The sequence below is a fragment of the Talpa occidentalis genome, unplaced genomic scaffold (genome assembly GCF_014898055.3).
Source record: "Talpa occidentalis isolate TD23 unplaced genomic scaffold, MPIMG_talOcc4v2.1 talOcc4.15, whole genome shotgun sequence".
Classification (NCBI taxonomy): Eukaryota; Metazoa; Chordata; class Mammalia; order Eulipotyphla; family Talpidae; genus Talpa; species Talpa occidentalis.
In genome coordinates, this window is record NW_023601543.1 from 42,593,865 (window position 1) to 42,665,953 (window position 72,089).

At 38.3% G+C, this 72,089-nt stretch overlaps 1 long non-coding RNA gene across 1 annotated transcript; it reads left to right on the plus strand.

The window, feature by feature from the left end:
* Positions 1 to 7,795: 7,795 nt before the first annotated feature.
* On the plus strand, positions 7,796 to 57,539 carry LOC129145871 (uncharacterized). Its single transcript, XR_008551991.1, has 3 exons — positions 7,796 to 7,836; positions 15,068 to 15,154; positions 57,500 to 57,539. It is a non-coding gene; the product is annotated as an uncharacterized LOC129145871 (long non-coding RNA).
* The last annotated feature ends 14,550 nt before the right edge of the window (positions 57,540 to 72,089 follow it).

Here is a 72,089-nt window from a genome sequence, read left to right on the forward strand (position 1 = left end):
AATACTATGCTCATATTATGCAACTTGATTTCCCCTTATTTAACAATATAAGAAGGAAAATATCCCATATCTGCACATCTAGACCAGTCCTTTAAAAAATTTTATTGTGGTAAAAAATGCATAACATTAAATTAGCCATTTCAAGTGTCCAATTCAGCAGAGTTAGTATATTCACATTGTTGTGGAACATATCTTAGGACTATTTAATCTTGCAAAACTGAAACTCTGTACCCATTAAACACTAATGTCCCTCTCCCATCCCCCCCAGAACTTGTTGCCTTTCTACTTTTTGTTTCTATGATTTTGACTATTTTGCACATTTCATATGAATGGGATCATATGTATTTGCTTTTTTGGTGACTCATTTCATTTAGCATAATATCCTCAAGGTTTATTCATGTTATAGCATCCATATTGAATGAATTCATTCATTTTTTTTATAGAGGCATGTTATTTATTTATTTATTTGTTTGTTTGTTTGTTTTGTTTATACATGCACTGGGTACAGTCAGAAGCGCGGGAGGGTGAGAGAATTCACCAGAGCCAGAGCGGGAAGCAGAGCAGGCAGAAGGACCGAAGTACACTGCTGAGGGGAGCAGCGGGCGGCAGGAGAGGTCTGTGCGCCATGTGGGACTCTCCTCCGGTGGCCGGGGAGCAGCCGGGGATCGAACTGGCACCGCAGAGGCCGCGGGCAACTTCGCAATCCAGCGCTCAACTGCTGCGCCACCAGGAAGGCCCGAATTCATTCATTCTTAAGGTTGTATAATATTGCATTGTAGTATATATATATATATATATATATATATATATACACACCACATTTTCTGTATTCATTCACGTTTTGATGAACACTTATGTTTCTACCAATTGGCTATTGTAATCAATGCTACAATGAAGATCATTGTGCAAACACATCTTCAAGACCCTGCTTTCCATTCTTTTTGGTACTGACACATGTTGGAGACCCCTAAGGTGTGAAGTGCTGAGACAAGGAAAATATCAGGGTCATGACGGAAGACTGGGCATAGCTAAAGGACTGATCAGCACTGTCCAGAAGACTGGCCCGTGTACAGATCAGGATGTTCTTCTGTCAGCAAAACTATGCCTGGGAAGCAAACTAGAATAGAAAATAGAACAGAATAACCTGATAACTCAGAAATTTGGTGGTGAATGTGTGCCAGAAAAATGCTGAATACTAAGGAATAAACGAATAAGCCATTGTGGGACCTCCCTGATGGTGCAAGGGGTTAAGCGTCAGCACTATGAAGCTGTCCTCAGCCACTGCAGCACAAGTTCCATCCCCAGCAAGAGAGGTGACCCACGTGGTGTAACAGAACTCCCCTGTCTCACCTGCTGCTCCCCTCAGCAGTGTATTTCAGTCAATGTGCCTGTTCTGTTCCCCACTCAGTCTCTGGTGAATCATCTCACCCCCTCATCTCTGGCCTGTATCACAGGCCAGAGGTATGCATAAATAAATATTAAAAAAATCTATTTTATTTTTAAATTGATATAATGTTGCATTATAAGATTATATGTTTCAGGTGTACATCATTACACCCCAATGTCTGCATTTTTTGAGGGAACTCCATAATGTTTTTCTTTTTTAAAGATTTATTCATGCATACAAAAACTGGGGTACAGGCTAGAGGTGTGGAGGGTGAGAAGATTCACGGAGACAGAGGGAACAGAACAGGCATATTGACACACTTCTGAGGGGGACAGCGGGCAAGTCAGGAGAGGTCTGCTGTGCCATGTGGGTAGATCCCTGGCCAGGGATCGAACTCATGCTGTAGTGGCTGCAGATAAATTCAAAGGTTGCATCTCGATCCCTTCTGCCACCAGGGAGGCGTTGTTTTACTTTTTTTTTTTTTAAGATTTATATATTTTTGCATACAAGAGCTGGGGTGTAGGCCATAGGTGTGGAGGGTGAGAGGATTCAGTAGAGACAGAGTGTGGAGCAGAACAGGCAGATTGACTGAAATCCACTGCTGAGGGGAGCAGTTGTCGAGACAGGAGAGTCTGCTGTGCCATGTGGGTCAGCTCCCTGGCTGGGGATCGAACTGCTGCAGTGGCTGCTGATAGCTTCATAGTGCTGAGACTTAGCCCCTTGGGCCACCAGGGATGTCCCTACGTAAAAATCTTTTGAAAATATTTGATATAGTCTCATTTGTTTATTTTGTTTTTGTTTCCTGTGCTTTTGGTGTCATATCTATTTTTTTAAGGTTTATTCATTTATGCATACGAGAACTGGGGTATAGGCCAAAGGTGTGTGTGGGGTGTGTGTGTGTGTGTGAGAGGATTCACCAGAGACAGAGTGGGGAACAGAACAGGCAGATTGACTGAAATACACTGCTAAGGGGAGCAAAGGGTGAGTCAGGTGAGGTCTGCTGCGCCATGTGGGTCAGCTCCTTGGCAGGGCGTGGAAAGGAGCTGGTGGTGCTGTGGTGGCTGTGGATAGCTTCATAGTGCTGCGTCTTAACCCCTTGCGCCAACAAGGAGCTCCCTGGTGTTATATCTAAATAACCATTTCTAAATCCAATATTGTCAAGATTTCCTCTTATGTTTTATTCTAATTATTTTATGTTTTCAGGTCTTATGCTTAGGTCATTTTATCCATTTTATGTTTTTTTTTTTTTCTTTTGTATTTGGTATACATTAAGGACCCAATGTCACTCTTTTGCTAGTGGATATCCAAATTTACCCAACACCATTTATTGATGAAGCTGTCCATTTCCATAATTTATTTAACACAAGGGGTTAAGTCACAGTACTATGAAGCTATCAGCAGCCACTGCAGCACGAATTCAATTCCTGGCCAGGGAGCTAACCCACATGGCACAGTAGATCTATCCTATCTCACTTGCTACTACCCTGAGCAGTGTATTTCAATAGATCCACCTGATCTGCTCCCCACTCTGTCTCTGGTGAATCCTCTCTCCCCCCACCCGCCCCTGCCTCTGTGGCCTGTACCCCAGCTCTTGTATGCATAAATAAATAAATCTTTAAAAAAGAGAATTTATTTGTTGAATACAGTTCTAGAAGTTAAATATCTGGATTAAAGTACATATGTATTAAAATTTTTCATAGATAGGGCCAACACATAATGATTTTGACATGAAAGTCAGAACTTGTGATTTGTTTATAAAAAATAAGAGTACCTATCTTCTTATCCAACTTACTCTCCTAAAGAGAATTTACTTTTTTCCAAGAAAATAAACAAATTCACAAATTACACAAATTACTTGGTCAAGAGTCCACGAACAGGTTCTTAGTTGATTTCTGAGACAACTTGATGAAAAATTTGAGGCATGACTTCTGAATTTTCCCCTAAAATATAGTCAAAGGAACTCATTGAAAATCATTTGCCAAAAGAGATAGTATATCAGCAAAACTTTGTTAGTCATCCTTTAATAGCAAAGGAATTATTTTTCTTATGATTCACAAATATGGTGAATTATTGTATATTTTAAAAATCTTGTGATTATAGTTTCGTAATTAAGATGTTTCTCTGTTTGCAGAATTTGTCATTTAAAGCTGCTTTGTGTTAAAAATTCTTGTGTCTACATCACCCAAAGCAGTGATAGTGAAGGCAAAGATAAACAGCTGGGACTACATCAAATTAAAGAGCTTCTGCACAGCCAAAGAGACAATAACAAAAACAAAGAGAAACCCCACCAACTGGGAGAACATTTTTGCACCCAACACTAATGATAAAGGACTGATCACAAAAATCTGCAAAGAGCTGATGAGACTCAACAACAACAAAGAAAATAATCCAGTCAAAAAATGGGCAGAAGAGCTAAAAAGAAACTTCTCTGAAGAGGAAATGCAAATGGCCAACAGGCATATGAAAAAATGTTCAACATCACTTGTCATCAGGGAAATGCAAATCAAAACTACCATGAGATACCATCTTACACCAGTGAGAATGGCACATATTAAAAAAACTAGCAACAACAAATGTTGGCGAGGGTGTGGAGAAAAAGGAACTCTTCTGCACTGTTGGTGGGAGTGCAAACTGGTCCAACCACTGTGGAGAGCTGTGTGGAGATTTCTGGACCTACTAAACATAGAGCTTCCATATGATCCAGCAATTCCACTCCTAGGTATTTACCCAAAGGACACAGAAACATCAATTCCAAAGAACACCTGCACCCCTATGATTATAGCAGCACTGTTTACAATAGCTAAGCTTTGGAAACAACCCAAATGCCCCAAAATAGATGACTGAATCAAGAAGATGTGGTACATATATACCATGGAATATTACTCAGCATTCAAAAAAGATAAACACATGCAATTTGCAGCAACATGGATGGCGCTGGAAGGGATCATGCTCAGCAAAATAAGCCAAAAAGAAAAAGAAAAATACCGGATGGTCTCACTCATAGCAGGAATCTAGAAAACTTAAATAAGGGACCAGGAAAATGAATAACTATAAGAAAGTGAAAATCAAAATCAACAAAAAACTATGAACCAGAGACACTTTTAGGGGGGCGGGGGCGGGAGGGGAGGGATTGGGGTCAGAATGGGGGGCTGCAATTGTATGGGGAATATAAAAATAAAATTTATTATTAAAAAAAAAATTCTTGTGTCTAAAATCTAGGTTTAAAAGCTGTGTGCTGTATTGTAATGGAATAGATCTCTTCAAATTAACTGCATTTACCAAGGATATAAGACTACTAAAAATTTTATGTTTCAATGATAGCATATGGAAGATAAGAAGAAAATCAGTATATAGGTACAGAAGGCTGTTTTTTTTTTTTTTTATGGTTGTAATGGTACTTGACTATTTGAACGACGACTTGAAGTGTGTACAAGATTGTCTTGATTAAAAAGTTACCCTACTTGAAAAAAAGTTACAGGAATCTATCAGAGTGTCAAAGTGTTCCATTCAAAAAATGCTCATAAAAAATCTTGTAAATTTCTTGATTTCTTCTTCTTCAGATTTATTGTTTGTGTATAGGGGGCTACTGATTTTTGTGTGTTGATTTTGTATCCTGCTACTTAACTGATTGATTAGTTTAATTAGTTTTTCTGTGGAGTTTTTGGGGTTTTCTATGTATATTACCATGTCATCTGCGAATAGTGATAGTTTAACTTCTTCCTTCCCTATTTGGATTCCTTCTATGTCTTTCTCTTGTCTTATTACTCTGGCTAGGACTTCTAGTATTATACTGAAAAGCAGTGGTGAAAGTGGACATCCTGTTCTTGTTCCAGATTTTAATGGAAATACTTTCAGCTTTTCACCATTGAGAATGATATTGGCTGTGGGCTTGTCATATATGGCCTTTATGATGTTGAGGTATGTTCCTTGTATCCCGAGAATTGGTACATATACACAATGGAATATTACTGAGCAGTCAAAAAAGATAAACTCATGCAATTTGCAGCAACATGGATAGAGCTGGAAGGGATCATGCTGAGCGAAATAAACCAGAAAGAAAAAGAAAAATACTGGATGGTCTCACTCATAGCAGGAATTTAGAAAACCTAAATAAGGGACCAGGAAAAAGACTAATTATAATAAAGCAAAAATCAAAATCAGCAAGCAACTATAAACCAGAGACACACTATGGGTGGATGGACAGGTGAGAGGAGGGGAGGAAGGATTAGGGTCAAAATAAGGGGGGGTGGGAATTGTATGGGGAATATAACCAAGAAGAAAATGCAAACATTGTGCAAAAATCAAAAATGATGTAAAAAATATATAAAATAAAATGAAAACAAAAAAATGAAAACAAAAGATGAAACTTAATTATCCAGGGAAAAAGTTGGGGAATACTTTTAAAGCCATTAGAGGAAAACACACATTTACATTATTATAAAAGGTAAAAAATTAGTCATTGTAGATGGGTGTCCCTCAGGTGTTTGTTATTCTTAACTGTCTTGAATTATCCTAAACTGGAAATAATTTGAAAATGAGACTGCTGAGGATGAACATAAACAAAAATTACCCCAACAGTTATTAATGCAAAAATTACAGAAGGAAAAAGAACCTGCATTCATATAGATGGTGCTAGCTTTCAAAATCAGTTTCTAAAGATTAAAGATATATGAGAATTTTAAAGAAATACGGAGGAAAATAAGAAAGAATAAAATAATGCCAATAAAGGGAAAAAAAAACAACAGACAATAGAAATGACAGCTGAAATTAGAAGCAATGATAGCCACTGTGAAAAATATTAAGATATAAAAAAACTGCCTATATTTGAAACAAGTAAGAAAACAAGTTTTTTTTTAAAGATTTATTTATTTATTTATTTATACAAGTATTGGGCACAGTCAGAAGCGCGGGAGGGTCAGAGAATTCACCAGAGCCAGAGTGGGGAACAGAACAGGCAGACTGACAAAATACACTGCTGAGGGGAGCAGCGGGCACGGCAGGAGAGGTCCGCGTGCCATGTGGGACCCTCGCCCAGCAGCCGGGGATCGAACCAGTGCTGCAGAGGCTTCGGGCAGCTTCGCAGCCCAACCCTCAACCGCTGCGCTACCAGGGGAGGGCCAAGTAAGAAAAATTGATCAAAAAAATATTCAATCTGGGGACCAGAAAAAAAGAGAATTGAACACACTTCAATATTTTTGAGCATGTTTCCTTGAAACAATTATATACTGTGTCAGTATTTGATCAATATATGGAGAGATTAAAAAATTCAAAGAAAAGAAAGTCTTGTAAATTTCAAGAAAGCAAATATAATGAACCGAAACATGCCTGGCAGAATACATTTGGAAATGAAATTTGAAACTTAGATTTGAGAACTGATTTGTGATTTGTAGAGATTACAATGGACAACCAAATTATACATGAAATATAATTCAACCAAACTTTCTCTGTAATGATGAAGAACTAGACCTAGACTACTTGGTTTGTGAGTTGAACATCACATCAGACTTGGGAAGTGGTTGGTAAGCCCGTGTCTTCCCAGGGGCAGTTTAGAGTTTACTTTGAAAAACTTATATGCATATCTCAAGTTGGTCTTCATATGCACACGTATGTATGCATGCTGGCATGATGAGTATTATGTATAAAAAACAAAGCATGATCTATAAGACATTCTATGAAAGCAACGAATTTGATGATGGCCTAGAGTACAGGAAAGAAAATATACTAGGATGGTCATACAGTTTAGTGGCTAAGAATGCTATGGCTGGCCTGATTCTTGGCTCTACTACTCTGGGACTTTGTTTTGGTTTCCTAACCCAGAAAATGTAGAAAACAAGCTTCTGTCTGCCTCAAAAGATGTAAAGATTACATGCAATAATCCGAATGAAGGATTAGTACAGTGCTGTGCATACAGTAATCTCTCAATAAATGCAAATTACTGTTATTGTTTTGTCAATATATCAAAGAAAAGAGGACGGATCAGAAAGCATTTTCAGAATCATGTCAAAATACGTTACTAGCACTTTCAGGTCAATGGGACTGAATAGGACCCCCTTTGGAAAAGGTGGAGGGGATCAAATGACGTAGACCGCCTTAGCAACAGGCCCCCAAAGAAGGTGAATTTTCGCAGCCAATAAAAAGCCTGCGCTGCGGAGGAGCTAGCCAATGAGTGACGGAAAGAGGAAGAGGGAGGACGCGCCAATTCTCCAGCCTGAGCCTCGGCCCAACAAAATGGCGGCTGCATCGGCGTCGCTTTGTTTCCGCGGCTCTTGCGGCTGTGGCAGTGGTATCGGCCTTTGAGCTGTGCGGAGGATCCAACACCAACTACAGTGACGGTTACGAGCCCAGTGCATTTCTGTCGTAACCAGGCGCCGGGGAGGGCAGAGCGGCGTCCTACGGTAGCTGAAGCCGACAAGGCGTTGAAGCGAAAACATGACTGCTGAGCCCATGAGGTAAAACACGGGTCTCAACGTCCTGGGCCTTCGCTACTTCAGAGTCGGGCGTTTGGGAAGGCTTGTCGTGTGGGGTAGGTCTGTGCGGTGCTTGGCGGAAAGAGGCATCGTTTTCTCTTTAGGTGAGAAGGGTTTCGGGGTTTCGGCTGTAGGCTTCAAGCCGGGGTGGGGGTGGGGGTGGGGGTGGGGTGGGGGTGGGGGGGCGCGGCCTGGCAGGTTGGGCGCTTTTCCCAACCTCCCGTGACCGGTGAAGCTTGGTTGGCCTCTTCTGTTTATTCTTTGGTGCCTGTGGATTGCGACCCCGAAGTCGGAGGCGGTCTTTGATATCCCGGCCGTTCTTCCTAATCTTTGGGCCTAGAAGCTGCGTGGGGAAGAAGGGGGGCCGAGGGGGAGGGGGAGGGGCGGGCGGATGTGAGATCCTGGGACGACTTGGTGGCGTTTAGACTGCTGGAGACAGGGAAGTACCCCGACCTTGCGGAATTTTCCTGCAGCCCCTGGAGATGAGCCTTTCTCTAAGGGGAGCGGGCGGGTCTTGCCAGGTATTTACATTCCTTCTCTACTCCAGATCTTGAAGGGTATCCTTGGATTTACCTCTAGGCAAGGGAATTTACTTCCAGAGGACTCCGGTACACTACTTTTTGTGAAGTCCAGCTTTAAAGGGTGGTAAGGCAGACCTCAAATATTTCTTCACTTTTGGGCAGATTTCGAGGGAAAGTAACTAGACCCTATTTTATTTTATCATTCCATGAGGGATGGGAGCAGGTTAACGTGGGTTTGTTGGGAAGTAAGATTTATTGTACGGGAAGCGGTACCTGGCAGGTCGCCTCTTATCAGAAGCCCATTTAAGTTGAGTCTATTTTTCTCTTGTGTTTTTTATTTGCCTCCTGATAGTGTCTAAAACTATGGGCTGTTAATATGAAATCTACGCCACTTTCACCCAGGGGACTGGCATTTCAGGCAGTTTGACATTTGATTTTGCATTCCTTATTGTGAATTAGGTAAATTTTCCTACCCTGAGGTGCATCTTTGGCACCTGGTGGTAAAATAAAGAAAATTATAGAGAGCATGGATCAGAATTGCATTCGAAGTTGGCAAAATGTGCCTTTGAGCAACTATTAGGAACATACACGTTTTTAGAGCACTTTAGCTGGCTTGTAGAATTTCGGAAAAAGCCTATAATACTTACAACTATTTTTCTGCATTAACAAGCGGCAGATAGATGTTTTCCTTCCCTTTAGGAAAAAAGACCACTTTGGTTCTTAGAAAATAGAACCCTAAGAATCTGAAAATTGTGGACTTGGTTTCTGAATTTGTGTTAATTGTCCCAGGTGCAACAAACTTTTATAGGGTATTCACCACCCAAGAGGTAACCAGTGCAGCGAGTTGGCGGGCTATTAGCAGGTGCTCATGTTCCTATACATGAAGAGTGTACCTTACAGTTAAATATCACCTCTAGATTTTGTTAAGTCTCATGAAATCTGCATTTAAAACCATGGGTTGGGGGAAAAAACCCCAACAAAACCAAGAGTTGAACTTGGGTTCTCTCCTTTCTTTAGGCTGAACAAATTAGTTATGTACAGAATTTTCAATGGAATTACTCATTTTATGCCAGAGCCAATTTTTCTTATGGGTTTTGTACTTTTGTAGATCTTGGTGGTAAGAGTAATGATCATAAAGTTGAGTGCTCCTTATTGTCCTTTAATTTGTACCTGATAATCTGTACGTGATAATCTGTATTAATTTTTAGAACAACCCTGTGTATGTGGTAGAAACTTGGTGCTCCCCATTTTATAGATGAGGAGGAAACTGAGGCACTGCGATATAAATTAACTTGATCAAAGTTATACAGCTTGCAATTGATGGAACAGGAATTGAACTGTCTTAACTAGAGTTTATATTCTTAACAATAAGTTTGAGCTGCTAGATCTAATGTGACTGACCATTTTAATTAAGCCCAACTATTACAAAGGAAAAAGTTCATGTTAACTACTATCATGGCCATTTGTTGTCTTTTTAAATTATTTATTTATTTTTTTTTATTTTTGTGTAGAAGAACTGGGGTGAAGGCCAGAGGTATGGGGGGCAAGAGGACCCACCAGAGACAGAGTGGGGAGCAGAACAGGTGGATTCACTGAAATACACTGCTAAAAGGGGCAGTGGCCAAGACAAGAGAGGTCTGCTGCGCCGTATGTGGGTTAGCTCCTTGACTGCAGATCAAACTCAGGCTGTAGGGGTGATAGCACTGAGACTCAACCCCTAGGCCACCAGGGAGGCCTTGTTGTCAGTCTTATAAGTTTGTAGCTCTTTATAATATTTTGCTGTTTTGGTCCAGAGGAGATAGATAACTGAAACATTTAATTTCAGGAGAGTCTTATGTGGAAAACCCCTTGTATGGAACCACGTATATATAAATGTAGGAAATTAATTAAAAATTAGCATGCTCTCTGATTATTTACTAATAAAGAGCTCCAAGTGGGTGTTCAGTGCTGTCTCAAGCTGAAGTGTCATTCATTTCAAGCCATGATTATAGTTAAAGGATAATCTGGCAGGTAATGCTTGAGTTGAACCCACAATACAGAATCATTCTTGACTCTCTTCTGATGTGAGGAAGGGATATTATGAGCAATTCTAAGTATTTATTCTGTTTTGCAAAATAGTTCGAGATTTTTTTTTCTTTAATTCTCTAGCACTTAAAAATAGGAACAAATATGAATTTTAATATTTATAATAAATATTTCCTAGGAATCTATGGTGGGAAAAAATCAATTGGCCAAAAATAATTCATGACCTAACTAATCATACTGTGAAAAATCAGTGGCTCAGTCTTTAATTGTTTTGTTGTTATTAATTTTTTTTAAATTTTGTTATAAATAGGATTCGTTGTTTCTTAATATTTTTGGCTTTATGAAAGATCAACCTCTGGTTGACAGATAAAACTTGACAGTTGACCTTTGAACAGCACTGTGTGGTTCCATTTACTCCTAGATATTCTTCTCTAGGTCTTTGGGAATAAAGAGATTCAGCCAGCAGAATATCTGTACAATCCATTAATGTGGAACTTGCAGATACAGAGAGGGGCTTAAGTTATATGCAGATTTTTGACTGTGAGGAGGGATTTGGTTGGTGGGGTTGGCACCCTAACCCCCCATCTTGCTCAAGGGTCAACTGTAATTTATTTTCTTACAAAGAACTTGGAGATTTGATTTGAGGTGGTATTCTAATCCTTAATGAATACTTGAAAAACTGGCAGCAGTAGAACTTGTTATTGGTCTTAAATTTAAAAAGGCAGAAGTTGTCTAAATTGAGAGATGTTGGGAAAATGTCTTGGAAAGTTTACTTAAGGTGGTAGTTGACAATTGCACACTTGGCTGATTTTTGAAAAATATCTGTAAAATGTTTGCATTTCACTACGTGGAAAGCATTAAGCCAGGCCTGTGGAGGGGGAGTAGATGCAAATTTTTAAAATTATTTTGAAAGCATTTCAATACCAGATGTTTGCTTATGTTATGCTTAGGGTGAAAAAAAGACCTTTGTGGCTTTAATTCTGATCAGGTCAGTTCTTATTATTGGCAACTCTTAGTATAGTTGACCAGTTATATATTATATTTCTAGAGATAAGGTAAATGTAATTCTCAAAAGGAACTTTTATATAGATGTAGGTATGTGAAATAAAGTTTTTTTTTCCACAAAGTAACTATATGTATTTATATGCTCTTGTGAAGTCTGGATAAATTTATGAGTTGGGTGACAGGATATGGGCCATCCTTGGATTTGTATGAAGTGTTTTCTCCCAGACCTTAAATGTTCTATTAGACACTGGCAGACGCTGTTCAGATTGTTTCAGCCTTTGGGTTTTTCTTTAGGGACAGTAAAGGGAATGTTTTAAGTAGGATTTCTATACCTGTACCCTAATACTTGTCTTGTTGACTGGTTTGATAGCACACATTCGAGATGTTTAACCTCCATTTCTCCACCGATGAAATGGGGATAATTTTAATGGATATTGATAAAGTCTGCAGTTGTTCTGGAGGAGGTAACATAGTTATAACAGTAGTTCTTTTTCTGTTTTTAAAGGATTTATTTATTTATGCATAGAAGAGCCAGGGTGCAGGTCAGAGGTGCAAGGGGTGAGAGGGTTCACCAGAGACAGAGTGGGGAGCAGAACAGGCAGATTGACTGAAACACACTGCTGAGAGGAGCAGTGAGTTGAATCAGGAGAGTTCTGCTGTGCCATGTGGGTCACCTCCCTGGCTGGAGATTGAATTCTGCTGCAGTGGTTGCTGATAGCTTCATAATGCTGACACTTAACCCCTTGTGCCACCAAGGAGGCCTGATTGTATGACTTTGGACAAATCATTCTTTCTAGTCCTCTGCTTTGTCGTTTGCAAAATGAACTTGTACTAGATGTTCTAGTGATATAAAGCTTTTTTAAGAAAAATTCTGCTTATATGAGTTTTAATCATTTAAAATTTTTATTTGCCTTTTGGGGGGTAGGGAGAAGGAAGGATGGTGATGAAGGTATGAAAATTAATATGCAGAAACCTTAATTAAATGAAGATGAGGCTTGAAGAAGATTATCCATGCACTGCTGGACCCAATGTGCCTTGTCTCTGTTGGCTTCTCTTCCCCAGCTGAAGGAAGGAGGAGGTCCTCCAGAGACTATATAGGGGGTTGCTGGCTTTGATTCATAAAGTGCATGAGGGTCTCATAAGGAGACATCCACTTTCCAACCTGTCTTTTTTAAATTTCAAAATAAACCCATTTTGTTGGTGAAATAACAGATTTTTTAAAAAAAGATTTATTTATTTATTTATTTATATAAGCACTGGGTACAGTCAGAACCGTGGGAGGGTGAGAGAATTCACCAGAGCCAGAGCAGGAGCAGAGTAGGCAGAAGGACCAAAGTACACTGCTGAGGGGAGCAGCGGGCGGTCTGAGCGCCATGTGGGACCCTCCTGCGGTGCCTGGGGAGCAGCGGGGGATCAAACCGGCGCTGCAGAGGCTGCGGGCAGCTTTGCAACCCAGCACTCAACTGCTGCGCCACCAGGGAGGCCGGAAATAACAGATTTTTGTTGGAAGTCAACAGTAGTTTCTTTATTCAATGTATTCATTTTGTCTTAAAACTTACACTATTAGGATATAGTATTTTGTTGCTAATATAATGTGTCATAGTATCATGTACACATACCTGTGCAAATACTTAATAGAAAGGAAAGACTTTGCTGGGAAGTTTGTTAATAATATCCAGTGTACTCTGTTTCTGCCCTTCTTTTATTATATAGATGATACTTCTGAAAAGACCTATGTTAGAGCTAGACAATTTTGTTTTTTACCCTGTGAGTTTTGTACCATAGGCATTATTTTAGATCTCATCTGTGAGATTCTGTCTCAGTTTTGGCTTGAAGTAGCCATTCTTGATAGTGTTCTCATTAACTGTTCCATGCAATGTTTGTTTAAGAAATTATTGGGATGGTAGTGGTGTTCATGCATATGTATCCTGTACTCCATTTTTTGGTGTCATGCTCTATTAACTGACCAAATACTTGAGTATCAACCAAGGGCGTGGCACATTGCTAGAGCCTGCAGAGGGTAATGACAAAATTCCCACTTCATTAATTTAGCAAGGGAGATAAGTAAATAAGCAAGTACAAAGCAGTGCTAACATGGGCATATATTGGTTGTGCTAGAGATCATAAATGAAGAAAAGTTAATTTTGGGGGTGTGTAGGAAAGTTTTGCTGAAGAGATGGTATTTGTCTTGGGTCTTGAAAATGAGTTAGCAGTTAGAGGTTGGCTGTGAAAGAGGAACAGTTCTGGGACAGGGGATTAGTGTGGCTACAGATTAGTCTTAATTTCCACAGAGAGGAAATAAGACATGTACACCTAGTTTTGAAGAAGGGTATAAAGTAATAAATACTGTGTTAATAAAAACTAAGTTGCTGTGAAAATTGAGAGTAGGAAGACATTTCTGATGGGATTCTGGGAGGCTTTATAGAATGAACGTTTGAATCTGATCCTTGGCTAATGAGTACAGTTTTGACCAAGAAGACTGGAAAATTGCAGATGTGAGGAATAGCAACTCGAGCAAAGGAAGATTGTATATTAGCGTTTGCTGCTTGGAAGAAGGTCAACTTAGAATTTTTAACTCCTATACAAATATTGGATAGCCATTTGTGTAACTAGTATGTTTTTTCCAACTTCATTGAGATATAATTGATATAACATTGTGTAAGTTTAAGGTATACTATATGATTTGATACATGTATATATTCTGAAATGATTATCATGATAAGGTTAGTTAATATTCACCTCACATAATTGCCATTTTTTTCTGTTGTGGTGAGAACATTTAAGATTTACTCTATAGCAACTTTCAAGTATATAATACACTGTTGTTAACTGTAGTCACCATGTTATATTTCAGTTCTTCAGAAAACTTATAGTGTAGTTTGTATGTTGTAAATTTTGAAAGCCGCATGTACCCTTGGAGTGAGCCTGATTAATTTAACTTCACAAGAACTGTCAAAAGTATTACCTGCTTTTCTTAAAGATTGTTTACAATTTAATGCACACATTTTGAGTAACTGTGATTGTTCAAACTCTATCTTAAGTTGTCTTAATTTTGATTTGAAGTGGTCAGTTGCCTTTTAGGTGACATTTGAGTTATAAAATCCAAAATAAATAATTTATTTTCAAATAATATTTGGTTTACTATTTTCCATATTTGAATCATGTTAGTTATTTTTTAAATAGCATTCCAAACTTAGTTCTGCTGTAAAGCTTGTTTTGAAAATACGAATTTGTTCCAACAAGATTTATAAATCAGGAAACAATTTAAGCTTAAGGCAAATTTTGCATTTGTTTATGCAGGATTTTGTCTGCAAGGTCAGGGGTCAGTTAACTGTGACCTATTTTTGTTGGTAAAGTTCTGTTGGAACACACCCAAGCCCATTTGTTTACATTATCTGTGGTTGCTTTTGTACTATAATGGCTGAGTTGAATTGTTGCAACTGAGACCTAATGGTTCACAAAGCCTAAAATATTTACTACCTGACCCTTTATAGAAAGAGTTTGCCTTAGGTGAATTGCACCCAGCTGAACTGAGCTGCATTAAAATACAGACAATATACATTCACACAACTCAAACAGTCTGCCAGCTACCTCAGTTCACCCCTTGTGTTATGAGCCACACCCATCCACATCTGTTGTTACAATTTTCCATCCGATTTCAGATAACCCTCCTCCCATCACTTCACAATAATTCATGAGCTGCAGTCCTGATGTCCACTTCCACAAGCAAACTTCAGGTCTTTTTCAAGGTAAAGTGCCATATTTATTGTTGTATTTGTGTATTTCTTAATCACTTAACATATGTAAATTGTGTTAAATTGTGCTACCATTAATATTAGGTAGCTAATTCTTTTAAATGTGTCACTGATGAAATTATTTGAGTGTTGTGCTTCTAACCCCATTTTCCAGTAAGTCCTATGGTGTTCATTGCCAATTATGTATAACCTGGTGATTTTCAGAAACTCGGTGTGTTACATGATTGCAGAACTGACTGTAACTGTCATCCTGCAAAAAGTGCTAATTCATTCACTAAATATTTCTTGGACCATGTGAGGATTAAGTGAGTCAATAGACACAAAGCACTTTCATTAATGTCTGGGACATAATCATTACTTGAATATTGAATTATTACTTTGCTATGTGCCAAAAAGTGTTCTAAGTATTGCCTTGGCAAACCAGACAATTAAGGCCCTGTCCCCATCGAGCTTATATTGTCTTATTAAAAAATCTATATTAATATTTATTTGGCTAGTAACTCAGTTGTCCCATTCCAAAAAAGATGTTTTAGTGTTTTTGAAAGTGATATTTTGAAAATATGCATCAATAAATATAAAAAACAAAAGAAGCAAAACTAGGAAAACACAAAAATACTGCTAGACTGAAAAATATGGTGGTTAACAGTGGAGGGGGGGAGGCAGGAAAAGGGAAGGTACTGTCATTGTGTATTGGTACTGGAGCTTTGGTGGAGGGCAAATGAAGCGCATACACATGTTGAGGTGTGAAGTTGTACTCCCCAAATTACATAGTTTTGTAAATGACTGGCAAGTAAATAAAATATGATTAAAGTAAAAAAAATACAGATCAAAAAATATTTTCTTAAAACATCTTTCTAGTCAATGTCTAATGATCTTGTAATATCTCACTCAATGATTTCTTGAATTTTTTTTAAAGATTTATTTATTTATGCATACAAGAACTGGGGTGTAGGCCAGAGGTGTGGAGGAGGGGGTGAGAGGATGCACCAGAGAGAGTGGGGAGCAGAATGGGCGGATGGACTGAAATACACTGCTAAGGGGAGCAGCAGGGGAGACAGAGGTCTACTGGGCCATGTGGGTTAGATCTGTAGTGACTGCCTATGTAGCTTGATAGTGCTGACGCTTAACCCCTTGCGCCACCAGGGAGGCCCCTCTTAAATTTTTTTATGACTAACTTCAGGTGATCCATTTTCAAGGAGATAAAGAATAATCATCTCCTTTTAACTGTATTTCAAAATAGTAAGTTAAAAATATAATTAGCCTTAGAGAAAATTTGCAAAGTTAGTACAAAGAGTCTCATTTGTCCTTCACCCATATTCAGCAAATGGTAATTTTTTGCCATGTTTGCTTTGTCATTCTTTATTTTTCTGATTCATTTGAGTAAATTGTAGACATGGTGCCCCTTTACCCCTTAATATTTTAATATGTGTTTTTTCTCAAATAGGAATTTTCTCTCACATAACCTCAATATAGTTAGCAAAGTTAGAAATTAACATGGATAACAATTTCTGATCTGTAGACCTTACTCACATCTTGCCAATTGCTTCATAATGTCCTTTATAATGAAGGACAGAATTTCTTTTGTTCTGGTCTAGGATCCATCTGTAGAATGCACATTGCATTTCATTGTTATGTTTCTTTAATTTTTTTAAATTTGTGGGGTGGTTCACCTTGCCGTTTTTTTTCCCTCCCATCTTTTGAAGAACTGAGACTAGTTAATTTGGGTTTGTCTGGTGTTTCCTTCTTATTATGTATTTTGCAAGGAACACTGTGAAGTGATAGGTCTTTGTTAGCACATTTTATGAGGAGGCACATGAAAGCTTTCCTCTTACCATATTTTAAAATGTTTTTGCTTTCAATACTAAGATAATTAGTTCATTCTTTGCTATTTAATTTAGAGATTTAAAGCTAGACTTGGTTCTTTTCTATGGAGTGGGGAGAATTTCCTTATTTTTTATTTTTCTTGCCTTCCCATTTTCACCCTTTCCCCTCCCCCATTCAAACCAAAATACCCTCCTTAGGAATTTTCATTGTGTATTGTGAGTGCTGAAAAATAGAGGAGTGAATGTTTCATATTAAAGTGATTGAACCTATTACCTCAGAATATGAACAATACATTTCTTTCAAAAGCTGACTATAATGCAGCCAACATACTTTACTAAATATTTCATTTGAAAGACAGGGGGACTATAGTTAAAGGTGTTAAATGACTTAAGGTTTTTTTTTTTTTTTTTTAAATGATCAACAAATCACTTTTTTCTTTTAAGGAATCCCTGAGCACGCTTTATTCTCATTTTAATAAACATTTATTATTCTTCTGTATGAGTTAGTTTATTATTTCCCACATGGGAAAAAGAGATGAACCCAGAGAAGTTTCCTGCTTTGAAGTGCTTATACTCTAGTAAGAGTACTCTGAGTTTTAAATTGGGAACTATAAGCAGAAGGTGTTGCTTATTGTAAGAGAAGTCAAAGAAAATTCAGTGGGAGAAGAGGGAAAAGAGAAACTTCTTTTGTGGTAAGAAAAGATTGGAAAGGCATGTGTGCAGTGTCTTCCAGAGAGCTTTGAATGCTATGATTAGGAGTTTGTACTTTTTATTCTTATTTATAAACAAGGGAAGCCTTTGGACATTTTGAACATACACGTGGTAGTTATTTGAGCCTATATTCAATTTACCGTTATTGGAAGTACTGAGATCCTACAACAGTCTTTTAGGCATGTCCTTTACATGTGGATGTAATTAGGAGAATATAGGCATATATTTCTTTTTTTTTGTTTGTTTTTGTTTGTTTGTTTTTATACATGCACTGGGTACAGTCAGAAGTGTGGGAGGGTGACAGAATTCACCAGAGCCAGAGCGGGGAGCAGAGCAGGCAGAAGGACCGAAGTACACTGCTGAGGGGAGCAGCGGGCGGCAGGAGAGGTCTGCGCGCCATGTGGGACCCTCCTCTGGTGGCCGGGGAGCAGCCGGGGATCGAACCGGCGCTGCAGAGGCTGCAGGCAGCTTCGCAACCCAGTGCTCAACCGCTGCGCCACCGGGGAGGCCCTAGGCAATATATTTCTAATTCCCCCCTAAAAAGAAATAGTAGCACATGCTATATACCAACTGAATGCTATAGGCAAAAATCGTATAGTAATAGTTTAGTATTTGAATCAGGAAATAGAATGAACTTGAATAAAATATGGGGTTTCAAGGAAGGTAAAGGTGATTTTTGTAATCATTTTCAGTTGATGTAATCATGAAGAGTCAGAGAGGAATGGTTTCCAAAGTCAGCATGAAAGTGAGGAATGATTTTAACCCAGGTTGTTCTTACCATTAAGTATACTGCCTTTTATGCCATAGTAGGTAAATTGGAGTCCCCATAATGTAGACATTTGTGAATATGTAAAAGAATCACTGAAACTTTCATTTTAATAAATACTACATAATAAATTTTATTCATTGCAAACTATAAATTATTACTACTCATTTTCTGCCCCACTCACATTTTACAGTGTTTATAATCTACCACAGAAAATGCCTTTGTCAAAATGTCATGTACAATTTTAAGTGTTAAATACTACTGATAATGGCAAATGTCCTAGGGTGAGATGTTCCCATTTCATAAGGTTTTATTATAGTGGGAGAGAAGGCCATTGAGATAACAGAGGCTCAGATCTTGCAGGGCCTTGCAAGAAAACTTCAAGGGTTTGTCTGACTGTATTTGTGATAAAATTTACACAACATAAAATGAAAAGTTTAAACAATTTTAAAGTGTATAGTTCTGTGGCGTCAAATCATTCATTGTTGTGCAATCTATATCTCTGTCATCTCTAAAACTTTTTCATCATCCCAAACTGAAACTCTGTACCTATTAAAAAACTCCCCCATTTTCCTCTCCCACAACCGCCTCCTAATTACCATTCTATTTTCTGTTTTTATGAATTTGACTATTTGAGATACCTTCATGTAAGTGTAATTTGTACCGTATTTGTTCTTTTGTGTTTTATTTCACTTCAGCATAATATCTTGTTTGTCCACCCATTTTGTAGCATGTGTCAGAATTTCATTCTTTTTTTCAGGATTGGATAAATTCCGTTCATTGTAGGTATATACCATAGTAAGTGTCAAATCATCTATTGATAAACATTTGGGTTGTTTCCATCCTCTGGCTCTTGTGCATAGTGCTGCTGTAAATATTGGTGTATAGTAGTTAGACTTCGTAATTTCACTTCTTGTGGGTAGGTACCTTGATGTGGGAATCAGTATTTTCTCTCTTAAGGAACCACCAAACTGTTTTTCACAATGGCTGCGCTATTATATACCACCGCCTGCAGTGTATAAGGGTTCTAATTTCGGCACATTCTTGTTAATGCATTTTATTTTCTGTTGTTTTGATAATAGTCTTCCTAATGGGTGTGAAGTGTAATCTCATTATAGTTTTGATTTGTATTTCCCTGTTAACTAGTGATTTAGAGAATCTCTATATGAGATTGGCCATTTGTTTGTCTTCGGAGAAATGTCTAATGCAGTTTTTTGCCTTTTTTTTTTGGTTGTAGGAATCATTTGTAAAATACATTCATCCCTTAATATAGATACATAATTTGTGAATATTTCCCTCCATTTTGTGATTTGTCTTCACTTTTTCCATAGTATTCTCTGATGCACAAAAGTTTTTAATTTTGATGAATATCAAAGTATATACATATTTTTTTAAAGATTTATTTTATTTATACAAGAACTGGGGTCCAGGCCAGATGCGTGGGAGGGTGAGATGATTCACAGAGACAGAGTGGGGAACAGAACAAGTAGATTGACTTAAATACACTGCTGAGGGGAGCAGCGGGTGAGAGACAGGAGAGGTCTGCTGCACCATGTCGGCAGCTCCCTGGCTGTGTGGGAATCCAACTCCTGCTGCAGAGGCTGCGGATTGCTTCTTAGTGCTGTGCTTAACCCCTTGTGCCACCAGGGAGGCCCTGAGTTCTTTTATTCTAATAGTTAAAAAAAAAAAATTTCATTTTACTTATGCATACGAGATCTGGGGTGTAGGCCAGAGGTGCGGGCTGTGAGAGGATTCACCAGAAACAAATGGGGAGCAGAACTGACAGACTGACTGAAATACACAGCTTAGGGGAGCAGTGGGTGAGACGCAGGAGAGGTCTGCTGGGCCATTCAGGTCAGCTCTCTGGCTGGGGATTGACTCATGTCACAGTGGCTGGTGATAGCTTGATAGTGCCGAGACTTAACTCCTGTGCTTCCAGAGAGGGCCCCTGTTCTTTTTTTTTTTTTAATATAGTGCCATGTTATACTCTAGTATCCTTTCATTTCATCCTGATGGGCTCCCGTTAGCATTTCTTTAAGCTAGATATACTAGCAATGCTTTTCTTTAGCTCCTTTTTTTTTTTGCATGTTTTATCATTTTTCAAGGACACATTTGCTAGATAGAGAATTCTTGGTTGACAGTTTTTCTTTAACATTTTAAATATATCATCTTGTTTCCTGTTCTACCTGGTGTTCAGTTGTTAAAGAGAGTCCTTGTTCTTGTTACTTGTTGATTTTGAGATTCTTTTTGACTTGTCTCTAGCCTTTCCTTCTGCAATTCTTATTACGCATGTGTTGGTGTCTGACAAATTTCTGATGCTGTTGTTTTTTTTCCTTTTCCTTTTCTTTCTGCTCTTCATACTTGGTAATCTCAGTGGAATTATGTTTTAAGATCATTCTTTTCCCTGTTCTAATGTTCTGTTGAACCTCTATAGTGAGTTTTTCATTTTTTTTCAAGATTTATTCATTTATGCATATGAGAGCTGGGGTGCAGGCCAGAGGTGTGGGGGGTGAGAGGATTCACCAGAGACAGAGTGGGGAGCAGAGCAGGTGGATCTATTGAGATACACTGCTGAGGGGAGCAGTGGGCGAGTCATGAGAGTTCTGCTGCACCATGTGGGTCACCTCCCTGGCCGGGGATGAAACTCTTGCACTGCAGTGGCTGTGGATAGCTTCATAGTGCTGAGTCTTAACCCCCTGTGCCACCACGGAGGCCAGAGTTTTTGATTTTTGTTGTTGCACTCTGCAGCTTCAAAATTTTTTTTTTTTTAATAAATTTTATTGTTATATTCCCCATACAATTGCAGCCCCCCATTCTGACCCCAATCCCTCCCCTCCCACCCCGCCCCCTAAAAGTGTCTCTGGTTCATAGTTTTTTGTTGATTTTGATTTTCACTTTCTTATAGTTATTCATTTTCCTGGTCCCTTATTTAAGTTTTCTAGATTCCTGCTATGAGTGAGACCATCCGGTATTTTTCTTTTTCTTTTTGGCTTATTTCTGCAGCTTCAAAATTATGTTTGGTTTTTTTCTGTAATTTTTTCCCTGAATATTCTTATCTTGCTCAGAAATCTGATTTCTTTAGTTTTTTTCATGGTTTTCTTTAGCTCTTGATTTATAGTTTTTGCCTACTAATTCCAGCATCTGGCATTCCTCAGGGATAATTTCTGTTAATTTCCTTTTTCTCTGCAATTGGGCCATTTGATTTTTTTTTTTTTTTGCAGACTTGGAACTTTTTGTTGAAAATGGGTATTTTCAATATTATAATGTAACTATGGAAAACATAGTTTCTTTCCCCTCCCCAGGATTTTGTTGTAGCTGCTTGTTATGAGTTGTAGTTTTTGTACTTATTTTACTTCTAATTTAATTTTATAAAAGCTGTACTGATTTTCCTTGCTCTCTAAAAATAGAGCATTTCTCTTTGATATGATTTGGCAGATTATTTTCTGGATGTGGGAATGCTGAATATAAATTAATGGTAATAGCTTTCCTACTTTCATGTATCAGTGGAAACCTATATTGTGGGTGAACAGTAAAGATTTTATTCTGGTAGGTTTTTGTCAGTTAGTGGTTTGATAGAAATTTCCTAAGTGACTGGATACAAAAATGACAAAACAAAATAACCAAAAGCAGTGTCTTGGGCTTTGTAGATTGGTTCAGTGATGGGGATACTTCTCAGTGCTTAGACAGTCTTTATAAGTCTTCCTTGGCTGTCATTTCCTGATTGCATGGAGGCTAAAGGTTAGCCAGATGTGAAAGCTTACGACCTTTTCATGTCTTTTGTGAGCTTGTGTTAAGCCCTGGGCATATGTGTGTGGCCTTCTCTATTCCCTGGTATATGGAGGAACTTTTTAGAGCCTTTATTACCTCATCTATTTTTCCAACTTCTTCCTTCCTAGCCTTTTATTTCTGTGTAATACCTGGATCACTTGTTAAAACTTGCCCCAGGTGCTTGTGGATAGTATATTTGCTTTTAAATATTTTGGACAAACTATTCATCTCAGGAACTTGGTCCTCCAGAGGAAATTCTGAGGTGGGTGAAAGAAAGGCAAATTGCTGACCCAGTCCATCAGACAACAACACAACAAATCAAGACACACAGCCACAGTTCTTTAAGAATATTAATCCTTTGGCATCTGCAGGTTGTACTTGTGGGTCATGAAGACCCACATTATTAGGGTAGTCTAACATGGTAGTTTTATAACTGAAAACATCATAGGACTCTCATGCCAAAATTCAGCAGTTTTTTTTCTGTTAAGTGTTCCCCTGCTTATTTAAGTTTTTGAATTGTATTGTCGAGTTCCCAAAATGTTGATTTTTGACAATTTGTACCAGCATAGTTATTTCCTTGTTGGAAAGAGGGGAATTTTTTAGTTACCTCCTCCTCCATTGGTTTGTTGTCATTTCTGGGGTGTGTTCTCATCAGTTACATTTTTTGTTTTTAGTAACTGTAGCTTTTTATGAAGTCTTGATATCTTTCAGGGCATGAAAACCCACATTGTTCTTCTTTGTGACATTTTGGTTCTTCTTGAGCCTGTACTGTTCCATATTACATATTATCCTTTTTTGGATTTCTGAGATTTTCAATAAACATTTTCATTCTATTTTGATAAACACTAAGGCCTAATGTCAGCCAAATATTTAGATCAAGTTTGTCAACCTTGCATTACAGACATTTTAGTCTAGATTATTTTTTTTTTTGGGAAGCTGTCCTTTGTATGCTTTGTAACCCTGGACTCTACCCACTAGATGCTAGTAATGCCCAGCTTCCCCTGTTGTGACGGTCAAAAATGTTTCACAACATTGTCAGATGGTTCCTGTGAGAGGTGGGGTGGCACAATTTTACCATTTGAGAACCACTGTTCTAGATGATAGGAATTCACAGTTAATACTGGACTTAAGTGGAGAAGTAAATGCTTGCAATACATGGTGAGTAAGTACAGTTACAGAGATATGAGAAGAAAAGTGGAAGAGCAGAAAAAAAAGCCTTGAAGAATTGATGGCAAATATTTTCCAAAGAGAGATATGGCAGGTTTGATTTGGGTCTTGAGGCAACATGGTGGTGGTAGTAGGTGGGAGGGGAAATATTCTAAATGGTGAAAAGGAGAAGTCTTGAGACTTGGTGGAAGACTGTATGCCTTGAGAACAGCATGACATTGTGATTGGAGAGGATATGAAAGATAGAGATGAAAAAAAGAAATGTAGTTGTGGTTAGACTTTGTATGCTTTTGTATGCTGTGCTAAAATGTAACATTTTGTCTTCATTATAGAAAACCAATAAATACTTTTTAAGTTTTTACAGTAACCCAGTCAACATTTAAAAAAGAACAGTAATGATACAGTGAAATGATAAAAAACATATGGTGAATATTAAACTCAAGAAGATAACTCTAGCTATAAAGTAGGGAAATAGGAAAGGATGGAGATTTATCATGAAACTAAAACTATATGTCAGATGTTGCTCTTAAATCATATCACTGTATCTGTTGACTTTCACCCTATATTTGTCAAAATTCTTATCAACACTGATTCCTGATATTTAAAGTAGGAATGAAGTGGGCAAATGTAGAGGTGAGGTTTTTTTTCAGGCAGTTATATTTTAAACTGTTACCTGCTTTCTTGGATTGGGAATGTAATCACATTAATTGAAACTGGTCTATAATATTTTTATGTCTTAGAAAAAGAAGATACTTGAAGAAGAGTTAAACTGCTACCAGATTTTTGGTAACTTATTTTGATGTCATTCTGAACTTAAGGAAAAGTTACTAGTACAAAGAATTCCTATTTACCCTTTATCTAGAGTCACAAGTGTTAATATTTTGTTCCAACTACTTTATCACATGCACATTTTCACTTTTATTTATTCTTAATTGTTTGAGAGTAAGTTATCATGCCTCTTCCCCCCTAAATAATTTTAGTATTTCCAAAGGACAAGGGTATCTTACAAAATTAAGGATAATTAGCGAATCAAAAAAAATTAAGGTATATAATACTGTTATCTAATGCAGTCTCTAGTCAAAGTTTCCAATTACAGTAAGAATGACCTTTACTTTGGAAGAGTTCTGCCTTTTATTGCCTTTCCTGACCTTGACATTTCTGAAGAGTACAAATTATGTTTTTAGAGATGTCCCTCAAATTTGGGGTTGTATGATGCTACTTATGATTGGATTAAGGTTGTGCAATGGTAGGTCTAAAACAAGTGATGATGTGTTTTTTGGAGTGCAACTTAATAGATATATGATGTTGATTGGTCTCAATACTGGTAATTTGATTACTTAGTAAACGTGGTATCAGATTTTTCTATGTAAAGTTAATTTCCTCCTCACCTTTTTAAAGATTTATTTTGTTTATGCATACAGAACTGGGGTGCAGGCCAGAGGTGCAGGGGGCGGGTGTGAGAGGATTCACCAGAGAGAGAGTAGGGAACAGAACAAGCAGATCTACTGAAATACTCTGCTGAGGGGAGCAGCTGGTGAGACAGGAAAGGTCTGCTGTGCCATGTGGGTTAGCCAGGGATGTAACCTATATGAATAAATAATAAATAAATAAATCTTTAAAAAATATTTATTTGTATTTATGCATACAAGAACTGTGGTGTAGGCCAGAGGTACCACAGGTGAGAGGATTCAGCAGAGACAGAGTGGGGAGCAGAACAGGCAGACTGACTGAAATACATTGTTGAGAGGATCAGCAGGTGAGACAGGAGAGGTTTGCTGCACCATGTGGGTTAGCTCCCTGGCCAGGGATTGAACTCAGGCCTGCAGTGGCTATTGATAGCTTGATAGCACTGAGACTTTAATCCCTGTGACACCAGGGAGGCCCCCTTTTGTATTATTTTTTTTTAAAGATTTATTTATTTATTTATTTATTTATTTATTTATTTATTTATTTATTTATATGAGTACTGGGTACAGTCAGAAGAGTGGGAGGGTGAGAGAATGCACCAGAGCCAGAGCAGGATGCAGAGCAGGCAGAAGGACCAAAGTATACTGCTGAGGGGAGCAGCGGGCAGCAGGAGAGGTCTGTGCGCCATGCGGGACCCTCCACCGGTGGCCGGGGAGCAGCCGGGAATCGAACCAGAGCTGCAGAGGCTGCGGGCAGCTTCGCAACCCAGCGCTCAACCACTGCGCCACCGGGGAGGCCCTGGATTAATTTTTTTGTGTCCTTCGGGTTGATTCCTAGGAGTGGAATTGCTGGGTGATATGGTAGCTCCATTTTTAGTAGTTTAAGCTTTCCATAGTGGTTGGGCCAGTTTGCATTCCCACCAGCAGTGTAAGAGGGTTCCTTTTTACCTACATGCTCACCAGCATTTTTTATTGCCAGTTTTTTTATAATATGGACCATTCTCTCAGTGGTGTGAGGTGGTATCTCATTGTGGTTTTGGTTTGTATTTCCCTGATTTTAAGTGATGTTGAGGATTTCATATACCTGTTGGCCATTTGCATTTCCTCTTTGGAGAAGTGTCTTTTTATCTCTTCTGCCCACTTTTTTACTTAATTATTTGCTTTGTTTTTATTGAGTCTGTGAGCTCTTTGTAGATCTTTGAAATCAGTCCCTTATCAGTTGTATGGAGTGCAGATATTTTCTCCCAATCAATAGGTTGTCTCTTTGTTTTGGTTATTGTCTCTTTTGATGTACAGAAACTTTTTAGTTTGGTATAGTCCCAGCTATTTATCTTTTCTTTCACTTTCTTTGCTTCTAGAGATGGGTCCTCAAAGATGTTCCTGAGGTGTATTTCACGGAATCTTTTGCCCATGTTTTCTTCTATATAGATTGTTTTCAAGTCTTATAGTCAAGTCTTTATCTGTTTTGAGTTGGTTTTTGTGTATGGTGTCAGATAGTGGTCTAGTTTCATTTTTCTGCATGTGGTGGTCCTGTTTTTCGGGCATCATGTATTGACCAAACTATCCTTGTTACATTGCGTATTCTTTGGTCCTTTGTCATATGTTAGTTGTGCATATATGTGTCGCTTTATTTCTGGATTTTCAATTCAAGTCTATTGGTCTGTGTGCAGTCTGTGTGCAGAGAGGACAGCGGAGTGCAGTGTCTGTTTTTGTTCCAGTACCATAAATATTATGGTCATGATTATGTTTTAATTCATTATGACTTTGTAGTATAGTTTGAAGTTTGGGTGTGTGATACCGCTATTCTCCTTTTTAGTCAGGAGAGCTTTGGCTATTTGAGGTTTTTTGTGATTCCATATGAATTTTAGCAATGTTTGTTCTATTTCTTGAAGAATGCCATTGAAATTTTTATCAGACTTGCATTGAATCTGTAAATTGGTTTCGGTAGGATGGACATTTTTGATAATGTTAATTCTTCCAGTCCATGAGCAGGGGATGTTAAGACCAATCTTTTTTTTTTTTTCCCAAGATTTATTTATTTATGCATACAAGAGCTGGGGTACAGGCCAGAGATGCGGGGGGTGAGAGGATCCACCAGAGACAGAGCGGGGAACAGAACAGTCAGACTGACTGAAATACACTGCTGAGGGGAGCAGCTGGCGAGACAGGAGAGGTCTGCCTCGCCATGTGGGTTTCTCCCTGGCTGGCCGGGGATAGAACTCATGCTGCAGATTGCTTCATAGTGTGGTGCTTAACCCCTTGTGCCACCAGGAAGGCCTGCTCAAAGTTTTATCTTTTATTGGTGTGGTTAATTACATTGAGATTTTTGGGTGTTGAACCATCTTTGTTTCTGTGGTTTAAATCCCTCTTGGTCATCCTGTAGAATCCTTTTAATGCATTGTTGGAGTTGGTTTACTAAGGTATTGTTAAGGATTTCTGCATCTGTATTTTTTAGGGAAGTTGGTCCATGCTTTTCTTTTTGTTTTCTTTGGTTTTGGTATTAGAGGAATGTTGGCCTTATAAAATGTATTTGGAAGTATTTCTTCTTTCTCAACTTTTTGAGAGTTTGAGCAGGATAGGTATCAACTTATCTTTGAAGGTTTGATAGAACTAACGTGTGAAGCTGTGTGGTCCTGGACTTTGTTTTTTTAGGAATTTTGTTTACTGTTTCAATTTTCTTGCTGGTAATTGGTCTGTTCAGGTTTTCTATTTCTTCCCTGTTCTGTCTCAGATGGCTGTATAATTCTAAGAATTTGTTCATCTCCTCTAGGTTATTGAACTTAACCCTTTGCACTCCGAACCATTCTGAACATTGGCTACCAATGTCCCCTGAGAGAGGACAGCGGAGTGCAAAGGGTTAATAGCATGTAAGTGTTCACAGTAGTCTCTTATTATCCTCTGAATTTCTTTTTCTTTAAAGATTTATTTATACATACAAGATCTGGGATACAGGCCAGAGGTGCGGGGAGTGAGAGGATTCACCAAAGACGGAGTAGGGAGCAGAACAGGTGGATCTACTGAAATACACTGCTGTGGGTAGCAGTGGGCGAGGCAGGAGAGGTCTGCAGCGCCATGTGGCTTGCACCCTGGCCACAGGGGATAGAACTGCTGCAGAGGTTGCTGATGGCTTCACAGTGCTGTACTTAACCTCTTGCGCCACCAGGGAGGCACTATTCTCTGAATTTCTGCAGTGTCTGTTTTAACTTATCTTTCATTTCTTACCCTATTTCAGTAATCTTCCTTTTTCTATTTTATTTGTCTATTTTATTTACTTTTTTGAAGAACCAACTTTTAGTTTCATTAAGCTTTTGGACTATTGTTTTGATTTCTGTTTTATTTATTTGTGTTCTAATTTTTATTATTTCCTTCCATCTGCTGACTTGGTTTTGTCTATTCTTTTTCTAACCCTGTAAGGTAAGAGATAAGATTATTTTGACGTCTTATTTCTTGTTGTGGGCCTGTATTGCCATATTCTTCCCTCTTAGTACTGCTTTTGCTGTGTTCCATAAGTTTTGGAAGGTTGTGTCCTCAATGTCATTTGTCTCAAGGCAGTTTTTTTTTTTTTTTTCTATTTTTATATTCTTGTTAACCCGGTGGTCTTTCTGTAGTGTGTTGTTTGGTCTCCATGTAGTAGAGATTTTTCCTGCCTTTTTTTAATGGTTGATTTCTAGTTTGCTGCTTTTATAGTCCAAGCAAATGCTTGGTATGATTTCATTCTTCATGAATTTGTTATTCCTTGTGACCCAGAATGTGGTCAGTCCTGGAGAATGTCCAAAGTGCACTTGAGAAAAATGGGTATTCAGCTAATTTTTTTTTGTGTAGATTGTCCTATAAATGTGTATTAATCCTGTAAATATGTATTAATCCTGTATTGTCTTGTTCTTGTTTAAGGATATTGTGTCCTTGTTTATTTTCAAACTGTAGAAACATCTTAAATGCCCAAATATACATGATTGGATGAGGAAGATGTGGTATACTACTTAGCTATCAAAAAACCTAAACTCTTAACTGTTTTCAGCAACATGGGTGGACCTGAAGGGAATTATGGCAAGCAAAATAAGTCAGAAGGAGAAAGATAAATAACAGATCATGCCACTTTTATGTGGAATACGGAGAATTCAAACAGGGTCAGATAAAGCAAATAAGAACAAGCTCTAGAAAGCTAACTATAAAACTGAGGCTAATAGAGGGGGAGAGTCAAGAACAAAGTGCAGAGGGAGCACAGTGGATTATGGTGGTCACTCTGGGTGTTTTGGTGGGTGCAGTGTGGTAGTAACATCTGAAGGGGGAAATCCTGTACTTCTAAAACAGAGGCAATGATGTAAGTCAGTATTACCACAGTTAAAAGTAAGTTGAATCTGAAAAGTAACAAACATCCATGTTTATAAATAAGATAAAGACCCTGCTAATTGTTCAACTTAATCAGCCAATACTGGGCCTCCCTGGTGGCACAGCAGTTGAGCGCTGGGTTGTGAAGCTGCCCGCAGCCTCTGCAGTGCTGGTTGGATTCCTGGCCGCCGGGCGAGGGTCCGACATGGCGCGCAGACCTCTCCTGCCACCTGCTGCTCCCCTCAGCAGTGTACTTTGTCAGTCTGCCTGTTCTTCTCTCCACTCTGGCTCTGGTGAATTCTCTCACCCTCCTGCGCTTCTGACTGTACTCAGTGCTTGTATAAATTAAAAAAAAAAAATCAGCAAATGCTAAGTGGCTGTTCTTCTGGTTACTGTGGATTCATTGGTATAGCACATACTCTTCTCTGGTCCTAAGAGAACAGTTTCTTTTTAGTAATATGTATTTGTGGAATTTTTATGCAATCTACTAGAGCATGTTTATTTTTTAAAAATTTATTTATGCAGAAAGAGCTGGGGTGTAGGCAAGAGGTACTGGGTGGGGAGTGGTTTGGTGAGAGACAGATTGGCTAGACAGATTGAGGGAGTGGTGAGAGACAGATTGGGGAGCAAAACAGGTAGATCTACTAAAATACACTGCTGAGGGGAACAGTGGGTGAGACAGGAGAGGTCTGTTGCACCGTGTGGGTCACCTCTCTGGCCTGGGATGGAACTCTTGTTTCAGTGACAGGCCATAACTTGATAGTACTGAGACTTAACCCCTTGCACCACCAGGGAGGCCCCCAATAGAGTATGTTTATAACCATGGTTGATTTGCTTCAATTCAGGACAATCGAGTTATTTAAAGGGGCCCATCCAGCTGAAATCTTTTTTTAAAAGATTTATTTATTTATGCTTACAAGAACTGGGGTACAGGCCAGAGGTGTGGGGGCTGAGAGGATTCACCAGAGACAGAGTGGGGGAACAGAACAGGCGGATTGACTGAAATACACTGCTGACAGGAGCAGCGGGCAAGTCAGGAAAGATCTGCTGTGCCTTGTGGGTAGCTCCCTGGCTGGGGATCGAACTCGTGCTGCAGTGGCTGCGCATAGCTTCATAGGTTATGTCTTAATCCCTTGCGCCACCAGAGAGGCCCAGCTCAAATCTTGCTAAGAATTTTTTTCTTGAGTATTTTAAAAATTTCTCTGGATTCTTTGTTAGCTATTTTAAAAAGCAAACCCTTTAACAGTATTTTGTAATTAAGTCTGGCTAAGGTATGATTTGTGAGTTACCAGCTAGATTTAGATCTGTCTACAGCATTTTTTTTTGCATAGTGACTTGGCAAGTTACTTTCTGTACCTCAGTTTTCTCATTTGTAATGTGGAGTTAATAGTAGTACCTATGTTAGATTTTGGTTCTGAGGTTTAAACGAAAATGCATATTAAATACTTAGAACATTGGTTGGCATATTATAAATACTCAGTAAATGTTCTGTTTTTTTTTTTTTTTAATCAGTATGTGTGTATATTGCTGGTGGTTGAATCTTCTCTAGGACACCCAGTGAAGTGTAAGGACAAGGGACACTTAAATTAATGACCTGGATGTACTTTTGCTGTGCCATGTGTCGGTTAGCTCCCTGACCAGGGATGGAACTCATGCCATAGCGTCCATAGTGCTGAGACTTAACCCCTAGGCCACGAAGGAGGCCCTGCTGCACTGAAATTTTTTAAAAGATACTATTTGCAAAGAACAAGTTGATTTTCTTTCTTTTGGTGCTGATTAAAGAAACAGGTGCTTTCTACCTTTTTACCAAAAGAAATGACTTAATTTCAACTGCCTTTAAGTTTTTGTATTACGATATATAGGGATATAGGTTCACTCTGAGCAAAGTTCTAGAGGAAAAGTAGATTTTGTTATAATGGGGACAGTAAAATTGCATTTCTGATTCATCAATGGTTTTTTACTTAAATTTATATTCTTTGATCTAAAATTTACTTTATCTTGATAAAAACATTGTAAATATTTTTGGAAAGATTTTAGTGTGATTTTGTTAGAAAATAAAGGCAAATAGAATATATTGAAATTTAGATAGACTTAACATGACTGGAACGATGAATCTAAGCTTTTCAAATATTAGCTGCATATTTCCCACCCTCTACTGATCTTTATTTTCCCTTGCTTCCGTATAAAACCATTACACTTTTCTATTTTAATACACGAAACATTTGTGATTCAGTGTTTTCTTTCCCAAGGTAATCTTCAGGATAGTCCTGTCCTTTAATAAACTTTGCTTCTTAAAATGGAGATGAAGCAGATAATGGAAATAAGAGCTTTAATCCTAAAGAAAGCTATATAAAAATTACATGTAGTCAGAGATGTAAAAAGTGTTTTGAAATTCAGTTAAAGATCTGGATTCCCCTTTCTTCCCTAGATCACTCCTAGGCTATTTAACCCTCTTTGTTCACTATCAGATTGTGGACTTCCCTTAAGGTCAGATTTTTATGTATTAATTTTTTGTTCTAAAACCAGCTGTTCAGACTATATTCTCTGCTGAACCAAGAAATTGAAACAGTTACAGTTGGATTACTTCCCAGTTACTGCTAATGTTAAATCTTTTCATTAGTCAGCTTTTTTCCCCTCTAATTCTTGTTTTGTGTAGAAATTGTATAAAATGTCAGAAAACCTACAAACTGATCAGTTAATGTCCAAGTTAAAAATTTTATTGCTATAGGGCCTCCCCGGTGGCGCAGCGGTTGAGCGCTGGGTTGCGAAGCTGCCCGCGGCCTCTGCGGCACCAGTTCGATCCCCGGCTGCTCCCCGGCCACCAGAGGAGGGTCCCACATGGCGCGCAGACCTCTCCTGCCGCCCGCTGCTCCCCTCAGCAGTGTACTTCGTCATTCTGCCTGCTCTGCTCCCCGCTCTGGCTCTGGTGAATTCTCTCACCCTCCCGTGCTTCTGACTGTACCCAGTGCATGTATAAAGAAAACAAGCAAACAAACAAACAAATAAATAAATAAAACATGCCTCTATAAAAAAAAAAATTTATTGCTATAAATCACATAGCTTATCCATGTAAAGACTACAGTTCAGTGGTTTTAGTGTATTTACCGATTTGTGAAATCATCACCTCAGATTCATCACTCTAACAAGAAACCCCATACCGGGCCTCCCTGGTGGTACAACAGGTTAAGCACAGCACTGTGAAGCTATTGCAGCCTCTGCAGCACAAGTTTGATCCCAGGCTGGCCAGGGAGCTACCCACATGGCGCAGCAGACCTTTCCTGTCTCGCCCGCTGCTCCCTTCAGCAGTGTGTTTCAGTCAGTCTGCCTGTTCTGTTCCCCACTGTCTCTGGTGAATCCTCTCACCCCACCCCCTGCACCTCTGACCTGTACCCCAGTTCTTGTATTAATAAAGATCATCTTAAAAGAAAACCCCATACCAATTAGTGACCACTCCTCATTTCCCCTCACATGTCCTACCCCAGAGTCCAACAACCACTGTTTTCCTTTCTTATCTCTGTGAATTTGCCTATGCTGAACATTTCATGTAAAAGGAATCATAAAATAGATCTTTTGTGATTTGCCACTTAAATTTACCGTAATGTTTTCCTTGTACATCCATGTTACAGCATGAGTCAGAATTTCATTCCTTTTTTTTTCATTATTGAATACAACTCTCCTCATCATGTGATGGTATTAGGTTTGTCTCTACTTCTTGGTTATTATGAATCATGCTGCTGTGAACATTTGAGTACAAGTTTTTGTGTGAGCATATATTTTTATGTCTTTAGTATTTACCTATCTACCTAGGAATGGAGTTACTGAGTCATATGGTTGCCACTGTGTGTACCACTTAACATTCACATCATCAGTGTATGAGGGTTCCAACTTCTTCATATCCTTGCTTGTACCTCCTGTTTTCCATTTTTTTTCTTCATACCCCATTCTGGTAGATAAGAGATAGTACCTAATGTTTATATGTCATTTTTATTTTTATTGTGGTAAAATATGAATATTTGTCATACTAACCATTTATAAATGTGTAATTCAGTGATTTTAAATGTATTCTCAATATGAAATGATGACTATATCCAAAGTTCTGTCATTCCCAATAAAAAAAAAAAAACTTTACCCATTTTGATATTTTTTTTTAGTAAGTAGTATTTATTCAGTTGTATATACACATGACAATTGGGCCCTTACCTCATACCATATACAACAACCCAAAATAAAGCAAATACTAAATTTCACAGCTAAAACTATAAAACTCTTAGGAGAAAGCAAAGAAGCTATTCTTCTCGATCTTCCATGGTTTCTTACATAAGATATAACAAATGTAGGCAACAAAAGCTAAAAATAGATACTTTGAAAAACTTTACTGCATCAAAGGACACTTTCAACAGAGTGCAAAAGCAACCCACAGAATGTGAGAAAATATTTGCAAATTAGCTGATCCAACCATGAAGGAAAGCTATATGGAGGACCCTCAAATTATTAAAAATGGATCTACCATATGACCCAGCAATTCTGCTTCTAGGAATTTACACAAAAGAAACAAAAACATTAATTTGAAAAGAAACCTGCACTATAAATGTTTATTGCAGTACTATTTACAATTGCTATTATATGGAGACAACATAAATGCCCCAAAACAGATGGCTGACTCAAGAAGATACGGTATATTTACACATGCAATAGTACTCAGCAATAAAAAAAGATAAACTCAGGCCATTTGCAGCAACATGAATGGAACTGGAAGGGATTATGCTCAGTGAAATAAGTCAGAAGGAAAAAGCAAAATATCGGATAATCTCTCTTACTAGAGGAATATGGGTAAACCGATCAAAGGGTCAGGAAAAAGACAAAACTTGCAGGCAAACTATAGATCTGAGTCATACAACAGGGGAGGGAGAGTAGCGGAGTCAGAATGGGAAGGAAGAACACAAGGGACTATGGTGACAATTCACAGGTGATGAGGTGTTGGGAGATTTATGGGGACTGCAAAGAAATTAAATGAACACTGATGTCAGAAAATAATAAAGTTTAATAAAAATAAAAATAAAATAAAATAATTGTAAATAATATCTGATAAGGATTTTATATCCAGAATGTGTAAAAAACTTACAACTCAGCAAAAAAATGGGAAAAGCCCTGGGATAGACATCCATTTACTTAAAGTAACATCACACTTTGAAAGTGTACATTTCAATAGCATAAAATCCATTCACATTGTGATGCAACCAGTTTCGAGAACGTTTTCATTTTGTAAAACAAACACTATATACCCATTAAACAATAACTTCTCATTCTCTTTCCCCCACTCTTTTCTTCATAATCAATGTGGTTATATTAAAGGTGGGTTTAGACAATATTGGGTTTTTATTTTATTTTTTATAATTTATTTTTTAAAGATTAATTTTATGCATGCAAGAACTGGGGTACAGGCCAGAGTTGTGTGGGAGGGGTGAGAGGATTCACCAGAGACAGAGTGGGGAACAGAACAGGCAGACTGACCAAAACACACTGCCCAGGGGAGCAGCGGGCGAGTCAGGAGTGGTCCGCTGCACCATGTGGGTAGCTCCCTGGCCAGGGATTGAACTTGTGTTGCAGTGGCTACCTACAGCTTCACAGGTTTCGTCTCAACCCCATGTGCCACCAGGGAGGCCCGGGAGGGGGGGTGTCTTTATTTTAAATCCATTCTGTTACATTAATATTCTGACACACACTGACATTTGACACATTCTGACTTTTAGTTGGTATGTTTAGACCATTCACATTTAAGTGAATTTTGATATAAAGTAGGCCCCATTCTTATCCATGGTGATTCTGCTCCAGGACCCCCAGTGGATGCATGAAATGGCACATTGTACCAAACCTTGTGTATACTATGGGGTTTGGTAGACACATTTTTGTTGGAAAATCTTAGAAAAACATACATTATGACTTTTACAACAACCCAATATTTCCTTAGCTATACATACCCATGATAAAGTTTATAAACTAGGCTCAATAAGAAATTAACAACAATAACTAAAAATAGTGCAGTTGTAATAATATACAGTTATAAAATTATGGGAATGTGTCTTCTCAAAATATCTTATTGTATGTTATTTTCTGATTGCTTTAGCAAGTGGATAACTGCAGAAAGAAACTGCAGTATAAGAGGAGGACTCATGTAGTTGGAATGCTATTTAAGATATTTTTAACTTTTTCAGTCATCAAACTTGTTTTATTCATCTTTTTTCTTTTAGCCTTTGGTTTTAACTGAACATGTTATCTTTAATTTCATTTTCTTTTTTATTGAATAAATTTTGTTTTCTTGCATCGTCAGTCATTTTCTTTACTTTTTAAGAATCATACTTATTTAAAAAAATGTTATTGCTTGTCTTAGAGTTTGCAGTGTACATTTGTTACTAGTCCACTTTAAAATAACACTATACCAATTCATGAGTAGTATAGATGCCTTATAACAAAGTATTCCTATTACCTCCCCTTTCCCATGAGCTGTAATCACACAATACATTTTTGCTATTTGAACAATTACCTATTAGGTCAGTTAATAATAAGAGAAATAAAATTTGTTGCTTTACCTTTATTCCTCTCTCTCTCTCTCTTTTAAAGATTTATTTATTTATTTATACAAGCACTGGGTACAGTCAGAAGCGCGGGAGGGTGAGAGAATTCACCAGAGCCAGAGCGGGGATCAGAACAGGCAGATCGACGAAATACACTGCTGAGGGGAGCAGCGGGCGTGGCAGGAGAGATCTGTTGTGCCATGTGGGACCCTCGCAGGTGGCCAGGGATCAAACCGGCACTGCAGAGGCTGCGGGCAGCTTCGCAGCCCAGTGCTCAACCGCTGCACCACCAGGGGAGGCCAACCTTTATTCCTTCTTGAACACACTTTGTTTTTGTAGAGTTGTATTTTTTACCTATGTTAATTTTCTCTCTGATGAAATTTTAAATTTCTTAGAAGGTATTTGTTTTTGTCTGAGAAACCTTTTCATTTACTTTTTTTTTTTTAAAGATTTATTTATTTATTTATACAAGCACTGGATACAGTCATAAGTGCGGGAGGGTGAGAGAATTCACCAGAGCCAGAATGGGCAGGAGAACAGGCAGAAGGACTGAAGTACACTGCTGAGGGAAGTAGCGGGCGGTAGGAGAGTTCTGCATACCATGTGGGACCCTCCTCCGGTGGCTGGGGAGCAGCTGGGATCGAACTGGCGCTGCAGAGGCTGCGGGCAGCTTCGCAACCCAGCGCTCAACTGCTGCGCCACTGGGGAGGCCCTTCATTTACTTTTAAATGATCATTTTGCTGCATATTTTATTCTAGTTGTTTTTCTTTCAATACTTTAAATATTTTATTCTATGCTCTTGTGTGGTTTCTTACATGTCAGTTAGAATGCTTACCTTTGTTCCTCTATAGATGAGTTGTCCTCTTATATTTTTCCTCTGCCTTTTTTTCTTGTCTTTTTTATACAATTTAAAAATTTTAGATTACAATGGTTTACAACAGTGTATATGATTCAGAAATGTAGCATCCTACCTGTTCAGCTGTTTCCATACCATACTCACCATTAAAGGCATCCATAGTACTCTACCGTTGTTCATTCTGTCCCCGCCTTATTTTTCCACCCTTGCCAGTCCTACTGTGGTAACATCAATTTTATAGTCATTTCTAGGGTTTGTTGTTGATTTGGTATTGAGAGGGTGGACGAAGAATATACACATTGAAGTGTGAAGCTGTACTCCCAAAATTATATACTGTTGTAAACCAATGGTAAATCAATAACATTTGATTTTAAAAAGTAATCTTCAAGGTTGAAGATGGAATTTTGCCATCATAATCAGTTCAATTCAAATATGGGAGAGAATCTTCTCTTTGCAGTTCCTGACACTCATGCCAGTGCCTGTATATACCAATTATAAAGAAAATGGGGGGGGGGTAGAGTGAAGAAAATCTTGTTAATTTATAATCATTGAATAAAACAAAATATTTCTTTTAACAGAAGCAACATTTATTTAAAACACTGTATGTGATTCAGTCATAAAGCCCTTTCTCCTCAGATGCATGTTACACACCACACCACACCACACACACCATCAAGGCTCCCTCAGCCCTCTACCATAGTCCATTATACCCTCTCTCCATCTATCAATTAGAAGACAATTAGTATAGAAATAGAATTTTCTAGAAGACAGCATCCTGAAGAAGTAGGACAGAAATGGAATTTTCACAGGGTAAGGCTCCTAATGAAACAGTACGGAACTGTTAAGTGCCACTGTCAAAGTTTAGGCCAGTAAATACAGCCCATCGTGACTTTCAAAACAGAAGGGAAAATAGTTTTCATGTTAGGTTTATTATTATTATTATTATTAATTTTATTTATTTATACAAGCACTGGGTACAGTAGAAGCGCGGGAGGGTGTGAGAATTCACCAGAGCCAGAGCGGGGAGCAGAGCAGACAGAAGGACCAAAGCACACTGCTGAGGGGAGCAGCGGGCGGCAGGAGAGGTCTGCGCGCCATGTGGGACCCTCCTCCGGTGGCCGGGGAGCAGCCGGGGATCGAACCCGCGCTGCAGAGGCTGCGGGCAGCTTCGCAACCCAGCGCTCAACCGCTGCGCCACCGGGGAGGCCCAGGTTTATTATTATTTAATACTGCTTTTTCCCATATTTGAGGTCAAAATTCTTAGTTTGTAGGCTGTACAAAAACAAGATGTGTGGCCAGATCCTGTGGTGTTTTTCAGGCCCAACACTGTTCTCATGGTTTATGATAGAAGGTCCTGCTAACAAGTGAAACCATGTTGATCTTGCTCGGTGCAGAATATGAGGGGGAGACTCTTGTCTATTAGCCAGTCATAACCTTTTTTTCTTAAATTTATTTTTGAAATTTATTGTTATTGAAATAACCATTGTTTCACGTTCTTGTAGTGTTTTGACACTAGGATTTTGCCTCTTAGGTGTTACCATAGCATTCCCATCGCTCAAACACCCATATTCCTCAACTATAGTCCAGTGTGTTGTCATCCCCCCCTCGAATAGACAATAGATCTGGTGATATGCTTTAATGGAAGTGTGGTACCACTGTTCTCCCACTTTTTGGTCAGGATTGCTTAGGCTATTTGGCGTCTTTTATGGTTACATATGTATATCAATTAAGTTTGTTCTATTTTTTAAAGTATTGTATTTGTGCATATAAGAACTGGGGTATAGGCCTGAGGTGTGGGGTATGAGAGGAGTGGGGAGCAGAACAGGCAGATCTGGAATACACTGCTTGAGGGGAGTAGCAGGTGAGACAGGAGAGATTTGCTGTGCCATGTGGATTAGCTCCCTGGCTGAGCCTGGGATAGAACTCTTGCTGCAGTGGCTGGAAATAGCTTGATAGCACTGAGACTTTAACCCCTGTGCCACCAGGGAGACCCTGTTTGTTCTATTTCATGGAATAATGCCATTGAAAATCTGATACAGATTGCATTGACTCTTTATATTACTTTGGATAAAATGGCTGTTTTAACAATATAATTATTCCAATTCATGAGCTGGGAATATATTTCCATTTTTTGTGTCTTTTATTTCTTTTTAATGTCTTAGAGTTTTCAGTGTACAGGTCCTTCACCAGAGTTTACTCTTCCTAGGTGTTTTATTCTTTTTGATGTAGTTGTAAATGGGGTTGTTTACTTGGTTTCTTCCTTTCTAGGTCTTTGTATAAATGCAACTGATTTTGTAAATTTATTTTATAACCTTTCACTTTGCTGAACTGATACATTGTTTTAAGTTTAAAAAAAAAGATGAAGTACTATAGTTTTATATCCTTGTTAATATTTTGACAATATGATTTCTCCCTTCAAGTGTGATCACCATAGCTCTCTACCATCAAAGCACCATAGTCCATTATGCTCCCTCCGCCTCCTCTACCCGTACTCCCACCCCCTTCATATACCTACCTCCTCCTGCCCCACCCCTTTTGGATGTCTCAGATCTCAGGTTAGCTTTAAAAGGTTGATCTTTAAGTTTGTCTTTTTGTCTGACCTGTTTGCTTTTCTATATTCCACATATAAGTCACACCACCCACGATCTTTCTCCTTCTGAGTTATTTCATTTAGCATGATGCCTTCCAGTTCCATTCATGTTTCTGCAAATGGCAGTTTATCTTTTCCATCACTGAGCAATAGTCCATTGTTTATATGTATGAGCCAATCATCTGTTTTTGGGCATTTATTTGGGTTGTTTCCTTATCTTGGCAATTGTAAACAGGATTCCTTTCAAATCCATTTTTTGGTGTTCTTTGCGTAGATAACTAGGATTGGAATTACTGGGTAATATGGTAGGTCTATTTTTAGCCTTTGCAAAAAATTCCACACTGATTTCCATGGGGGCTGATCCAGTCTACATTCCATCAAAGTGTAATAGTGTTCCTTTTTCTCCAAACCCTTACCAGCACTTGTTTTTGGTCATTTTCATATGGGCCACTCTCACTGGTGTGAGGTGGTATTTTATTGTGGTTTGGGTTTGCACTTCCCTGGTGATAAGTGATGATCATTTCTTCATGTGTGTCTGTTTGCTGTCTCTGTGTCTCTGAAGAAGTGCCTATTTAGCTCTCCTGTACATTTTTTTGATTGGGTTGTTTGTTTTCTTTTGTTGCATTGTATGCAATCTTTGTGAAACTTAATCAGTCTCTTTTTTTTTTTATAGAGGCATGTTTTATTTATTTATTTGTTTTTTTTTTTTTTTTGTTTATACATGCACTGGGTACATCAGAAGCGCAGGAGGGTGAGAGAATTCACCAGAGCCAGAGCAGGGAGCAGAGCAGGCAGAAGGACCGAAGTACACTGCTGAGGGGAGCAGCGGGCGGCAGGAGAGGTCTGCGCGCCATGTGGGACCCTCCTCCGGTGGCCGGGGAGCAGCCGGGGATCGAACCGGCGCCGCAGAGGCCGCGGGCAGATTCGCAACCCAGCGCTCAACCACTGCGCCACCAGGGAGGCCCATTTAATCAGTCTCTTTTCAGATGTATGGTGTGCAAATATTTTCTACCTTTCAGCAGGTTGTCTCTTTGTTTTGGTTACTGTATCTTTTGCTGTATAGATGCTTCTCATTTTGATGTAGTCCTAGTTGTTATTCTCCTTTTGTTTTCCTTGAGTTAGGGAAGAATCCACTATGATATTTCTGAAGATTATGTCATGCAGCATTTTGCCTAAGTTTTCCTGTAAGTATTTTATGGTTTCAGATTTCAGAGCCATGTCTTTTATACACTTGGAGTTGATTTTTTGCATGGTGTGAGATAGTGGCCTAGTTTCATTCTTTTGCATGTGGCACTTCAGTTTTATTTATTGAAGAGGCTTTCCTTGTTCCAGTGTATTCTTTGCTTCTTTGTATTATATTAGCTGTCCATGTATGTGAGGTTTTATTTGAGCTTACAATTCTAGTACACTTGTCTGTGTGTCTGTTTTTTTCCAGTTCCATGCTATTTTATTTGTTATGGCATTACAGTATAGTTTATAGTTTGGAAGTTTAATCCCACTATTTTCCCCCATTTTTGTCAGGAGAGCTTTGACTAATTTGGGTCCTTTGTTGGTTCTATATGAATTCCAGTAAAATCTGCTTCATTTCTTTGATGAATGCCATTGACATTTTTTTTTTTTTTACAGAAATTTTTTTTTTCTTCTGAATTTTTTTTAAAGATTTATTTATTTATTTATTTATACAAGCACTGGATACAGTCAGAAGCACGGGAGGGTGAGAGAATTCACCAGAGCCAGAGCGGGGAGCAGAGCAGGCAGAAGGCCCGAAGTACACTGCTGAGGGGAGCAGTGGGCGGCAGGAGAGGTCTGCGCGCCATGTGGGACCCTCCTCTGGTGGCCGGGGAGCAGCCGGGGATCGAACCGGCGCCGCAGAGGCCGCGGGCAGCTTCTCAACCCAGCGCTCAACCGCTGTGCCACTGGGGATGCCTGCCATTGACATTTTTTAATGATTCATTTATTTATACATACAAGAACTGGGGTACAGGCCTGAGGTGCAGGGGGTGCGAGGACTCCCCAGAGACAGAGCGGGGAGCAAAATAGGCAGATTGACTGAAATACACTGCTGAGGGGAGCAGTGGGTGAGAGAGGAGAGGTCTGCTGCACCATGTGGGTAGCTCCCTGGCTGGCTGGGGATCCAACTCGTGATGCAGAGGCTGCGGATAGCTTCATAGTGCTTTACCCCTTTGCCACCAGGGAGGCCCAGCATTGACATTTTTATTTGGGATTGTATTGAATGTGTAAATTGCTTTGGGTGGGGTGGCCATTTTGACACTGTTGATTTTTCCAGTCCATGAGCAGGGAATATCTTTTCATTTCCTAGTGTCTTCCATTTCTTTAAAGAATTTTTTATATTGGGCCTCCCTCGTGACGCAAGGGGTTAAGATGCAACCTATGAACTTACCCGCAGCCAATGCAGCATGAGTTTGGCCAGGGAGCTACCCACATGGCACAGCGGACCACTCCTGACTTGCCTGCTGCTCCCCTTAGCAGTGTGTTTCAGTCAAGTTCCCTGCTCTGTCTCTGGTGCATCTTCTCACCCCCTGCATCTCTGGCCTGTACCCCAGTTCTTGTATGCATAAATAAATAAATCTTTTAAAAAAGATTTTTTTTATAGTTTTCCTTGTATAAGTCCTACATCTCTTTTGTTAGATTTACTCCCAGGTAATTATTTTTTATTGTTGAGTTTGTAAATGGAATTTATTTGGTTACTGTCTCTTTCACTGTACAGAAGGTTCTCATTTTGATAAAGCCCCATCAAATTACTTTCTTAATTAAGAATTACTTTTTGAATTGCTTTTTTCTAGCTCATTGTTTGCATATAGGGGGCAACTGATTTTTGTGTGTTGATTTTGTATCCTGTCACTGTTGTGAACTGGTTTATTTTTTCAAAGATTTTTTTTTTTAATTTATGCATGCATACAAGAACTGGTGTAGGCCAGAGGTGCGGGAGGGGAGAGGTGAGAGGATTCACCAGAGACAGAGTGGGGACCAGAGCAGGTGGATCCACTGCTGAGAGGAACAGTGGGCAAGACAGGAGAGGTTTACTTCGCAATGTTGGTTAGCTCCCCGGGCGGGGATCAAACTCATGCTGCAGTGGCTGGAGATAGCTTTATGATGCTGAGACTTTAACCCCTGCACCACCAGGGAGGCCCCCTGGCTTACTGTTTTAATTAGTTTTTCTGTGTTTTCTTTGGGGTTTTTTAAGTACATTATCATATCATCTGCAAATAATGATAGCTTTACTTCTTTCCAATTTGGATTCCTTTTATAGCTTTCCCTTGATTAACTGCTTTAGCTAGGACTAGGCTTTCATTTTTTTGAGAGTTTTGATTACTATTTCAACTTGCTTGCTTGTGATTCATTTGTTCAGATTTTCTATTTCCTATTCAATCTTGGGTGATTGTATAATTCTAAAAATCTGTCTTATCATCTAGATTATTTAACTTGTTTTCCTATAAATGTTCATAGTAATCTCATATTGTCCTCTGAATTTCTCAGTATTTGTTTTAACATTTCTCCTATTGTTTTTGATTCTACTTAAGTTTTCTCCCTGTTTTTTCTTAGTGAATCTAGCTACAGGTTTGCCTATTTTGCTTATTTTTTCAAGGAACCATCTTTTTGTTTCCTTAGTCTTCTGGACTGTTTTTGATTTCTGCTTCATTTATTTGCAATTTGTTTAGTTCCTTCTGCTGGCTTTTGGATTTTTTGGTTCAAATTTTAATATCTTCTCCCCGCCCCTTCCAATTTTAGTTTCTTGAGATGAGAGACAGGTTGTTTATTTGGTTTCTTTTGTTTCTTGATGTGGGACTGTATTGCTATGTACTTTCCTCTTAATTCTGCTTTTGCTGTGTTCCATAAGTTTTGGAAGATTGTGTCCTTATTGTCATTTTTCCTTCTTAAAAAAGATTTATTTTTTTATTTATGCATACAAGACCTGGGGTCTAGGCCAGAGGTGTAGGGGTAAGAAGATTCATCAGAGACAGAGTGGGGAGCAGAACAGGTGTATCCACTGCAATACACTGCTGAGGGGAGCAGCGGGTGAGACAGGACAGGTCTGCTGTGCCACGTGGGTCAGCTCCCTGGCTGGGGATCGAACTCATGCTGCAGCGGCTGCTGATAGCTTCATAGTGCTGAGAATTAAGCCCTTGAGCCACCAGGGAGGCCCCATGTTACTTTATTTTTGTTCATATGGTATATTATGTTGAGTGATTTTCAGATGTTATGTTTACTTGATCATGGTGTATGACCCTTAATTTGTTTTAAATATTTATTTATGGATACAAGAACTGGGATGTAGGTCAGAGGTGCGGGGTCTGTGTGAGAGGATTCACCAGAGATAGAGTGGGGAGCAGAATAGGTGGATCTACTGAAATACACTGCTGAGGGCAGGCAAGACAGGCGAAGTCTGCTGCACCATATGTGGGTTAGCTCCCTGGCTGGGGATTGAACTTGTGCTACAGTGGCTGGTGATAGGTTGATAGTGCTGAGTTTTATCCCCTGAGCTACCAGAGCGGCCCCTGTATGATCCTTTTATTGCATGTTTAATTTAGGTTTGTTAAGATTTTGTTGAGGATTTTTATTTCCAGGGAAATTGGTCTGTAGTATTCTTTCTCTGTGGTGTGTTTGTCTGATTTTGGTATGAAGTTAATGTCCCTCGTAAAGGTTTTCTCCATTTGTTACTTTGTGAATCTGGCTTGATGTTTGTTTAATAATTTTTTCAAGGAACCAGGTTTTGGTTTCATTAATTTTTGGAGTATCTTATCAAATTCTCTTTCAATTAGTTTTGGTCTAGTGTTTGTTATTTTCTTCCCTTAATGGGCTTTAAGGTTGTGTTTTCATCTCTTTCTAGTTCCTTCTTGTGAGATATAAAATCATTTGTGCTCTTATTTCTTTTTTTTTAAAGATATTAGTTTATGTTTTTTTTTTTTATAGACGCATGTTTTTGTTTTTTATTTATTTGTTTGTTTTTTGTTTATACATGCACTGGGTACAGTCAGAAGCACGGGAGGGTGAGAGAATTCACCAGAGCCAGAGCAGGGAGCAGAGCAGGCAGAAGGACTGAAGTACACTGCTGAGGGGAGCAGCGGGTGGCAGGAGAGGTCTGCGCGCCATGTGGGACCCTCCTCTGGTGGCCGGGGAGCAGCCGGGGATCGAACCGGCGCCTCAGAGGTCGCGGGCAGATTCGCAACCCAGCGCTCAACCGCTGCGCCACCGGGGAGGCCCTGTGCTCTTATTTCTTGATGTGGGGCAAGTATTGCAATATACTTTGCTCTCAATACTGCTTTTGCTGTCTTCCTTCAGTTCTGGAAGGTTGTGTCCTCAATGCCATTTGTCTCTAGGTGATTTTTTTTCTTTTTTTCAATTTATGTGCTAACCCAGTAGTCTTTATTAGTATGTTGTTACTAAGATTTAGTTTTTTAATTTATTTATGCATGGAAGAACTGAGGTGTAGGGCCTATCCGGTGGCGCAGCTGTTGAGCGCTGGGCTGCAAAGCTGCCTGCAGCCTCTGCAGTGCTGGTTCGATCCCCGGCCGGCCGGCGATGCCAGTGTGCAGACCTCTCCTGCCGTGACCACTACTCCCCTCAGCAGTGTATTTTGTATTCTGCCTGTTCTGTTCTCCACTCTGGCTCTGGTGAATTCTCTCACCCTCCAGTGCATCTGAGTGTACCCACCCTGGCTGGGGGTTGAACTCAATGCTGCAGTGGCTTCTGATAGCTTGATAGTGCTGATACTTAACCCCTTGTGCCACTAGGAAGGCCCTCATGTATAGTTTTAAAGAACATGTATTCATTATTTTTGGAATGCATCACCCAATAAATATCTATTAAGCTCATGTGTTCTAATTCTTTGTTTAAGGTTATTTTTCTGTCCTTATGTTTTGTCTTGGTTGATCTGTCCATTGGTGAAAGTTGAGCTTATGAAGCATTGATGTGGTTTTTCCAATGTCCTTTTTGAGATTTGATACTAATTGGCTTTATATTTTTATGCTTTTTAGTTTGGTGAGTATATACTGAAAAGTTCTATTTCTTCCTGATGTTTTGTTCTCTTTACAATTACATGTTGTCCATCCCTGTCTCTTGTTACCTTCTTTGCCAGAAGTGTATTTTAACTGATAGACGTTTGACTCTCCCTGCCTTCCTTGGTTACCATGTTTGTAAGATTGTACCCCAGCTGGTCACTGTTGAGACTATTTTTATCTTTGGAGGTCAGTTGTGTTTTCTGGAGAAATCAAAAGTATTTCCTTTGTTTTCTAATCCAACTGGGCACTCTTTGCCATTGTATTGGTAAGTTCATTGCTTTTGTATTTAGGGTGATTATTGACATATGAGGGTTGCTGCTGCTATTTTTTATTTGTTTTTGACTTTCTGGTTCTATTTTTAACTGGGTATGTAGCACCTTCACATGTATCTCCCCTCATTTAAGGGTTCACCTTGACAGTTTTTAGCTCTCCCCTCATCTGGATGACCAGCCAAACAGGGAAGCACAGGTTTCTATCACTGGCTTCTCACCCCAGCTGCATTCTTTAGGCACCTCTCTCCAACCAGCCTTTACTGTGTAGAGTTGAATTTCCACGATGGGCAATGAGTGGTCAATGAAATCCATGCGGTGCTCTAGTTTGTCTGAAGTCATTTGAACCTCTAGGTTCAGTGCTCCACCTTTTTTTGTTTTTTTTACACATTTTGACAAGTTCTGTAATGCTTTTATTTTAAACATCATTAACAAAAAGCTACAAGGAACTATATTAAATGTACAAGCAATATATCATGCACATTTTGATTCAGGAGGCCCCATTGAAGAATTGAAATCACACACATGGGAATTCAAAGATCTTAATCTAAGCCATTGAAAGAGCTAATAACAGGGCTAGCCCTAATAGTCAGATGAAAACAGAAGGTAATAATTCTTACCAGCTCTGTAGAAATCTGGAGAGAGAGAGAGAGAGAGAGAGAGAGAGAGAGAGAGAGAGAGAGAGAGACAGAATATGAGAATGAAAGTGTAAAAGAGACAGTTTTCTCCAGAAGAGTACCTGGTGTCTTTTCAAATATTCTAGGGGGATTATTGGGAGAAATAGAACTCAGTCTAATCTCCTTTGTGAAGGTGGTGCTATGCTGATTTAAACCAGTCTTCCAGATATATCTCATTTCAACTCAGAAATATAACAGGATCATATTATTTTATTGTCAAACCACACTTCTTTCCTAAGGATGAAATATCAATGAATGTAGTATTTAAGTTGAAGCAATATGACTCCTTGAGTCACACTCCATTGGGTAGAATGGAATAGCTAAGTATTCCTCAGTTTTTAAGTCACATTTTCATCTGTTTCAACCAGTCTGTGACCAAAAGGCAAGCGTAGTTTCTGCTCCATGTGCCTCCTCCAGGTCTCTTTCTTGCTTTCCATCCTGCTTCCTTCCTTCTCAGTCTCCTCTTCCGTCTCTGCTCTACCTTAAGGTTATTCTCCTGTTAGTGAAATGAAACCTCCCTTACACCATCTTCTCTCTCTTCCTATACCAAATTTTCTTAATGCACTTTCATAACTTGACTATTTGAAATAGTGCTTCAGTGAACATAGGGTAGCATATATCCCTCCAAATCAGTGTTTTTGCATTCAAGTAGATACCTAGGAGTTGCATTACTGGGTCATATAATAGGTCTATATTTAATATTTTGAACAATCTCCATACTGTTTCATAGGCTCTCCTTGCTTTTATTTTTTTAATTTTTTAATTTTTTTTTTAAAGATTTATTCATTTTACACAAGAACCGGGATTCAGGCCAGATGCGTGGGAGGGGTGAGAGGATTCACCAGAGACAGAGTGGGGAACAGAACAGGCACACTGACGAAATACACTGCTGAGGGGAGGAGCAGACCCGACAGGAGAGGTCTGCTGCACCATGTGAGACCCTCGCTGGCCGGCCACGGACAGCTTCACAGCATGGTGCTCAGCCTCCTGGGCCACCAGGGGAGGCCCACTCCTTGCTTTTATTTTTATGCCATTTGCATGTAGGTTTGATTAATAACCATTTACTTAGAGCCTTTGTTTATCTTTGAAACTCTAATCTCTAGGATATGGCAGAACGTTGGGTTTTGTTTCTGGTCCAGCCAGCCACTCTGCCTTCTAATTAATGAGTTCAGTGCATTTACATGTTTATGTATTTAATTCTTATTTTTGATATGTGAGGTTTTGCTACTGCAATTTTGTCATTAGTTTTCTGGTTCATTTCCTTGCATTAGAAAGGAGAGCTCCTTTCAGTAGCTCTTGTAGGGGATTTCTTGTGTTTGCACACTCTTTCAGCTTGGTTTTTTTGGGGGAAGGTCTTTGCTGCTTTTTCATATTTGAAGGACAGTCTTGGAGGATATAATATTCTTGGCTGGCAGTTTTGTAATCTTTAAGTATTTCAAATAAGTCATTCCATTCTCTCATTGCCAGTTGGTTTCATCAGAGATATTTGATGTAAGACTTATAGTAGTATTTTTATAGATTACCTTAGTTTTTGCCTTGCCTCTTTCAATATTCTTTTGTTGTTTTAAAGTTTTGGTATGTTGGGCCTCCCTGGTGGTGCAAGGGGTTAAGACTCAACCTATGAAGCTGGCCACAGCCTCTGTAGCACCAGTTCGATTCCCGGCCAGCCAGGGAGCAACCCACATGGCGCAGCAAACCTCCCCTAACTTGCCCGCTGCTCCCGTCAGGAGTGTACTTTGGCCAATCTGCCTGTTCTGTTCCCCACTTTGTCTCTAGTGAATCCTCTAACCACCCACACCTCTGGCCTGTACCCCAGCTCTTGTATGCATAGATAAGTAAATCTTTAAAAAAATAAAGTTTTGGTAGTTTTACAACTGTGTGTCTTGGTGTAGGTCTTATTATTTTTAGATATTCAGGTGTTCATTTAGCTTCATGGACTTGTATATTTAGTTCTGTCTCCAGGTTTGGGATGTTTTCCTGTGTTACGTCTTTGAATAAATTCTCTGTTCCCTTTTTGTCACACATCTTTTTGGTATACCCATTATCCTTAAGATTCTTTCCCTAATCAAATCATATCATTCTGCAAATATTCATTTTTTTCTTCATCTTCTTCCTGGTTCTTTGCCCATTGTTATCGTCATTTTCACTGATCCTGTCTTCTATATCTAGTCTGCTTTCATAGTTTTCTGCAGAATTTAGTTTCCTCTACTGATCTTTTTTCATTCTTGTACTCCTTTATCTTATGTAAATCTTAAATTCCCCGTTTCCTAGTCATTAATTGCATTTCTCCTGTTATTCATTTGTTTTTGTGACCTTTGTTATGTCACTGGCTTTTCAGCATTTTTCAGTATCATTTTGAGTTGCTTTTCTGCATTTTCTCCCTTTTCTTTAAATTTCTTTATTGTGGCATTTTGAACGTCTCTCATAGGATGATAAAAGCTTTCATATGTTTGTGATTGGATTCTTGAGAGTTACCATATTTTTGTGGTGACATCTTCTTAAGGTTTCATTTTGCCATTAGTGTGTTCTTTGCCTGTTCTAGATAGTGATTTGAACTTCTTTTACCTCCCCAACAGGTGCTGTTATGGTTCTTATATAATGTTTTGTATTTGGCCTTTCATGGCTTCCATATGTATGAGACCTGATCTTGTAGTTGCTGAGTCAACAATTGAGGGAGAGGCTTGGAATCCTCATGTACCCATGTTCAAAAGGTGTAGTTTTGTTTGAAGCCCCTGGACTCTGGGTGCAGTACTGGTTAATCAGGATGGTCCTCTGGCAAGTGAAGCAAGGAATACCTTCACTATTTACTTTTAAGTGTCAACAAGATCATGTGAATAGAGGGACAGTAAGAGTAGATGAACAGTAACAAGTCCATCACTCAGATGTTGTGCAGGCAGTAGGTCCTCATGTCTCAGCTGTGCTTTAGCTCTCTAATGTGTTCTGCCTCCTTTGCTCATGTTGTCTCTAGCAAAACACCCTACTCATTTTCCTGGGTTTCTCTCTGGGCTCTCCAATTCTATCAGCTGGGATAATGTAGTTTAACTGCCACACTACAGCCAGACCAAGAATAGCCTCATTCTTCTCAGTGCAAGCCAGGGTAAATGCTCAAAGCCTGTGATTGATGTAATCAGAGTGATTCCCTTCTCTGTCAGGATGACCCACTGTGCTTGTTCCAATCCTCTTCTCCTTCACTCCCCTCTTACAGGTGTTGATATGGGTGGCATAGTAGAAACTTTTATGGGCTGGTATTACATTTGGGAGTAAAATCAAGACATAGACAAATGGACTTGTTTTTATATGCTTATGTAATAACTGGCAGCTTTTGAAAGGATTTCTTATAATTTTACCTGAATAAGCATATAGGTTTGAAGATTTTCAGTACTTTAGTGATGAGTAGTAAACTTGTTAATAAAGATATGGAAAGAATTTATTTGATTAGTGAAATGTTAGAATTGTCAATTATTTTTTTTTTAATATTGGTGAAGTCAGGTATACTAATAATTAAATGAATTAGGTATTGTATAATATTGTTAACACAATAATTTTTAAACTAGTAGCACTTATACATATACATATTTCTTAAATGTAAGTAGATTACTTCGAAAAGTCTTAGGAAAATGATAAAAGAAAAAAAGTCACCTATACCTAGATAATATTCACTTAACATTTTTGGTGTATCTTATTGCAATAGTTTTAATGTATTTTTAAACAACTGTGATCATACTTTCTGTACAACTTATAGCCTGCAATTCATCATTTGTATTGTAGCTTGAAGTATTTTTTCCAAATTGTGTTTGAACTTTATTGCCTTATTTTTAATCACTGGTACAATATTATGTAATTTTTTTAAATGATTGTTTTTGTTTTTTTAAAGATTTATTTATTTATTTATACAAGCACTGGGTACAGTCAGAAGTGTGGGAGGGTGAGAGAATTCACCAGAGCCAGAGTGGGGAACAGAACAGGCAGACTGACGAAATACACTGCTGAGGGGAGCGGCGGGCAGCAGGAGAGGTCTGCGCGCCATGTGGGACCCTCGCTGGCAGCTGGGGATCGAACTGGCGCTGCAGAGGCTATGGGCAGCTTCGCAGCCCAGTGCTCAACCGCTGCGCCACCAGGGGAGGCCCTATGTAATTTTTGTGTATACTTGCAGACGCAGCCATTTTGCATTTCAATTTACTGTATTTTAGCTGTAATATATTTCATAGTTGAGTGTCTTTTATGATAAAGTTTATTCATAATTCTTTGTGTAGATAGAACAGGGCAGAATTAGTCAATATAAGATCAAAGACATTGCCAAGATTGTTTTCTAAATGTTTATTTGGTCATCCATGAGATTGTCTTAAAATGATGAATAGTCATTTTCCCCCTTCATTATATTATAGGTGAAGAATGATATCATCTTGAGCACTTGATAGCTTTTAATTAGGTGTAGCCTCATTTATTTCTCATGCATTTCATTATCCTTTTAAATCAAAATGTTTACACTTTTCTCAACAGTTTCTGTAAGGAATTAAACTAGTGTGTCTTTATTTCTTCACTAGTTTTTGTTAGCACAAACTTTACTAACCAAAGGGACACTCCTAGTTAAGCTAATACTTGAAAATGGTTGCATTTAAAATATGAATATTGATAATTGAACACAGTAATGGGAAAATGGATTGTGGAGATTTGCTAATAACACTTATCTAGTTTAAGTTAATCTCTCTCTAAAGTGATGGTGTGATTATTATACTTTTTCATAAATCCTAGTCCAGGTTATATCGCTCATGAACACATTCATTCTGTTATTAATCTCTTATCTTCTACTTTTCTTATGTTGCTTTTCTTGTTATTTTATTCCTGGTAGAAAAAACAATCTTCAGCTTTGTCTTCCAGTTTACAAGAAAATTGTGTTTTCCAAGCACTCTTCAGTTTTTATGGTGAGACATTTGTTATCGGAAATGAAGACATAATCTGGTTTGGCCATTGCACCCATTTTTCACCGTGCTGCTTCAACTTCAGTTTTTCCCCATGTATCCATTAAAGTTTGTACTCTGTACCAGATCCTGTCTTCCTACCAGCTGCTGAATTAATTGGCATGGGGAACAGGTTCTGGAGTAGGAAGTAGGGTGGTTGGTCCTGGGAGGTTTGCTTTGCCTGACCATTGTCCCAGGTCCATCACACCCTCTTCCCTCTGATCAGATCCAACTGCCCCACATGCAAGGACTGCCAGGACATCTCCTGCAAGCCAAGTTGATTTGTTATTAAAATGATATGCTAATTAGAAATTAATATTTCTTTCACAGCTCAAAATTAAGTAACTAGAATATTGTAGCTAAAGATATAAATGAAAGGGCAAAATTATTTAGCAGTAAAAATATGTTTTCGTCATTTGGCCTCTGTCTGTTCTCAATTTATAAGATAGCACAAACATGTTTATGCATGGAAGGGCTGTCTTTCACAGAACAAAAAGGTTCTAATTTTATTCTCTTATTTTTTTTTTGCATTTTGCATTTAGTAGTACTATTAATGGACTGCACTGATTTATCCATTCATGTTTTGGGCCAACTACATCATATTCATGTAATAGCTGGATTCATGGTTGGATTGTTGGGAGTTCAAGGAATGAGTGGGATAATTATTCTGGCCTTGGTCAGTATTCCTTTTATTTCCATAGAGAACAACCTTTGCTTATTAATAACTATTGATGGAACAAAATGTAACATGACATAGTCTTATTAAATTTTTGGATACAATGAGTTTCATATTCCATAGATTGAAATGTAGTATTTTGTTTTGATATCATCTTCTAATTTAAGATTAAGGACACTGAATAATTTGATGATGAATTTGTTTTTCAACTATACTCCTCAAGGAAGGTTATGGCAAAACAAACAACCCCAAATATTACATTTTAGCACCTTTGCTCTAGAGGCAAGTTTGTTTTAAAATTCTATAAAACAACCCTCTCCATCAAAAACAGAACAACCAAATTCCCACACAGAATCTTTAGTTGCAGTATGTCGTCTTCTTTTTTTTAAAAAAAAGATTTATTTATTTTTATGCAAGAGCTGGGGTACAGGCCAGAGGCGTGGGAGGGTGAGAGGATTCACCACAGACACAGCTGGGAGCAGAAGAAAAGGCAGAAGACAGAAATACACTGCTGAGGGGAGCAGCAGGCACTACAGGAGAGGTCTGCTTCTCCATGTGGGAATCTCCCTAACCGGCTGGGAATCGAACCTGCACTGCAGAGGCTGTGGACAGCTACACTGTGCTGCGCTCTATCCCCTGAGCTACCGGGAGGCCCTAGTTGCAGTATGTCTTTTGAATCTCATTTCTTTTTACTTCCATGAATGTATTGGGTTCTTCCTAACTAAACACTGACTTTGAGGACTAGTGCTCTATTTGAATGGGAGGTGGTGCCTAGCCCAGGAAGCCTGACCCATTGTTGCCTTTATTCACATTGTTTTTAGTGTTCATTCTCTTTATTGGCTAGCTTGGAGTACTATTTCTCCCAATTTTGTTAGTTTTTGCTTTCTTTTTCTGACCCCTTTTCATTTATTTACTAGAAATTTATTTTTTCAATATAAGAACTTAAATCTTTCAAGCCAGTTTGCCTTCTAAATTTTGTTTTTTGCAGTGAATGTGCAAGTTTTATAAAGTTATTTTCTTTAATTTCTTCCTCTGTTTGAATTTTTAAAAAAGATTTATTTATGCATACAAGAGCTGGGGTGTAGGCGAGAGGTGTAGGGGCTTGTGAGGATTCACCAGAGAGGGAATGGGGAGCAGAACAGGCAGATGGACTGAAATACACTGCTGAGGGGAGCAGCGGGTGAAACAGGAGAGGTCTGCTTTGCTATGTGGGTTAGTTCCCTGGCCGGGAATGGAACTAGTGCTGCAGTGGCTGCTGATAGCTTGATAGAGGGGAGACTTAACCCCTTGCGCCACCAGGGAGGCCCCTTTTTGAATTTTTTTGATAAGAGTTTGCATCACATGAAAGTAACCATTCCATTTTAGTGTACATGTTAGTATTTTTTTTGTAAGTCAGTATTTTGAACTATCATCACTTTCTAATTCTAGAAAATTTTTATTGCCTTTATAAAACAGACCATACTTTACCAATCTTTTCTTCTTCTATCCCCTAGCAAACACTAATCTATTTTCTGTTTAGATGGATTTGCCTATTCTGAATATTTCATTTGTATAAATGGAATCATCGGGTAATGTGACATTTTTGTCTACCTTCTTTACATAATGTTTACAATAGTGGTTCGTGTTTTAGCATGTATCAACATTTCATCTTTCTTTTGGAGCATAATATTCTATTGTTCAGTCAGTGGACGGACATTTGGTTGCTTTCTACTTTTTTTGGCCATTATGAAAACTGCTGCCATAAACATTGGTGTCCATTGTTTTTGGTGTTTAGGCATGCATTTTCATTCTCCTGTACATACATACACACATACACCCACCCACCCACATGTCTGTATATACGTGTTTGCGTGTTTATATACTTACATATATATATCTAGGAGAGGAATTGCTGGGTCATCTGGTAATTCTGTATTTAGATTTTTGATTAACTACTGTTTTTCTGCAGTGACTAGAGTTTATATTCCCACCAGCAATGTATATGGATTCCAATTATCTACATCCTTACCAGAATTTATTTTTTTAAGATTTATATATTTTATTTATACAAGAGCTGGGGTGTAGGCTAGAGGTGCGGGTGGGTAAGAGGATTCACCAGAGACAGAGCAGGGAGCAGAACAGGCAGACGGACCGAAAGCACTGCTGAGGGGAACAGCGGGCAAGACAGGAGAGGTCTGCTGCGCCATGTGGGAATCTCCCTGGCCAGCCTCCCGGCTGAACCCACGCTGCAGGGGCTGTGGACAGCTTCACAGCACTGCACTCAATCTGCTGCAACACCGGGGAGGCCTACCAGAATTTATTTTTTTAAAAATATACCCATCCGAATAAGTGTAAAATAATATTTTATTATTTTTTTTTAAAGATTTATTTATGCACACAAGAACTAGGGTATAGGCCAGAGGTGTGGGGGGGTGAGAGGATTCACCAGAGACAGAGTAGGGAAATCGACTGAAATACACTGCTGAGGGGAGCAGCAGGCGAGTCAGTTGAGGTCTGCTGCGCCATATGGGTAGCTCCCCTGGCAGTGGATCGAACTCATGCTGCAGTGGCTGCAGGTAGCTTCATAGGTTGTGTCTTAATCCCTTGCGCTACCGGGGAGGCCCTTCTTATGGTTTTGATAGCATTTTTCTAATAAACAATAAGCTTGAGCATTTTTAATGATTTACTGGCCATTTGTATACGTTCTTTGAAGAAATTTCTGAATTCTTTGCCCATTTTGAAATTGGCTTCCTTGCCTTTCTTTAAAAATTAAAAAATATTAGAGTATTTATTTTGGCTTCCTTTATTTATTCATTCATTCATTCATTCATTCATTCATTCATTTTTGTGGGACCCTCGCTGGCTGCCGGGGAATGAACCGGTGCTGCAGAGGCTTCGGGCAGCCTTGCAGCCCAGCGCTCAACCGCTGCGCCACCAGGGGAGGCCCTATTTTGGCTTCTTAATTTTAATTTTTAAGTTTTTAAATTAGCTTTTTTGAAAGTAACATTGGTTTATAGGATTATCTAATTTTCAGGTTTATAAGACTATAGTTTATCATTTGTGTGTGCTACTTTATGGTCTTCACCAACATACAATTGACCTCCATTTACTGATTTGCCTGCCCACCCCCCCTTCTTATTTTATTCTTGTAATCTCTGTTTCTCTTTTGATTTTTTCATTTAGTAACATTGCATTCTACTATTTGTTTTGGTGTACATCAGTGAGAATCAATATGTGTTTTTACTTCATTAAGTTCACCACTAATCTAGTTCTGTACCTTCTCCATGCGATTATTCCCTTTATCCCAGGTTACCCACTACTTTTCCCCCTTCCCTTCTGATAACTGCCAATTGGTCTTATAGTCTGAAAGTTTGTTTTTGGTTGAATTAGATCCTTGCTTTTCCAATATTCTACATATGAATGAGAATATTCAGTGTTTAATTTTCTCTGGCTTATTTTACAAAGCATAATTCTCACTACATCCATCATGTTGGGAATGGAAGGATTTAATTTTTAGCTGAATAGCATTCCTCTGTGTGTGTGTGTGTGTTTGTGTGTAGATATATATATACACACACACACACACCACATCTTCTTTATTCATTTGTTAGTTGATGGGCACTTAGGTTGTTTCCAGTTCTTGCCCATTATAAATGATGCTGCCATATATATGGGGCTCCATATATCTCTTTAATTAGTGTTTTTGTATATTTTGGGTAAATACTCTATGAAGTGGGATAACTGCATCATGTAGAATTTCTGTTTTTAATTATTTGAGGAATCTCCACACTGTTCCTTGAAGCCAGACCAGTTTGCATTCCCAGCAACAGTGTATAAGGGCTTCTTTTTCCCTGCCACCGCTCCAACACTTGTTTTTTTTTTTTTTTAAAGTTAAATTATTTTTAAAGATCAGTTTTCTTTTTAATTTATTTATTTTCTTACATCGTGTTCATTTTTTTTTTAAAAAGATTTATTTATTTATTTATACAAGCACTGGGTACAGTCAGAGGTGCGGGAGGGTGAGAGAATTCACCAGAGCCAGAGCGGGGAGCAGAGCAGGCAGAAGGACTGAAGCGCACTGCTGTGGGGAGCAGCGGGCGGCAGGGGAGGTCTGTGTGCCATGTGGGACCCTCCTCCGGTGGCCGGGGATCGAACTGGCGCTGCAGAGGCTGCGGGCAGCTTCGCAACCCAGCACTCAACCACTGCGCCACCGGGGAGGCCCAAAGTTAAATTATTTTTATTGCAGTAACATTGGTTTACAACACTGTACATGATTCATGGGAATAATAGCTTCATACCACTTCAGATGTATGTTTCTTCATCACACCCACCACCAAGGCATCCATAGTCCTCTGCCATAGATACTGGTCTCCCTCCCTGCTTTGTTCCTGCCACCACTCTCCCCCACCACCCCAACACCAGTATTTGTTTCTTGTGTTTTGGGTAATTGCCAATCTCACAGGTGATAGGTACTATCTCATTTTGTTTTGATTGGCATTTCTCTAGTGATAAGAGATAATATACATTTTTTCATGTATCTACTGGCCATCTCTCTGTCTTTGGAGAAGTGTCTGTTTATATCCTCTGCCCATTTTTTAAATTGAGTTCTTTGTTTTTTTATTGTTGTTTTATGAGTTCCTTTTATATTTTGGATATTAATCCCTTAATGGATGTATGATGTCCATGTATTTTCTCCCATTCAGTAGTAATGTTTTCTTTTTTTTTTCTGATGCAGTTTCTTTCTCTGTAGAAGCTTCCTATTTTGATTTCGTCCTATTTGTTTATTTTTGCTTTTGTATCCTTTGCTGTTGGAGTTGAACCCCCAAACATCTCTAAGACTGATGTCAAGGGGCATATAGCCAGTGTTTTATTTATTTTATGGTTTCAGGTGTTACATCTAAGTTTTTAATACACTTAGAATTTATTTTTTGTATGGTGTTGGGTAGTGATATAATTTTATTCATTTGCATGTGGCTATCCAGTTATTCCAACATCATTCGTGTATTTAAAATTCTTTACATTATGAAAAGGATAAATCATACCCTTTTAAAAGCTATATGTTTTATAATAGGATATTAATACTATTTAAAATATATGATTTAAAAGTTGTTTTCTCTACTTGTGTAAATTGTCTTATCACACTTGATACTATATTTTTGGTAACAGAACTTTTGAAGTTTGATGAAGTCAATTTTATCCTCTTAGGAAATGTTTTATTAGAAACGAGACACCTGTTTTACTTTCTGCATTTTAACTTTTAATTCTTTAAAAACAAGTTTGGAATATAGATACATTATATAACTTAACAGGATATACTGTAATAATGTATTTACATAAGTATTTCCCCAATTATCTGTGATCTCTTCTAAGTCCTATTCTGTTTTATTTATCTGTCAGTCAGTAACATAATTATTCTGTCCCAAACAGAGGATAGAGTAATAAAGAAGAAAACCTCTGCAGCCTACCAGAGAGTAAGTGCTCAGTAAATATATTTGACAAATTACTGATTTTTTATTTTCAATGATGTATATAGCAGAATCAGATGTCAGTATTTTCCTTGAATTATATTTCAATCCTAGGCATGCATGTACAGGTAGGTCGTGTTACTCATATTTTTATATACGCAGTGAAATAAAATTTGTTTAATTTTTATTTTGAATATTCTTTTAGATCACTTACAGTACAGATGTGTTTTCAGTTTATTAGGTTTTAAACTTAATTGTATACTTGATAACCTTATTAAGGAAATTCTGTAAATTTTTGTTTTGATAGTGAAAGCAAGTTGAATACATTGGTGCAGAAGCTTCATGACTTCCTGGCACACTCATCAGAAGAATCTGAAGAAACAAGTTCACCTCCACAACTAGTGATGAACCAAAGCACAGGTAAATTAAGAAAGAATGTGCAATATCTTCTAGTCTTTATGGGGTCACAAGCTATTAAAGGTTTTAACAGCCTTTTCTATATATATTCAATTTTTAAATTTAGGTAAGTAAAAATGTAAGGTGACAGGTGATTAGTGAAGGATACACTTAGGGTTTTTTTGGAAAGTTTTTATTTATTTATGCATACAGGAACTTGGGTATAAGCCAGAGGGATGGGGGGGGGTGGTGGTGGTGGTGGTGGTGAGAGGATTCACCAGAGACAGAGTGGGGAGCAGAACAGACAGATCTACTGAAATACACTGCTGAGGGGAGCAGGGGGGGCCAGGCAGGAGAAGTCTGCTGCGCCATGTGAGTTGCTCCCTGGCAGGCAGGGCATCAAACTCGTGCTGCAGTGGCTGGTGATAGCTTGATAGTGGTGTCTTTAACCCCTGTACCACCATGGAGGACCCATACTCAGGGTTTTATGCATAATGGAAATGGCTTATAGCAGGGTTAATGAAGGGTTACTTAGAAGAAGTGACAATGGAGTAGAAATGTATTACTCAAGCAGTTATTTATGTATTATGATTTAAAGTTTTATATTTGTGATTTGTTGCTTTTTTTTTAATTGCTAACATTGCATGACAACATTATATAGGTTTCAGGTATGCATCAGTAAGAATCAACATGTGTATATACTATAATAAATTAACCAATAAAAGTCCAAATCTAGACTTTATGTCACTATTGTGTCCTTTCTTCTGACTTACCCACCTTTTTCATCCTTCCCTTTTTGGTAATCTCCAATTGGTCTTAGTCCAAATTTTTGTTTTTATTTAATTCATTTGTTTGTATTGTAAATGTGCCATATATAAGTGAAATCAGTACCATGGTATTTCACTAAACCTAATTTCCTCTAGGTACATCCATGTTGTTAGAAATGGAAAAATTTCATTTGTTTTTATAGCTAAATAGTAGTCCATTATATATTTATGCCACATATTTTTTCCATTTCTAAATCAGTGGGCAGTTAGGTTTTTTCACGTCTTGTTTATTCTAAATAATGCTTCATTCAACATGGTGGTGCATATATCTCTTTAAATTAGTTTTTGCATTTTTTGGTAAATAACCAAAAACTGCATTATATAAATTTTATTTTTTTAAAAGATTTATTGTTAAGCATACCAGAACTGGGGTATAAGTCAGAGGTGTGGGGGTTGAGAGGATTCACTAGAGACAGAGTGGGGAACAGAACAGACAGACTGACTGAAATACACTGCTGAGGGGAACAGTACGCGAGACAGGAGAGGCCTGCTGCGCCATGTGGGTAGCTCCCTGGCCGGTGGGGTTTGAACTTGTGCAGCAGAGGTTGTGGATAACTTCACAGTGCTGTGCTTACGCTTGCGCCACTGGGGGCGAGGCGGGGGCTAGAATTTTATTTTTAATTTTCTGAGAAATCTCCTTACTGCTTTTCATGATGACTATACCACTTTACAATCCAATCAACAGTGTATAAGGTTTCTCTGCTCCCTACATCTCCTCCAACACTTATTTTTTTTGTGTTTTAGATAATAGCCAAATGCATAGGTGATTGGTACTCTCTTAGTGTTTTGATTTGAGTTTCTCTAGTAAGAGATGATAAATATGTTTTCATGTGCCTATTGGGCCATCTATGCCCTCAGAGAAGTGTCTGTGCAGATCCTCTGCCCATTTTTTATTTTTACTTGTTTTAAAGATTTATTTATTTTATACAAGAACCGGGGTACAGGCCAGATGTGTGGGAGGGTGAGAGGATTCACCAGAGACAGAGTGGGGAACAGAACAGGCAGATCAACCAAATACACTGCTGATGGTAGCAGTGGGCGTGACAGGAGAGGTCTGCCGCACCATGTGTGACCCTCGCCGGCTGGCTGGGATCGAACCGGCACTGCAAAGGCTGTGGGCAGCCTCACAGCGTGGTGCTCAACCGCCTTTGTCACCAGGGGAAGCCCGTATGCCCATTTTTTAATTGGGTTGTTTGCATTTTAATTGTTTTATGATTTCCTTATATATTTTAAATACTAACACCTTGATGCATGTAGGATGGTACAGATATCTTCTCCCATTCAGTAATGTTTTCTTGTTCTGATGATTTCTTTCTTGTGCAGAAGCTTTTTAGTTTGATTTAGTCTCAATTTGTTTATTTTTGCTTTTGTTTCCCTTGTGTTGGAGTCTAGTTCCCAAACACATCTCTAAGGCTGCTATCAGGGAGTTTGTGGTCTATGTTCTCTTCTAAGTAATTATGGATTCAGGTGTTGCATCTAAACTTTTAATACATCTATTTATTATTATTTTATTTTTTTAAGATTTATTTATTTATCCAAGCACTGGGTACAGTCAGAAGTGCAGGAGGGTGAGAGAATGCACCAGAGCGGGGAGCAGAACAGACAGATTGATGAAATACACTGCAGAGGGGAGCAGCGGGCACGGCAGGAGAGGTCTGCGCACCATGTGGGACCCTCGCTGGTGGCCGAGGATCGAACCAGCGCTGCAGAGGCTGTGGGCAGCTTCGCAGCCCAGCGCTTAACCATTGTGCCACTGGGGAGGCCCTACACCTAATTTTTTAATACATTTTGAATTAATTTTTTTGTGTGTGGTGTTGGGTAGTAGTGCAACTTCCTTCTTTTGTATGTGGCTGTCCAGTTTACCAAATACCATTATCCTAGAGGATTTCTTGCTCCATTGTAAACTCTGGCTCTTTTAAATTGTTGTCCATGTGTTTGTGGTTTAATTCACGGCTCTCAATTCTGTTCCAGTGATCTTTGTTCTTTGTTTATTGTAATAACAATCTGTTTTGGGGCCTCCCTGGTGGCACAGGGGGTTAAGTCTCAGCTATATGAAGCTATTGGCAGTCACTGCAGCATAAGTTCGATCCCTGGCCAGGGAGCTAACCCACATGGCACAGCAGACCTCTGCTGTTTCATCCGCTGATCTCAGCAGAACAGATCCGCCTGTTCTGCTCCCCCCTCTGTCTCTGGTGAATCCTCTCACCCCCCACACCTCAGGCCTATACCCCAGTTCTTATGTGCATAAATAAATAAATCTTTAAAAAAACAGTCTGTTTTAATTACTGTTGCTTTGTATTATAATTTGAAGTTGTGTAGCATATAGTACCTCTACTTTTTCCCCCCTTTTTTCTCAGGAGTGTTTTTGTTTCCTAGCCCTTTTGTATTATATAAATACCATGATTTTTTTTTTCTCCTGTGAAGAATGCTGTTGGGATTTTGAAAAAAAAAATACATTGAATCTATTACTTTTGGTAAATAGCTATTTTAATGATATTAATTCTTCAGTTCATGAACATGGAATATCTTTCTATCTCTTTTATGTGTTTTTCTTTAAACAATGTCTTACAGTGTTTTGGTATAAGGATCTTTCACTTATTTCGTTAAACTTATTCCAAAGTATTTAATTCTTTTTGATGTGATTGTAAATGAGATTGTTTTCCTGCTAGTTCATTATTTGTGTATATAAACAGAAGAAATTTTTGTATATTAAGTTTGGTTATCTAATCCACAGCCCCTATTCTTAATGTGTCCATTGCGCCAATGTTGGTTTTGTAGGTAAGTTCCCCTCTCTTCAAGTTCAGGATCCAGTTGCATTTAATTAAATTGTGTATTTTTTTAAAAATCTGAAACTTTCTCTCTAGGAACCATGATGCTTTTGAAATGTGAAATGATGGTATTTTTGTGACTATCTCTTAATGTGCATTTGACTGATTAGTTATAATTAGGTTCGGGTTACTTATTTTTGTCAGAAATACTAGATAAGTGTTGTTCTTGTTAGTAAATCATAATACAAGTCAGATTATATAATTTTTCCCTTATTGGTGATGTTGACTTGGGTTAACTTGTTATGGTTTTGCTAGATTATTCCATTCTGTCAAAATATTTATTTGTTTGTCACTAATAAGTAATTCGTTGGAGATAACTTTGGTTCTTAGGTATTAACTTACCATTTTCTATCACAGACCTACTACAAACTTGGCAGCATAAAACAACCCAAATTTATGATCTCCAGTTATGTATGTCAGGAGCCTAGTGAGCCTTTCTGTGTTGTTCTTTGGGTATCATAAGCCTGGTGTTAAAAGTGTCAGTATGACTGATCTTCTCTGTAGGTTCTTTGGGAAAATCTATTCCTATACTAATACATGGTTTGGCTGAATTCAGTTCTTGTGGTTGTAGATCTGAGATACCCATTTTTGGTTCTCTATTGGCCAGAATCCTCTTTCTTGGGTCCTTATCTCTGGATTCTTCTCTCATGGCCTCTTTCATCTTCAGAGTAATAGCACATTGAGTTTTTATTATGTAGTGAATCTTTCTATCTTACACTTTGCTTGCTTTTTATGCCCCTTTGTATTAGGTGGAGACTTGCTTCTACTTTTAAAGACTAGTATGATTAGTTTAGTCCCCTTCCTCTCATCTTCCTCTAGCCAACCCGATAACCTCACTTTTTAATGTCAACTGTGCTATTTTGCCTACCAAAGTCATGGAATAGTACTTCATATTGACAGGGCCTAGAGCTTAAGGAGTACATAATCTTGGAGGCCATTAGTGGAAATTCTGCCTACCAGTGCATCCATTCATAATTATTGATTGAATGATATATTACTATAATGGCTTTAAAGTGTTGATGTTCTAATCTGTTGTCCCTTCAGTACTTTAGTTGATACAACAATATAAGGGAGAGGTTTACATTCTAACCTCTGTATTCATTTGTTTATGTATTTACTAAAATTCTTTCTTTTTCCACAAATATTCTGTTGCCATTATTATTTCAGGCCTCAAATTGTATCACTATTGGGAGCTCTTTGTGTTTGACTCCTACTGACATTTTTTCACACATCTTCTTCATCCTTGAGCACTTACTTACTTTCTGCCCCAACAAGATATTCATGTTTACACTGTTCTTTCCCCTGACCTGGAATCAGTTATTTTTCCAAGGGGTGCTTATTCCTTTTAGTGTGATATGGTATTTAGAATCTAAGATCTATATATGTGATATGCACATTGCCACCAGGATGTCCTTCCTTCCAAATCCTATTACAATGAGAATTGATATATGTTATAGTTTTAGGAATTGATATTGATTTTTTTAAAAAAGATTTATTTATTTATTTGTTTATGCAAGCACTGGGTACAGTCAGAAAGTGCGGGAGGGTGAGAGAATTCACCAGAGCCAGAGCGGGGAGCAGAGCAGGCACAAGGACCGAAGTACACCGCTGAGGGGAGCAGCGGGCGGCAGGAGAGGTCTGCGCGCCATACGGGACCCTCCTCAGGTGGCCGGGGAGCAGCTGGAGATCTAACCAGCGCTTCAGAGGCTGCGGGCAGCTTCGCAACCCAGGGCTCAACTGCTGCGCCACTGGGGAGGCCCTGATATTAATATTTTTAATTCTAATTTGATAGTGTAGACTTTATTCCAGTCTTAATCTTTTCATATTTCAACTTCTTTCTCCAATAGAAAGTAAATTGGCTCCCATTATCTTCAATTCAGAGTCAGTTGCTTAGTTTTCATTGTACACGTGTAGTTTCAACTTTGCTAACTATACTATCACAATAATAATAAAAAAAAAACCCTAACTAGTGTTCAGTACTTGTTAAAAGTTCTTTTCGAGAATGAAGTTATATTGTCAGAGTCCTGTATTCAAATAGGGCAATTCTGCTTCTGGTAGTGACAGTACAGCTCCATTTGGAAAAACAGCTATCTCCCACTGATTGCAATTAGAAATTCTAGCCACAGTACCAGAAAGCAACTATGTGAAGGAACTGGATTATAACAAAAAGCTCATACAAAATGGAAGGGAGTCATCACTTGGAAGCAGGAAAATACCAGTGGTATTTTTAAATCTCTTTTCCTTAAGGAAAGTGCCAGTTAGCTTCATGGTGCCATTTAAAACTGTGATAGAAGCCTGCAGGCTAATTAGATGATATATCAAGAAATTTTGGGGGATAGCTGCAAATTTAGTAAAGTGAAGGCAGAGATCCCACCTGGATGAGTTACCAGATAGGAGCTCCAAAATATGTAAAAACTTTCACCAAATCTTTTGTTGAATTGTCTAAGTGCAGCCTAGATTTCTGGTGTCTCAGTTAGGGCTAAAATAACAAAAGAACGCTTTCAGCTGCTTACACTAGGAGGGGTAGACAGCTTGAAGTTTGATGGCAGCTAATTTAATTGCTATAACAAAAATATCAAATATTTGGAGGCACATAACAGATTCTTCATTGTATCTTCCAAATTATCCAGTATCCGATCTGAAATACAAAATAAAAAGAAATTTGACCCTTGCTCAAAAGAAAATGCAGTCAATAGAGAGCAACGCTTTGGTGACTCAGATGTTGAAATTAACAGACAAGAATACTAAAGAAGCTATTACAGCGGTCTCAGGTACAAAAAGACAAGAAGACATTTATGAGTGGAGAGATAAGAACTCTCAGCATAAACATATAACTGCAAAATCTCTTTGAAGTACTAGAACTGAAAAATGTGATTTCTCAATAACAAATCATTGTTTCTACTTGAGAAGTTTGACAGTAGCAGAAGTATCAGTGAATTTCACAAGAGACTAGTAGAAATTACGTAATCAGAATAGAAAACATAAAAATAGATAGAACACATATCAGATTCTTTTTAAAAACATTTATTTTATTTATTTGTGCAGGCACGAATTGGGGTGTAGGCCAGAGGTGTGGTGGGTGAGAGGATTCACCAGAAACAGAGTGGGGAGCAGAACAGGCAGATCTACTAAAATACACTGCTGCAGGGAGCAGCGGACCATAAAGGAAAGGTCTGCTGCGCCATGTGGGTTAGCTCCCTGGCCACCGATTGAACTCATGCTGCAGTGGCTGGTGATAGCTTGATAGTGCTAAGACTTTCACCCCTGTGCCACCAGGGAGGTCTTTTTTTAAAGATTTATTTATGCATAGAAGAACTGGGGTGTAAGCCAGAAGTGTGGGGGTGAGAGGATTCACCAGAGAGTGGGGAGTGGAACAGGCAGATCCACTGAAATATAATGCTGAGGGGAGCAGCAGGTGAGACAGGAGAGGTCCGCTGTGCCATGTGGGCTAGCCCTCTGGCCAGCAGGGGATTGAATTTTTTTTGTAGTGGCTGGCGATAGATTGATATCACTGTCTTTAACCCCTGCGCCACCAAGGAGGCCCTCTTAATCCAATAAATTATGTGTAGTTTTGTAAACCAAACACTTGCAAAAAATAGGAATGTTTAAGCCATACTTGTGGGAAAACTAGTTGATAGAAATTGTCAGTGGGCCCAGTGTTTTGTAGTGATCCATCTATTAATCTTATACTTATGTTGTAAGATTTTCACCTAAATGCTTTGGGTTTTTGGGTGCTATTTTAAATCTTGTTGCTTTTTAAAATTTCAGATACCAGTTGTTCACTGTAGATATGTAGGAATTCAGTTGTCTGTTTTATGTTGACCATGTATCCTTTGAATTTGAAGGATTAATTTATCAGTTGTAGGAAGTTTCCCCTGCCTTGTTACTTCCCCAACTCTTTCTAGATTCCTTTGGGATTTTCTACTGAAATCTTATCATCTGTAAATAGGTACAGTTTTATTTCTTACTTTCAATTTGTATTCCTTTAAATGCATTTTCTTGTCCCATGCTGGATTGTACTTTCTCTGTTTTCCATTATTATGTTGAAGAATGGTGATAACAGGTACCCTGTTTGTTTCAGGTCTCAGTGCGGGAGATATTCAGTGTTTTACCATTAGTATGATGGTTCTTGTATATGATTTTTGTAAATGCTCTTTTTCATGTTGAAGAACTCTGTTTTCTAAGCATTTTAAAATATTTACATTTTATCAAGATAATTTTAGATTCACATGGAGTTGTAATAGTTAATTCAAAGAGAGCTCTTGTATAGTTTGCCCAGTTTTCCACAATGGTAATGTTTTATAAAACTGTATCTTAGTTGGGTTATTGATATTTACCAATGTAATTCAGATTTCCTGTTTTACCTGTAATTGTGTATTATCATGTTTCTACCACCATAGTCAAGATATATACAGATTCCTCATCTTGCCTTTTTATCAGTCACCTCCATATCCCTACTCCTACCTGAACTTCACATCTGGCAGTCACTGATTTGTTCTGCAGTTCTAAATGTTTGTAGCCTCAAACATGCTCAGTAAATGGAGTCATATAATATAAAATCTTTGCGGATTGAGTTTTTTCACTTGGCATAATACCATAGAAGATTCATCCACATTGTTGCATGTTCCATATTTGGGCTATTACAAATAAAGCTGCTACTGAACATTTGTGTACAGGTTTTTGCATGAATATTGAGTTTTTTATTTCTCTGAGATACATACCCAGCAGTGTATTTGGTGGGCCATATGATGGTTGTATATTCATTCTAAGACATTCCTAAAGTATGGGGGCCACACCATTTTTTTTAAAATTTCTTAATAATCATTTTCTTTCTTTTTTTTTTAAAGATTTATTTGTTTATATAAGAACTGGGGTACAGTCAGAGGTGAGGGAGGGTGAGAGAATTCACCAGAGACAGAGTGGGGAGCAGAACAGGCAGACTGACCGAAGTCACTGATGAGGGGAGCAGCGGACGAGGCAAGAGAGGTCTGCCATGCCATGTGGGTTTCTCCCTGGCCAGCCGGGAATAGAACCCGCACTACAGAGGCTGCGGACAGCTTCACAGGGCTGCGCTCAACCTGCTGCGCCACTGGGGAGGCCCACCATTTTAAATTTTCACAGCAATATATGAGTGATCAAGTTTCAACACATCCTTTAAAAAAATTAGACATAGTGGTAAATATTTAGTAATATCTCATTGTGGTTTTAATCTGCATTTCTCCACTAACTAAAACAATGAACAGTATTGAGGTATAATTTATATAGTGTACAATCCTGTATGTCAGGATTTCATCTATTTTATAGTTGGATAGTATTCTAGTATTCTATTGTACATACATACATACCATGTCTTTATCTACTCACATTCAATTTCATAACATTTTATCATCTTAAAAAAGAACAGCAATACCTTTAAACAGTCCCTCCCACAGCCTTTGCAACCACTAATATACTTTTTTTTTTGGTCTTCAGAGATTTCCTATTTTGCAGATTTTTTTTTCAAATACAGATTATTTATGCATACAAGAGCTGGGGTACAGGCCAGAGATACAGGGGGTGAGAGGATTTACCAGAGACAGAGTGGGAAACAGAACAGGCAGACTGAAATACACTGCTGAGGGCAGCAGTGGGCGAGACAGGAGAGGTCTGCCTCGCCAGGTGAGTTGTTGCTGTCTGGCTGGCCGGGGATCGAACTGGTACTGCAGAGGCTGTGAATTGCTTCATAGTGCGGTACTTAACCCCCTGTGCCACCAGGGAGGCCCTATTTTGGAGTTTCTTATGAAAGTTTTACAATACGTGTTCCTTTGTAACTGGCTTCTTTTACTAAGCATAATGTGTTCAAAGTTTATTTTGTGATGTGTATTAGTACTTCTTTCCTTTTTATGGCCAAATAGCATTCTATTTTGGGGCATACCACATTTATTTGATTCATTAATGCATATTTCTCATTTTCACCTTTAGACTATCTTGAAGAATGCAGCTATAAACATTTGTGAACAAGTTGGTGTGTGGCCATATATTTTCATTTTTCTTGGGGATATATATATGTGTGTGTGTGTGTGTTTCTTGGGGATATATATATGTGTGTGTATACAAATATACACATATATGTTTATGTGCACACATATGCACCTTGGATTGGAATTGCTGGGTTTTGTGGTACCTCTTTTAAATCCTTTGAGGAACTGTCAAACTGGTTTCCAAAGTGGCTGCACCATTTTATATCCCCACTGGCAGTGTTTAAGGATTCTGATTTCTCCACATCCACTTTAACAGTTGTTATCTGATTTTTTTTAATTTTAGTCATCTTAGCACATGTGAAATTTTATCTCATTGTAGTTTTGATTTTCATTTGCCTGATAGTTAATGATGTTGAATATCTTTTCATGGTCTTGTTGGTGTTTGTATGTATTACTTAGAGATTATCTATTCAAATATTTTGTCTATCTTTAAATTGGACATTTGCCTTTTTATTGCTGCTTTGTTAGATTTTTTCATATAGAGAGGTTTTGTCATTGGAAAATATACATGACATAAAATTTACCATTTTTTAAGATTTACTTATTTATGCATACAGGAACTAGGGTGTAAGCCAGAGGTGCAAGGCGGTGAGAGGAATCACCAGAGAGAGTGGAGAGCAGAACAGTTTGTTCTACTGAAACACACTGCTGAGGGGAGCAGTGAGCAAGGCAGGAGAGGTCTGCTGTGCCATGCTGGTTGCTTCCTGGCTGGCTGGGAATCAAACTTGTGCTGCAGTGGCTGGCAATAGCTTGATAGCGCTGTCTTTAACCCCTGCACCACCAGGGAGGCCCTAAATTTACCATTTTTTAAGTGTGATGTTAGTGCATTCATACTGTTGTACAACCATCGCCACCATCTATTCTCCAGAACTTTCCATCTTCCCTGATTGAAACTTTGTACCCATTAGACACCTTAAAGTTGCCATTCTACACTGTGTCTATGAATTAGACTTTTCTAGGAACCTCATGTTAGTGGGATCATACAGTATTTGTCCTTTTGTGTCTGGCTTATTTTACTTAGCATATGCCTTTAAGGTTCATCAATGTTGTCACCTTAATCAAAAGTTCTTTCCTTTTAAATACTGAATGTCATTCCAAAGTATATATATATTCTATATTTAGTCATTGATCTATCAAATGGACACTTAGTTCACACATACAACTTGCAAATATTTTCCCTCATTCTATTAGTTGTCTTTAATTTTCTTGATGTTGTCTTTTGAAACACAAAAGTTGCTAATTTTGATGAAGTCTAGTTCACGTAATTTTCCTATTTTGCTTGTGCTTTGATGTCATAATTTTCAGTTCTTATGTTTATGTCTTTGATGCATTGGGAGTTAATTTTTGAATGTGGATTAAGGCAAGGCTAAAAACTCACTTTTTGCATATACATACACAGTTTTCCCAACATCATTTGTTGAAAAGACTATTTTCTCCCATTTGAATGTTCTTCGCACCGTTGTTGAAGATCACTTGACAGTAGATATATGGGTTTAGTTCTAGACTTTTAAATTTTTTTCAACTGAGTTGTATATGTATTCTTCTGGTAGTACTACAGTTTCTTGATTTGTTGTTGACAGTAAGTTTTGAAATGGTGAAGTGTGTGTCTTGCTTTGTGTGTGTGTCTTCCTATTTTGCTTTTTCCTTTTGAAGGTTGTTCTGGCTATTCTGGTTTCTTTAGTTCTAAATAAAGGTTAGAATAAGGTGGTCAATTTCTTTTTTAAAATTTATTTTTGTTTATGCATAGAAGAACTGTGGTGTAGGCCAGAGGTGCGGGGGTGCGGGAGGGAGAGAGAATTCACCAGAGACACAGTGGGAAGCAGAACAGGCAAAGATCTACTAAAATACACTACTGAGGCGAGAAGCGGGCAAGACAGGAGAGGTCTGCTGCACCATGTGGATTAGCTCCTGGCCGGGATTAAACTCATGTTGCAGTGGCTGGCAATAGCTTGATAGTGCTGAGACTTTAACCCTGACCCACCAGGGAGGCCTTGAGGTGGTCAATTTCTACAAAGAAGTCAGCTGGTATTCTGAAAGAGATTGTATTATATCTGTCCATCAGTGTGTGGAGTATTGCCATCTTAATGTTAGATCTTCCAGTTCATTAAATGTAGTGTAGTGTTTTCCGTTGGTTTAGATGTTTCATTTCATTTCAGTGATATAATTTTCAGAGTATAGGGTTTTCATTTTTTTTGTTAAATTTATTCCTAAGTATTTCATTCTTTTTGGTATTGTAAATAGATCGCTTTTTAACTTCATTTTCAAATCTTTTTGTAGGTGTATAGAAATAGAATTGATTTTTTGTATATGTTTATTATAACCTTCAACCTTTCTAAACTCATTTATTATAATTGCTTTTTAGTGGATTCCTTAGGATTTATATAGAAGTGATGTTATCTCCAATGAGAGGCCTTCTTTTCATTGATGAACCTACATTGACAAGTCAGTAACACCAAAGACCCACAGTTTACAGTTTTTAAATTTTAGTCAACAACCATATTTATTGGTCATTTGACATTTGCTTACCACTTTTCTAGGCACCAAAGATACATCATAGAACAAAATTCAGAAATTCATTCCCTCTTTAAACTTACATTTTAGTGGAGTAAGATAATAAATGAAAAGTACAAACAGGTAATAATAAAATAAATATGCTCTAAGTACAGAACTGTTGACAAACAATTTATATAGATGACCTTGGGGCTGTAGCCAAGGAAGCTCTATGCTTCAGTGAATACTGAAGGTATTTTTTTGTGAATCCGGAAGTTGATTGGAGTAGCTTCTCTAGCAGAGGGACACGTTGCATTTCTCTTCCACATGGATCTGAAAGATGATTTCGTGGCTCAAGGACATTTCACACCTGCTGCATGTGAAAGGCTTCTCTTCTTCATGAATCCTCTTATGCAAGTGTAGCTGTGATACCTGAAAGAGCCTTTGTCACACCAGGCACAAACAAATGTCTTTCCATAATGCATTTTTTTTCTGATGAACATTTAACTATATGAAATGCATCAAGATGTTAAGATGCTTCTCCTGTTTGTATGATTTGGGGGCTCCTAGAAATATATTTTTGTGTGTCCTCCAGATAAAGAAATTCACTCAGTGCTCTGTTGATTAGGGATATGCTCAGGGATGTGCTTGTCTGGGCTGGAGAGAAACTCTGGTGCCACTATAAGGACATCTTGTGAAGTGGGTCCTTGCAGGGGCTCTTTGTGGAACCAGACTTGGTCTTTTGGAACTGAGTGGATTATCTAAGGAAATATTTCCCTCTTCAGGCACAGGCTAGGTATTTTCCTGAATATTGAGTAGGGAAGGCATTTTATTGCCTTGGCTAGCAATACAGTTCTTTATGTGACAAGTTGTCAAAGAAATGTTGCCATTTGCTTTACCTTCATATCCTTGTCCTGTTTCCATTCTAGTATCTTGGGGAGTCCAGGTGGGTACCTTCACATTCTCCCCTGTTGGGGTTCCTGCTGACAGTTATTTTGCTGGTTTAACATTGACTTCTCTTAAGGGCATATCCTTACAAAATCCTTTCTTGTGTTTACATGCGAATGTGGAACTCCTTCTCTATTGAACTTAAAAATGATCAGTCTTGGGTTGCTGGATGAGCTGCCATATTGTTGGCTTTTGGACTGGGTTTATTCCCTATAGTTTACTATAGATTTCACTTTGGTGTTGTATATTCTAGGGTTTTTGACAAATGTATAATAACACATATCCATTATTATAGTATCATATAGGTTAGATTTACTTTTCAAAAATTCTTCTGTTCCATCTTGTATCCGTAACCCCTGGCGACACTCATCTTTCTACTGTTGCCAAGTTTTACCTTTTCAAGAATCTCATGCTGTTGGAATCGGAGTATATAGTCTTTTCACTGGCTTCTTTCACCTTGTAATATGCATTAAGATTCCTCCATACCTTCTCCTGGCTTGATAGCTTATTTCTTTTTTAAAGCTGAATAATATTCCATTGCCTATCTATATACCATAGTCAGTGTATTCATTCACCTACTGAAGGACATCTCTGTTGCTTCTGTGTTTTGTCAGTAATGGATAAAACGACTTATAAAGAGGTATATATAAATAAAAAGGTGTTTATATAAAATAAAGATGTTCATAAAAGTATGCAGGTTTTTATGTGGTCATAGTTTTCAACTTATTTGTGTAAATATCAAGGGTTGTGATTGCCAGATTATATGGTACACTCATGTTTAATTTTGTAAATAAAGCCAAAATATCTTCTAAAGTGACATTTTTCAGTCATACCGTTGATGAGAGTTCCTGTTGCTGTATATCCTCACCAGTATTTGTCATTCTGTCCATTCGTGTAGTTGTGTAGTGGCTTCTTGTTTTATTTTCTAATTCCCTAATTAATAGGATATGGAGCTTGTCATATGCCTATTTGCCATCTATATATATATATTTTTGCTGAGGTGCCTTTTCTGAAATTTCCACACTTTTAATAATGTTAATTTTATATTGTTGATATGTCTTTTACAAATATTTTCTCCTGGTCTCTGAGATTAACATTTTTATTTTTCTGAAGTTTGTTAGTATTTTGTTGAGTATTTTTGTGTCTATCTAAGTTATGCTGGTATATAGATGTCTCTGTTTGTAGTATCTTTTCTGGTTTTGGTTTGATAACTGATCTCATAAAAATAATTGGGAAGTGTTCACTTCTTTTTTTCTCTAATGCTCTTTTATTAGGCGAGTTTGTGAAGTATTGGTTTGAGTTGTTTTTTTTTAATGTTTACTATAATGCACTTGGGAATTTATCTGGACCGTTGCTTATCTTTGTGGGTAGTATTTAAATTACCAATT